The sequence below is a fragment of the Daphnia magna genome, linkage group LG7, assembly GCF_020631705.1.
Source record: "Daphnia magna isolate NIES linkage group LG7, ASM2063170v1.1, whole genome shotgun sequence".
NCBI classification, from domain to species: Eukaryota; Metazoa; Arthropoda; class Branchiopoda; order Diplostraca; family Daphniidae; genus Daphnia; species Daphnia magna.
In genome coordinates this window covers 7,132,221-7,194,830 of record NC_059188.1, presented here as the reverse complement: position 1 = coordinate 7,194,830, position 62,610 = coordinate 7,132,221, and the positions used below count along the sequence as shown (strand labels likewise).

General features: G+C 43.5%; 2 protein-coding genes, 1 long non-coding RNA gene, 4 other non-coding genes and 4 pseudogenes across 7 annotated transcripts; 6 read left to right on the top strand and 5 right to left on the bottom strand.

The window, feature by feature from the left end:
• Positions 1 to 2,897: 2,897 nt before the first annotated feature.
• On the top strand, positions 2,898 to 2,970 carry Trnat-agu. Its single transcript has one exon. It is a non-coding gene; the product is annotated as a tRNA-Thr (tRNA).
• A 3,190-nt stretch (positions 2,971 to 6,160) lies between these two features.
• LOC123474509 lies at positions 6,161 to 9,234 on the bottom strand. The gene has a single exon (XM_045176720.1). The coding sequence runs from the start codon at positions 9,116 to 9,118 to the stop codon at positions 6,161 to 6,163; it is 2,958 nt and encodes a 985-aa protein (XP_045032655.1). The 5' UTR covers positions 9,119 to 9,234.
• Positions 9,235 to 12,388: 3,154 nt separating this feature from the next.
• Trnat-ugu lies at positions 12,389 to 12,461 on the top strand. The gene has a single exon. It is a non-coding gene; the product is annotated as a tRNA-Thr (tRNA).
• A 555-nt stretch (positions 12,462 to 13,016) lies between these two features.
• Trnat-agu lies at positions 13,017 to 13,089 on the top strand. Its single transcript has one exon. It is a non-coding gene; the product is annotated as a tRNA-Thr (tRNA).
• An 8,558-nt stretch (positions 13,090 to 21,647) lies between these two features.
• Trnat-agu lies at positions 21,648 to 21,720 on the top strand. The gene has a single exon. It is a non-coding gene; the product is annotated as a tRNA-Thr (tRNA).
• A 952-nt stretch (positions 21,721 to 22,672) lies between these two features.
• On the top strand, positions 22,673 to 23,719 carry LOC116926786. The gene is made up of 4 exons (XR_006649112.1): positions 22,673 to 22,729; positions 22,793 to 22,923; positions 22,988 to 23,118; positions 23,185 to 23,719. It is a non-coding gene; the product is annotated as an uncharacterized LOC116926786 (long non-coding RNA).
• A 19,488-nt stretch (positions 23,720 to 43,207) lies between these two features.
• Positions 43,208 to 44,911, bottom strand: LOC123474508 (annotated as a pseudogene).
• A 6,024-nt stretch (positions 44,912 to 50,935) lies between these two features.
• Positions 50,936 to 51,988, bottom strand: LOC123474507 (annotated as a pseudogene).
• Positions 51,989 to 55,549: 3,561 nt separating this feature from the next.
• On the top strand, positions 55,550 to 57,806 carry LOC116927544. Its single transcript, XM_032934579.1, is given in 4 exon segments — positions 55,550 to 55,925; positions 56,929 to 57,045; positions 57,163 to 57,331; positions 57,422 to 57,806. Coding segments are annotated over 4 exon segments (1,047 nt in total).
• A 931-nt stretch (positions 57,807 to 58,737) lies between these two features.
• On the bottom strand, positions 58,738 to 59,371 carry LOC116927545 (annotated as a pseudogene).
• Positions 59,372 to 60,572: 1,201 nt separating this feature from the next.
• LOC116926930 lies at positions 60,573 to 62,423 on the bottom strand (annotated as a pseudogene).
• Between the last annotated feature and the right edge of the window lie 187 nt (positions 62,424 to 62,610).

Here is a 62,610-nt window from a genome sequence, read left to right as displayed (position 1 = left end):
AATCTGGAGAGTTGCTTTACCTTTTGGCTGAGGCTTTCCAGGAAAAACGCGTTCGGCTCCATGAATGAGAGAGTGGTGCTTGCCGGGGCAGGCATTACACGCCACGTCGGTGTTCCTGCAGGATCGCCCATAGTGTCCGGGAAGCAAGCACTTGAAACAGTGGTTATTTTCTCCGCAAAGGGCTGCTCGCTGAGACGGCAACATTTTTCGGAATATGCTGCATGCTTCCAGACGATGGCCAGGGTTATCGCTGCAAGCTGGACATCCAGGCCATTGGTTGTCTGCTCGATTGGGTCTCTCGGATGGGCTTTCGACGGAATTTGGAATCTTGAACGCGACGGAATTTTTTAGAATTGTTGGCGGGAAAGGTAGTGCAGGGCGCGGTGGCGGGTTTTGCTTCGGTGTTACGTAATTGTTGAGTTTGTCGCCGCGCAACTCTTCCGCTCCTACAATGGCGTCAATCCAGCGGTCAAAGTCGGCTAAGGAAGAGACCTTTGGACGTAGATTGTAAGCATAACGTCCCCAGTCCTGTTGCAAATTGAAAGGCAACTTAGTGGCGAGCTGGTTGACGACCGTTGAGTGCGTGAATTCGTTCATGCTTGGGTCTCCGGCTACGCTAGATACTGCATCCCGGACGAGAGAGGCTAGGTCGGCGAGGGACTTGAAATCGCCGTTACGGAATGATTGGACCATTTGCAAGTGCTGGATGTGGGCTTGAATAATCAATGCGGGCACACCATATTTGTCCTTTAGCTCGCTCCAGGCTTGAGCATAAGTGTAAGAGCCGTTGAAAAGATTCGCCATTCTCTTCTGGATGTCTTCAGTAAGGTTCTCGCGCAAAGCTAGCACTTTGTAAAGGTCTGGTAGTGTAGTTTCCTCTATAGTTGCTCTCATCACCTGGGCGAAAGACGGCCAGCGGCGGCAATCGCCATTAAATCTTGAAATCGCTATTTTTGGCCAATGAGCTGGTGGCGGATAGTTGGATGGCCCTGAAGATGGATGCGTGTACTGCGCTGATGGCGACTGTTGCTCTCTGTGAGGCGTGGTTGTATCGAACTGTAGGAACCTTCTTGGCTGCTGGTTGACTTGCGTTGTAACCGCTGATGTTATAGGCGTAGAGGCGAATGGATGGGGTGGTTGTCGAAGATTTTCTGGACAGACGCCATCCCGCTGATTGATTGCCGCTTGAATTTTGCTTAGGTTTTCTTCTCCTCTTTTTTTAATCTCGGCGAGTGTGCGCTCGTGATCTTGCTTGGCTTGTTGCAATTGAGCTTCTAGATTGAGATTTACATCGAGCGGTGGCTGATGTGAGCGTATGCTTAGGTCCGGTGTTGTGCCTTCATCTGCGCGGCTTCTATGCTGGCTTACACTTCCATTGACCGGATGTATTCTTTCCCTTCCGGGCTGAATTTTGGTCCAGGGAGGAGAGGTACGACTTCATTCGGTTTAGACAGCTCCCGTTGGAATCTTGAACGTTGTCGAGCCATGTGATTGCAGCTGCCGTTTCCTCCTCTGATAAAGTTGGCCGGCTGGCGTAGCGCGTATGGAGCGCTACTACTCTTCTCAGGGCAGCTTCGAGTTCGGATATGTTACTCTTTACATCGTCGGCCTTCGGCTTCTCGTTCAGAAAGTTGCCAATACGGGTGATGAGTTTCGTGTGAAATCTCTTGGCTACTGTGCGTTGAGCAAATAGCACATGCTTGTCGTTCGCCAAGTCATTTTCGTCTTCCTCCATTGCTTCGATAGCTTGATTGGTCGGATAATGTGACGAGGCAAGGCAATGTGCTCCCTTTTGATGTTATTTGTCGGGGGTTCGTAGGTCGATGTTCGGTTCTGGGTGTTCGATGTTCGATGTTCGGTGTTCGGTGTTCGATGTGCGGTGTTCGATGTTCGATGTTCGAGGTGCGATACAGTTAGATACGGCTAGGATCGCTCGAAAGAAGCACGTGCTGCTGAGTCGTTGTCGGCTTCCTTCACTAGCGTTTATCCCGGGTTTCGGCACCAAAATGTAAACTACTCGCGTCACAGTGAACGAAATAGATGGTAGAACGAGAAACAGTTTTGTATTTCACGGAACGTGAACACGACAGGGAGAAATTATATCAATCAGAACGAGAGAAAACGTGATTCTTCTTGAGGTTTTTTACTCTCCACTCCCGTCGTCTGCTGCTCTGCTTTCTCATCCTCCTCTCTTTCGATGTTGCCAGATGTCATTGTGCCGGTGCACAACACAAATATTTTTAATTGTCAACAGCTTAATTACATCAATGGTCGCATGGCTTAGATGGCAAAGCGCCTGCCTAGAAAGCAGGAGATCACGAGTACGAGTCTCGTTGGGACCTATTAGAAAATTCTTGTGATTATTAAATTCTGTGTGAATCTTTAGGGAAGAAATAGATATCGTCTCTAAAAGTTTGTATAAGTTGATATACGATATCTAGTCTAATGACAATAATTTTGTTACAAAATTATGATATTATCACATCTTTATGATACTTTGAGATTGTAAAGACTGTTGGTTTTCATGATCTGTTTTCATAACATTCAAATATTTTTAATTGTCAACAGCTTAATTACATCAATGGTCGCATGGCTTAGATGGCAAAGCGCCTGCCTAGTAAGTAGGAGATCACGAGTGTGAGTCTCGTTGGGACCTCTTAGTAAATTCTTGTGTAATTAAATTTCTGTGGGAATCTTTAGGGAAGAAATAGATATCGTCTCTAAAAGTTTGTATAAATTGATATACGATATCTAGACTAATGACAATAATTTTGTTACAAAATTATGATATTATCACATGTTTATGATACTTTGAGATTGTAAAGACTGTTGGTTTTCATGATCTGTTTTCATCACATTCAAAGATTTTTAATTGTCAACAGCTTAATTACATCAATGGTCGCATGGCTTAGATGGCAAAGCGCCTGCCTAGTAAGCAGGAGATCACGAGTTCGAGTCTCGTTGGGACCACTTAGTAAATTCTTGTGTAAATAAATTTCTGTGTGAATCTTTAGGGAAGAAATAGATATCGTCTCTAAAAGTTTGTATAAATTGATATACGATATCTAGTCTAATGACAATATTTTTGTTACAAAATTATGATATTATCACATGTTTATGATTGTGACGGACTGCTGTCCGCTGAGGATAATCAATCACGAACACCGTAGACAGCGAAGAATATGTATTCTCGATACGGAATCACGGTACAAGGGAACACGCGCACCTTACAATCGATTAGATTAAACTCAAAATTAAGCACGTAAATCTCTCGATTCGCCGGAATGTTCCGGCCTCGTTGGAATGTCTGGATCGACTGCCCGCTGGTTTTTCTTCTCCTCCCCCGCCACCGTTGCCATATCGCGATTTCTTTCATCACCTGTGCCGATGCACAACAGTCCCGCCCGGCCGATTACGCATCTGAAAATAGACAAAGTTTTACAACAGGGCGGGTTAATTCAGAAGTCGCCGTTTTGACAGAGACACGTCTGACGCAACCATCTTCTCCTGGGAATAGTTTTGACACGGTTCCAGTAAGACATTGTCCGCGGCGAGTGTTCTCATCCATGATGAGCACTCGGTTGCCAACGTGGAGCGAAGGGGTTGCTTGATTCCATTTCTTCCGATCGATTAGGTTCGGAACGTATTCCCGCATCCATCTACGCCAATACTGATTTACAATGAATTGCGACTGCCTGTAGCGTCGTCTGGTCAAGCCACAAAACGCTCCTACGACATCCGGCGGATAATGGGGATGATGGCAGCCGAGAATAAAATGATTTGGCGTTAACGGTTCCGGTTCGGACGGATCACTTGAAACATGCGTGAGAGGGCGAGTGTTGAGAAGCGACGCAACTTCCTTTAATACAGTCAGCAACACCTCGTCATTAACGCTGCGCTCTTCCAGAACAGCGCGCAAAGATTTCTTGCTGGAGCCGACAAGGCGCTCCCACGAACCACCAAAATGCGGGCCTGATGACTGCGAAAATTTCCAATTGATTCCCCGATCGATCATCTCCTCGGTCACCAGCTTTGAGTTGAGGTTCACAATTCCTTCGCGCAACTCCTTCTCTCCCGCAACCAGATTGGTCCCGTTGTCCGAATAAATGGTTGTAGGGTGGCCACGATCAGCAATAAACCGCCGCAGCGCCATGAGAAAGGAGTCGGCGGAGAGAGAGTACACTAATTCCAGGTGTATAGCACGGGTTGAAAAGCACGTAATGAGAAGACCATAACGCTTTTCAGCGCGTCGACCGATCACGGTGTTAAAAGGTCCAAAGAAGTCGAGACCAGATGTTGAAAAGGGTCGAACGAATGGCAGCAGTCTTTCCTTAGGAAGACTGGCCATGATGGGTGGCCGGGGCTGTACACATCTACGTCGACATTTTACGCAACGCGCCAAGGTTTTCCGAATGGACCTGCGACCTTTAGTTAAATAATACTTCCTTCTGACAATTGAAAGAGTGTGTTCTACTCCCGCATGATTAATTTCGTTATGAGCATCAGCAACAATCAGCGAGGTCAGACGATGATCCGAGGGAAGAATAACGGGTTGTCGCGCGTGCTGTGGCAGCTTGGCATGTTTAAGACGGCCATCCACCTTCATTAGCCCGTCCGCAGGATCGATGTAACGATTCACATTACGAAGGACGGAATCTCTCGGAATTAGCTTCCCACTTCTGAGAGCGATGATTTCTTCCGGAAACGCTTCCTCGGCGGCAACAATGATGCACGTCCGCATTGCTTGCTTTAATTCATCATCAGTGATTGGCAACTCCAAATTGGCTCCTTTGCGCAATGACAAGGCTACATCACGCTTTAATCGAGCAAGACCATCTTGACTATCCGCAATCAACTTTGAAACGGCTGGCAATGAGGTTTTGACGGGAAGGGAGAAAAAATCTAGGGCACAAACCGACAGTGCTATGGATGGGTCAGGATCTTCTGCTTGGTTGAGCGACGCAGTCAAAACTTGTGCTGCTGACAACTGCGACTGGGACGGGCCGGTTAGCCACCGACTATTGGATTTGAAGCAGTCAGGGGTGATGCCTCTAGTGCAGTCATCGGCCGGATTATCCTTACCAGATATGAATTTCCACTGCTCGGGACTAGAGTGACGGAGAATTTCGCCGATTCTGTTGGCCACGAAAGTTGGATGCTTGTGATGTGAAGAATTTATCTGGTGAAGCACGATTTCGGAGTCAGTTCGGTATTCGATGGATGATATCGGGATGCGCATTTCTCTTATGATGGATTTCGTCATTCTGATCGCTAGTACCGCCGCTTGTAGCTCCAGTCTGGGAATACTTAGGATGCTGGTGGGTGCGATGCAGCCCTTCGCCATAACGAAGTCGAGGTGCATTTTGCCGTGACAGGTTGTCTTTAGGTAAGCCACAGCTCCGAACGCAAGGAGAGATGAGTCCGAGAAAACGATGAGGTCAAATATGCAATCTGCGCGCTTCTCGTCACTCGACCGAAAACATCGCCTAATGGAAATTTGAGAGAGAGATGACAATGAGCCGGCCCATACATTCCACTTTGCCAGAATGCACTCTGGTAAAGGCTCGTCCCACCCAATCGGCTTCTTATAGGGGGGAATCCTTGACCGTAGTTTGCACGTTTCTTGAAAGAGTAGCTTTGCATACGTAATGACCGGAAGGCAAATTCCTAATGGGTCAAATTCTCTTGACATCGCCGACAACAACTCCCGTTTCGTCATGATTGGAGGCAGCTCTTTAATTCTCAATTTGTAACAGTCGCTGTTGCAGTCCCATGCGAGCCCCAAAATGTATTCTGTCGGTAAGGCGCCATAATTTAAGTCAAGGATCGATGCGGCTCGGTCTTCCGCTGGGATTGTTTCTAGGACTCGTTTAGATGAGGACGCAAAGCCCGTTAATTTAAAACCACCGATCGCCAGCGATTCTGTGACGTCCTTTGCGAATTTTATGGCTTCCTTTTCGGTGTCGAACGAGTCACTTAAATTATCAGCGTAAAAATTTTGCCTTATTCGCGATGCAACTTCGGGATAATTTCTGTTTTGACTGACCGCATGCTGCAAGACCCAAATTGCCGTGGTTGATGCATGAACTGCCCCAAATACCAAGGTCGTCATTTGATATGTCTTCAGTGGTTTATTGCTTCCGAATTCGCGGAAGACAAATCATTGGAGAGACTGATGTTTTTCTGGAATTCCGACGCGATGATAAAAGGCCGCTATATCCGCAGAAAGCGCAAAAAGACATTCCCTCGATCGTAGAAGCACTCCTATTAGCTTTGGGAGCAACGGCGGCCCACGGAGAAGTTGGGTGTTGAGCGAGACTTGACAAAAACTCGCAGCACAATCCATAACCACTCTGATTTTTCCTGGTTTGTTTGGATTTTCAACGAAGTGATGCGGCAAATACCATATCATTCCTTCCGGCTTGTTGATTGCAGACGAGTTTACCTTTACAGCGGTGCCGGAATCAATAAGCTTTTTTACGATGAGATTGTATTTGTCCGCATAATGTTGGTTTTCCGGCAGCGAGAGACGTCGTTCCATCCCATAATACCTAGACACAGCCTGTTTTCTTTTATTAGGGAAGACAAAGCCTTCTGAGCGTAGAGGGAGGTCCACCTGCCATCCGCACCCGATGAAAATTGCTGATGATTCGAGCACGGCTATTACTTGAGCATCTTCGGCCGAGGTGATCGTGGGAGCATAAACATCCGTACCGAAAGACTCGGTAGAGTGAAATTGTTCTACGAGATTACATAGCGCCTCATCATGGGAAACTGAGTGAATGTCGATATATAATTTCTTGCTTGGCCCGGCCACAAGAAAATTTGGAATTTTTCCCACCACCGACCATCCAAATTGAGTTAGAATCGCTGTAGGGCCGTCATCTTCAATTGATTCCCTAATCTCCTTTTGTATATGGGCCGAAAGTTGGTCCGCTCCAATCAATACACCAACTTGAGAAGAGTCTATTGCTGGCAAATTTAAGTCTGCAAGATGAGCCCAGTGTGTCTTCAGTTTTGGCCAATCGATCTTTCTAGGTGATAGACTGATTTTTGGAACGAGAAAAGCTTCACTGATGGAGGCTTCATAGTTCATAGACGCAATGCGGAACGAAGCGACCTTAGAGTCGATGGTGATTGAATCATTGAAGTTACCGAAGCGGATACGAAAGGTGGGTCCTGTCAAATTTAAAGTTTCTGCGAAAGCGTTCGTAATGAGCGTGGCCTCGCTCCCCGGATCTAATACCAAAAATGTTTCGGCGACGGACTCATTACCTTTTACAGTGACGGGTAGGATGGCTAGCAATACGGGACGTATGCGGTTCGGGTTAGGTGCACGAATCGTTAATACATTTAGAGATTCGTTACCTTGACTTTTTGCAGACGGAAATTGGCGATCGGCTCCGTGTAAGAGAGTGTTGTGGGCCTTTCCCCAGTCCTTACATTTCACGTCAGTGCGGGAGCAATTTCTTCCGTAGTGGCCTTGTGTCAAGCATTTGAAACAAAAATTGTTGTCGGCGCAGAGAGCTGCTCGTTTGTTGACCAACATTTTCTTGAAAACGTTGCAATACTCGAGGCGATGACCAGGATTGGCACTGCAGGCAGGGCACTGCGGAGCTGCTACCCTTTCTTGAATTCCGTTCGTCAACACAGTAGGTCCACGATAACCACTGCTACCAGGTTGACCATAGCCGCCTTGCTGCCGAGGGTGAATATTATGGGCGGGTTTATTAACGGTATCTCCGGCCACGGAAAGTCGAATTCCGCGATACTCTTCTGCTCCGACAGCGATATCAATCCACTTGTCGAAATCTCGTAGCGATGGTAGATTCGGACGAAGGGAATATGCATATTTTCCCCAGTCGATTTGAAGCTGAATTGGAAGCTTTGAGGCGAGCGAGGTGATGACGGTTGAAAACGTAAACTCCTTTGAGTGCTCAACGGAAACGCTCGATACGGCATCACGGACATCTGCCGCTAAAGTGAAGAGCGAATTAAAGTCCCCGGTTTTGAAAGGCTGGACTTGGAGAAGGTGCTGGTTATGCGCCTGCATTATAAGACCTGGATTTCCATATTTAACTTCTAATTCAATCCAAGCCGACTCAAATGCATATGATCCGTTGAAAATGTGGTCCATCCTTTTCCGAATATCTTCAGTAATGTTGTCTTGAAGGCCCAAAAGCTTGTAGGAGTCAGGGATGTTCGCGTCGCGAACGGTGGCGTGAATACCGTGCGCGAATCTTTGCCATTTTCGCGGATCCCCGTTGAATTTTTCGACGATAATCTTTGGCCAACGACTTGGCGGAGCGAATGTTGCCGATCTTTCGTTTGCTTCTACGGGTCGTAAGTTTCCGACGGTATCCATATTGCGCTTTGGTGTGGATGAAAGGATTGGGTTTCCTTGAATCGATCCATCGAGCGCACCAGCCAAGACCCTTTCGCGCTCGATTGCCATTTTAAGATCTTCTTCTTCTCTCTCGCATTGACGCAAAAGATCATCCATCTTGCGGGAACGTTCAACCTTTTTCCTTTCGAGTTCGAATTCAAGTTCAATTCTTCGTCGTTTCGCTTTATTGGCCTCGTTAGGCTCGGTTTGGTTATTGACGCCACCAGTTGAGCCCAAAATTAATGGGTCGATGGGAGGATCGGCCGGCGTGGTCCTGTGAACAGGTCGTTGGTTTATTTCATTATGCTCTGGACCGCTATCCCGATCTTCTTCTGCTCCAGTGGATTCAGTCGGGGGATGCTGCTGCAGAGCTTGATCAATATTCGAGTCTTCAACGATCCATCCTTCTAAGCGCGGGTTAGTGCCGGGTTGTAAATACCCTCCAATGGCAAGCCGTGCTTGCCTATTTACCGCAGCAACGCCTTGGATGTAGTCCTCTGCTGCCGCTCTTTCTTGATCATCCAGCTCTCCCGCGATGACGTACCGCTCGTTTATCGCCGTGACACGCTCTAGCGCAGCTTCAAGATCCGTTGACAACACCACGAATCCAGCTTGCGCTGCCCGCCTGTTAATCATGTTGTACACTCGCGTAACGAGGTTCGTGTGCTGGCGTTTTGCAGTGGTTCGTAGCCGGAACAAATCCGGGGCATTCATTAATTCCAGGTCGTCCATGGCGTCGGAAGATTGTGGACGTACGTCGCACGGACAGTGAGTTAAATTTTTCTCAGAGACTTTCGAACAAGGCGTGTTCGAAACGAGGGACTGTGCTCGTTGCCGTACGTTCGTGTTCGTATGCTCGATCTGGGTAGGTAAAAACAATTGTTAATTATCGAAACGTAGAAGCAATTAGTTTTCTTAAGCAGTATAGACACCCTTTCGGACGAGAATTATTCGAAACGAGTATGTGTGTTCGAAGGCCGTATGTTCGTGTTCATATGTTCGATCTGGAGGTAAAAAGGAATTATTAATTATCAAAATATAAGGCTAACAGGTTTTCGTGAACAGTATACCTGTAAACCCTTTCGGAATAGAATTGTTCGAAACGAGTGCTGGGTATGTTCGAAAGTTGAATGTTTGTGTTCGTAGGTTCGACCTGTGTAGGTAAAAACATCATAATCATAAATTTTAGGTAAACAAGCGAATAATTTCCAGTAACATAACTTAACGGGGATGACAATTTCCAGTGGTTAAAATAATTTAAAAACAATGTGCGTTTATTACAGATACGAGGCCAGCGTGTTTGTAGCAAAGGCCAGAGGCGGCAGCCCCGTTTATCTCGTTTGAAGTAGCCTCTTTAAGGATTAATTTAATGTTAATTTCCTCCACTGTGTTTATTGTTGACCGTTATAATTTAAAGTACAAAGTTCAAATAGTAGTTCAAATATTTCATGATTGCGGTTCGTTTATAGCAAATTAAATAACCGGCCACCGAAAAACCACCCTTCAATGTTTTGTAAAACATTGCCGAAAAAAATAAACATTCGCATTAAGCACATATGCGTCTACCAATACGAATTATTTAAACCCACGGTTGACTTACTTATATCTTTCCCGAAAACGTTCGCCATCGCACGGCCATATTCTTTCTATTTCTATTCGTTTCTTTCTATTAGTTCGTTCGATACCCTCATTTAACTATAGAAACGGTATTTCAAATAAGGTCGTCGTTATGATGGAGATAGAACGTCAATGAATGAAGAGCCATCCATGTCCTGTTGCTACGCCGTTTGATTAGATCCCCCCATTTGATGACGAACAGCTTCATCTCTCCATAAAATAATAAAACATTGGGGAAAACTAATCAGCCCAAGGAAGGGTAAAAGATGAGAGAAGACGACCCTTCCGGGATGCTATTATTTTGTATGTTAGAGCCCCACAAAATGTCCCTTTGTATAAAAAAAAATAAAAGGAAAAGTATATAACTTAGCATAAAGAAAACTTAAATGAATTGGCCGTCGACTTTTACAACGGGGAGGGGGGGTAAGGAAAAGAAAAGGATCGGTGGGAAGAGGTGGAGTTCGAAGTTTGTTCTTTCGCGCGACGAAATAGATAAAGAGAGGAGGTAGGGTTCGAAAAGGGACCTCGTGGTCGTGACGTGAATTTCGGTATCGACGATATTTATTGCTCGCTCAGCGTGCGTTCACACCCAATATGAAAAATTCGTTGACTTACCTACGATAAGAATTTTGCCACGTTAGGAAGACGTGCAGGGACGTGAAGTTCGATCCCGGGTTTCGGCACCAATGTGACGGACTGCTGTCCGCTGAGGATAATCAATCACGAACACCGTAGACAGCGAAGAATATGTATTCTCGATACGGAATCACGGTACAAGGGAACACGCGCACCTTACAATCGATTAGATTAAACTCAAAATTAAGCACGTAAATCTCTCGATTCGCCGGAATGTTCCGGCCTCGTTGGAATGTCTGGATCGACTGCCCGCTGGTTTTTCTTCTCCTCCCCCGCCACCGTTGCCATATCGCGATTTCTTTCATCACCTGTGCCGATGCACAACAATGATACTTTGAGATTGTAAATACTGTTGGTTTTCATGATCTGTTTTCATCACATTCAAAGAATTTTAATTTTCAACAGCTTAATTACATCAATGGTCGCATGGCTTAGATGGCCAAGCGCCTGCCTAGTAAGCAGGAGATCACGAGTTCGAGTCTCGTTGGGACCTATTAGAATATTCTTGTGAATATTAATTTCTGTGTGAATCTTTAGGGAAGAAATAGATATCGTCTCTAAAAGTTTGTATAAATTGATATACGATATCTAGTCTAATGACAATAATTTTGTTACAAAATTATGATATTATCACATGTTTATGATACTATGAGATTGTAAAGACTGTTGGTTTTCATGATCTGTTTTCATCACATTCAAAGATTTTTAATTGTCAACAGCTTAATCACCTTAATGATCGCATGGCTTAGATGGCAAAGTGCCTGCCTTGTAAGCAGGAGCTCACGAGTTCGATTCTCGTTAGGACCTATTAGTAAATTCTTGTGAATTAGATTTCTTTGTTAATCTTTATGGTTTCAATAGATATCGTCTCTAAAAGTTTGTATAAATTGATATACGATATCTAGTCTAATGACAATAATTTTGTTACAAAATTATGATATTATCACATGTTTATGATACTTTGAGATTGTAAAGACTGTTGGTTTTCATGATCTGTTTTCATCACATTCAAAGATTTTTAATTGTCAACAGCTTAATTACATCAATGGTCGCATGGGGTTTTCATGATGTTTTCATCACATTCAAAGATTTTTAATTGTCAACAGCTTAATTACATCAATGGTCGCATGGCTTAGATGGCAAATCGCCGGCCTAGTAAGCAGGAGATCACGGGTTCGAGTTTCGTAGGGACCTAATAGTAAATTCTTATGTAATTAAATTTCTGTGTTAATCTTTAGGGTTTAAAAAGATATCTTCACTAAAAGTTTGTATAAATTGATATACGATATCTAGTCTAATGACAATAATTTTGTTACAAAATTATGATATTATCACATGTTTATGATACTTTGAGATTGTAAAGACTGTTGGTTTTCATGATCTGTTTTCATCACATTCAAAGATTTTTAATTGTCAACAGCTTAAACAATTCAATGGTCGCATGGCTTAGATGGCAAAGCGCCTGCCTAGTAAGCAGGAGATCACGAGTTCGAGTCTTGTTGGGACATAATAGTAAATTCTTGTGTAATTAAATTTCTGTGTTAATCTTTAGGGTTTAAAAAGATATCATCTCTAAAAGTTTGAATAAATTGATATACGATATCTAGTCTAATGACAATAATTTTGTTACAAAATTATGATATTATCACATGTTTATGATACTTTGAGATTGTAAAGACTGTAGGTTTTCATGATCTGTTTTCATCACATTCAAAGATTTTTAATTGTTAACAGCTTAATTACATCAATGGTCGCATGGCTTAGATGGCAAAGCGCCTGCCTTGTAAGCAGGAGATCACGAGTTCGAGTCTCGTTGGGACCTATTAGAAAATACTTGTGGAAGTAAATTTCTGTGTTAATCTTTAGGGTTTAAATAGATATCGTCTCTAAAAGTTTGTATAAATTGATATACGATATCTAGTCTAATGACAATAATTTTGTTACAAAATTATAATATTATCACATGTTTATGATACTTTGAGATTGTAAAGACTGTTGGTTTTCATGATCTGTTTTCATCACATTCAAAGATTTTTAATTGTCAACAGCTTAATTACATCAATGGTCGCATGGCTTAGATGGCAAAGCTCCTGCCTAGTAAGCAGGAGATCACGAGTTCCAGTCTCGTTGGTTCCTATTAGAAAATTCTTGTGAACATTAATTTCTGTGTCAATCTTTAGGGAATAAATAGATATCGTCTCTAAAAGTTTGTATAAATTGATATACGATATCTAGTCAAATGACAATAACTTTGTTACAAAATTATGATATTATCACATGTTTATGATACTTTGAGATTGTAAAGACTGTTGGTTTTCATGATCTGTTTTCATCACATTCAAAGATTTTTAATTGTTAACAGCTTAATTACATCAATGGTCGCATGGCTTAGATGGCAAAGCGCCTGCCTAGTAAGCAGGAGATCACGAGTTCGAGTCTCGTTGGGACCTATTAGTAAATTCTTGTGTAATTAAATTTCTTTGTTAATCTTTAGGGTTTAAATAGATATCGTCTCTAAAAGTTTGTATAAATTGTTATACGATATCTAGTCTAATGACAATAATTTTGTTACAAAATTATGATATTATCACATGTTTATGATACTTTGAGATTGTAAAGACTGTTGGTTTTCATGATCTGTTTTCATCACATTCAAAGATTTTTTATTATTGTAAATTCCGTTCTCATCAACTATATAGTGTTGACCTTGTTTATTCAGCTGTTTTATGCAAATTTGGAACTAAGGTGGTGGGCGTATATCTCTGTAGACCTCAGATCTCTTTTAGCTCCCAATCAAGAATGTCGTCAGGCTCAGGATCTGACAAGTCAAACTCTTCAAGCTCTGAGTCTTTCACCGACTCGTCTAGCTCAGATTCTAGTTTTCTTTCAAAGTTCATAGTCAGGGAGCCCTTGTCGTTTTTCACACAAACTTTTTAAGAGAAGGTATGACCCTCAGGTTTGTTTCACGTTGATAGTCCGACCGCGAGATGGCGCGTCTGGTGACTCCAACTGGTCGTGTTCACTCTCTATTGAATCCCAAAGTCGGCGTGATTTGGCCAAAAAATCACAAACCATTTAAGACAAATGTTTTATAAACAGTATTATGCAGAAAAATAAACTTAATTCAACTACATCTTGCCAGACGCTGTAATCGGTCGCTTTTAATGGACCAGACATCGTTGAAATTTTTTTTTTTTTGTATTTTTCACATTTCATTTAAGACACTTAATTTTTTATCAGTAAAATAGATCTAATTAAATTGTTATTATAAGTGAAAGACCAGACGTTAGTTTCCGTTGTTTTAAACACACCAGACACGATAGAACTTCAACTTTTATTCTCTACAACTAGTTTTTTTATCTGGCATCAGTGTAAAAAAAGCCGCTTTTTTTAAAAGAAGGGAACAACTTTCAACATCTGTATTGTTCTTGACTAAATAAACAATTACGTTACAATGATAAAACAATTAAACAAGAGTATTAATTTTTGACAGTTCATTCCTCATCTTCATTGACTTCTTCTTCGCTTTCATTATCCATTTCTTCTGTCTCTGCGTCTTCTTCTTCCTCTTCATTCAATGGCGACCCAGCTACTTGAATGTCTAATAGATTCTTGGGTAGCATTTCACCATCAAACCATTTTAGAGTGAATTGACTTTCACCGAAACGGTCGGGACTAAGATGCCACCCATTTCTTTCAGGTGGAAACATCGTTGACTTGAACGAACTCGCATAATTCCATACAGAGCAAAGACAATTGCCCCTCGAAGAATCAGTTGAAGAGGCTGTTAATCAAGTTTTCCACCTCTTCGTGTCACTCGGTTTCGTTATTCACGAAGAAAAGTCAATAATGTTGCCAACTCAGTCCCTCGAGTACATCGGTTTAGGCATAGATACGATCGCTAGCTCACAGCCAACTATTCAATCCGACTAGTCGCCTGGAAGCTATCGGGGGATGCCTGAAAAGCCAAGGGTTTCCGGATGAAGTCATCGAGCTGTTATTATCCACACCAAGAGCGAATACCAACGCTGCATATCAGTCGGCGTGGGTCAACTGGTGTGATTGGTGCCATAGACGGGATGCTGATCCCATGTCTAGTGGTGTAAAGGAGGAACTAAGCTTCCTGGCCGGAATGTTTAAAGAGGGCAAGAGTTACAACACGACTAATGTTCATAAGTCTATGTTATCCTCCACCCTTAATTTAACCGCTTCAGGCCTCAAGGATGTCGGAAAGCACCCACTAGTAGTCCAGCTGATGAAGGGCATCTACCAAGGCAAGCCCCCGATTCCTAAATACAGCGCTACATGGGACCCATCCGTGGTCATCAATCATTTCGTCTCCACGGCCGGAAGAAATATGTCACTTATCCAACTGGCCCGCAAACAGTCACTCTATTAGCCTTAGCTACACTCCTCAGATGCTCCGAGCTGAATTCCATCCAGCTCGACTCTGTTTCGTTCTCTGCCACAAAAGTATTTTTTAACCTAGGGGTCCTTCGAAAGAGCCAGCGTTCCGGTCCACTCATGAGATACTCGCTGGATGAGTGGGAAAACCCACTTATTTGTACGGTGGCATGCCTCCGCTCTTATTTAGAAAGAACGGCCAACCTTCGGTCATCTCTCAACAATTCAGGCGTGCTTATTGGTTCCAATAAACCTCATAACCCGGTAACGGGTTCTACTATAGGCCGCTGGATCAAAGACCAGCTAAAAGAAGCTGGCATAGACACATCTATCTTCTCGGCTCATTCCACTAGAGAAGCGGCTGCGTCAAAAGCAGCGTCAGCCGGAGTCTCTATTCAGGCGATCCTCAATCAAGGCCATTGGGCCAGCGAGTCAAATTTCTCAAAATTTTATCGCCGGGAGACGTCAACTAATCAAAATCTTATAGAGTCAGCAGGCCTGATGGATTCATCGTCAGACTGGTTTATCCCGATTTTTTTTTCTTATATAACATTTTCCGTTTTATTTATTTAAATTTTATTTATCCTGCTAAATATTGTGCTTTGAAGACACTATATAGTTGATGAGAACGGAATTTACAATAATTGTAATGATTGTACATGTCATGTCATGTCAGTTGTGTGATTATTGGGAATGAAAGTGAATCATCAACTATATCTATCTCCCACCCGCCCTCACCAAGACAAACTAATTATTTTTCTGATTCAATTTCAGACCCGACAATAGGCCTGGATACAATCAGAACTGGACTAAGCGTAACAACAATGGCGGACTGAACAACAAGACTCGAAATTAATATTTCCGTCAAACGGTGTGCGTTTCTTAAAAGATCTGAGGTCTACAGAAATATACGCTCACCACCTTAGTTCCAAATTTGCTTAAAACAGCTAAATAAACAAGGTCAACACTATATAGTTGATGATTCACTTTCATTCCCAATAATCACAATTGTTCTTCACAAGCTTCGCTTGTTCGAATAATTTAGAATTGTTGTAAATTAGAACAGCTTAATTACATCAATGTTTGCATGGCTTAGATGGCAAAGCGCCTGCCTAGTGAGCAGGAGATCACGAGTTCGATTCTCATTGGGACTTATTAGAAAATTCTTGTGTAATTAAATTTCTGTGTGAATCTTTAGGGTTTCAATAGATATCGTCTCTATGAGTTTGTATCAATTGATATACGATATGTAGTCAAATGACAATAACTGTGTTACAAAATTATGATATTATCACATGTTTATGATACTTTGAGATTGTAAAGACTGTTGGTTTTCATGATCTGTTTTCATCACATTCAAAGATTTTTAATTGTTAACAGCTTACATATAACAATGGTCGCATGGCTAAGATGGCAAAGCGCCTGCCTAGTAAGCAGGAGATCACGAGATCGAGTTTGTTGGGACTTATTAGAAAATTCTTGTGTAATGAAATTTCTTTAAATAGATATCGTCTTTAAAACAATGTATCAATTGATATAATATAAAGATGTCGGTATCAAAGCTGTGTAATCACGAGAGAACAAGACCCGAGCAAGACCGTATCGTACGCCTGAGATCTGCACACCGCCTCCACATCGAGCCCCGGGGGGAAGACATCATTGCCAGGTCATTCCATGTCCTTTGGTTTCAATTTTATTATTTTTTTTTTCTTAATTAACTAACTTAACTGTGTGCTGGGTTCTGACATGGCAAAAAGGAAAAGCATGACATAACAGAGGATTGATGGAAAGAAAGAGAATAAGGGGACAATAAACACGATGCCATTTTTTTTTTGTTGAATTTGTTGCGGATCCGGGTAGAACGACGAGGGGCGGCGGCTGCCGGTGCGGCTGGACCATCCGGCGTTGGCGGATTGGGAGCGTAAATTGTTGAGGTGGGTGCGGGAGAATCCGGTGGGCCATGAACAGACGGGGCTGGTGTCGCCGCGGGGTAGTGACGATGCAAAAGACGACGATTGCGGCGGAAGAGCCGACCAGCTGGGGTCTTGATTAAATAATCGCGAAATGGGCCGGTTTCGACGATGATACCAGGGGTTGACCAGCGTTTAGTTAGGTGGTTTTGGATAACAACGGAATCACCTATGGAAAACGGAGGGAGAGGGTGCGCGTGCGGGTTGAATTAGGCAGCACGAAGGGTGCGAGCGCGCAAGGCCTGCTTCTCAAGTTGTACAGCCGATTTTTGCCATTCGGGTGCGAATGCGCGGCGGTGGGCAGGAAGGCAATCTCTGATGGGCCGATTAAAAACTAGCTGGGCGGGAGAAGCTCCACCAGACAGCGGAGCGTTGCGGTAGAGTAGGAGGCCTTTGCTGAACTGGTCCATGTCGAAGGAGCCCGCTGACCACGATCCGCGGATGAGCTTTTTCATGCTCTTAACAGATACTTCCGCAAAGCCGTTAGATTGAGGGTATCCTGCGGAGGAAGTGCCATGGCTGATGCCACATTCACGAAGGAAGGATTGAAATTCGTCTGCAGTAAACTGGGTTCCGCAATCCGACCAAAATTTGATTGGTGCACCCGTGCCAAAGGAGAAAAAGGAGCGGACAGCGTCGACCACCTGGCGCGCAGAGGTGTTCTTGTCCGGAAATGGGATGACATGAGGCCATCCACTGAATTGGTCTGCGAGAATTAGGAAGTCGCGACCCTTGTGGCATCCTAGGTCTGCGTGGACAAATTCGAACGGCCGCGACGCTTTCTGGTGTGGCAGCAAAGGTTCCGGTGGATGTGAGGGAAGATGTTCAGCGCAAGTGTGGCAAGCACGGGCTGTGGTAATGATCTCGCTATCCATGGACAGCCAATACATGGTCTGGCGGGCCCGTTGCCGTAGTTTTGTTGCACCCTGGTACATCAAGAGGAGATTTTGGAGGACCTTGCGACGAACGGCCTCCGGAATGACGAAACGACAGCCCATCACGATGATATCGTCGTCTTTGTCGATGGCGAGAAGGCTTCTGACGCACCAGAAAGGACAAAGGGGCAACGGTAAGTTGCATTTCTCGTTGGGAAAACCGCATCGGATGACGTTACGTAAAGCAATCATGACAGGGTCAACCGCGGCGGCAGCTGACACTTTGTCTAAAAGCGGGTCGCTTGTGCAGGGGTCTGAGCCGTCGATGGTGGATACCAGCGCCACACGGGTGGAGAATGATGCTGGGCCTTCCGCCAGTTCATCCACTGGATATACGGGCTGGATAGGGGAACGCGAGAGGGCGTCGGCCCTTAAATTCTCCTTTCCAGGGATCCAGCGGGCAGTGAACGCAAAACGCTGCATTTTTAGACGCAGGCGCAGGATCCGCGGGTTGTCCAGTTTGTCTAAGTTGTAATCGTTTAGGATCGGGATGAGCAGCCGATGATCCGTGAGGAGGAGGAATGATGGGAGGCCTTCCAAAAATTGCCGACACTTCCGCATAGCCCTGGCGCCCAGGCACTCCAGCTCGATCATGGCGTAGCGTGTCTCCGCGTCTGATATTAAACGTGACCCTGCCTGGACCACGTTCCATTTCCCATTTGGACCTTGCCAACGGAGGATGAAACCGAGACCTCTCAGGCGGGAGGCATCGACATGGAGGGCCGTGGGTAGCGCTGGGTCGTAAAAAGACAGCTCGGCGGAAGACGATAGTTCTGAGCGGGCAGCGTTGAAGGCGGCTTCGTGCTGTGTTGTCCATTCCCAATGATAACTCTTTTTTAGGAGGGGAGCAAGGGGAGCGAGTGCTGCCGCTAAATTGTCGGAGAAATTGCCCATCTGCTGGCATAGACCATGGAATGCTCTCATTTCCGTTATGTTGGTGGGGTTAGGAAACCAACTGATGGCTGATAAGAGTTCCGGGTTGGGCCGGAAGCCGGTGCTGCTCAGGATATAGCCGCCAAACAGAACGGACGGCTGCGCAAATTTGATTTTACTGGTGTTGATGGCGATTTGATTGTCGGCAGCGCGCTGGAACACTTGTTTGACGAGAGAAACGTGTTACTCGTACGTTTCGGAGAATATGAGGATGTCTTCGATTATCCGACGGCAATTGGGGATATCAGCGAATACAGCTGAAACGCGTCGGCTGTAGTCGTCGCCGGCGTGGCAAACTCCGAAAGGCAACCGGCGGTACATATAGCGGCCGAACGGGGTAGAGAAGGTGGTCATCGCCACTGACTCGTCGTCTAACGGCACCTGGTGGTATCCCTTTAACGCGTCGATGACAGTGAAGAAGCGCATCCCGGAAGGAATCGAGCGGACAGCCTGAAACGGGGTGGCCGTTTCGAATTTTGGCTGGACGATGAAGGCGTTAAGAGGGGTAAAATCAACGCACACGCGTATGCCGCCGTCCTTTTTCGGAGCAATGACTATAGGGTGGACCCATGCCGTCGGCTCAATGACTCTGCGGATGATTTGTTGCTCTTCGAGCGAATCCAGCTCTGTTTTGAGTTTTGGGAGCAATGGGACGGAGACTGGCCGCGATCCTCTCATCGCGGATGGTATGGCTCCGTCGGATAACTTAAAGTGGCATGGTGGGCCTACCATGGGACGACATATACCGTCAAAGATGAGGGGATGAGCAGCCATTAAGGATTTGAGCCTATTAGCTTTTTCCAAATCCGTAGGATGGGTTGTGATTTGCTGAACGCGCCAATGGGGGTTATCCAGGGGCAGGATGTCGAGTTTTTTTTGCGTGTCTTTTGATAGAACCGGTTGCTGGAGATTTTCAAGGACGTGAATGGTAGTAAGTACTAGTGTTCCTCCGTTGACGGGTTCTACGGTGATAGTTGCCTGAAAGGTGCCATATGACGTTATGGCATCACCAGTCGCCGTTACTGCCCGCGTAGTGATAGGGCAAAGTGGTGTCGTGGTGAACCGCGATTGATGGAGTGCACGTGGCACGGCATCGATTGAAGCGCCCGTGTCGGGCAAGGAAAAATACTGATGTAGGCGTGTCGCTGTCTGCGGGCGAGACGCTGGCTTCAATAAGTTCTCCTGGTAAAATGGATCCGATGACAATGCTTCCCGCTGTTTCGGGTTTCGAAGATTTTCTTGAGCAGACTTTCTGAAAGTGGCCCATTATGCCACAGCCGCCACATTCTTTCCCATTAGCTGGGCACTCAGACTTTGGGTGGAACGATTCGGCTCCGCAGTTCCAACATCCGTGCGGTGGGGCACCTGCTGGTGGGCCGCGCCGGAAGTTGCGTTGGTGAGCTGTATGTGGGGGACGAGATGCGGACTTTGTGTCGGTTTTGGTGGTGTTGTTATTTATTTGCTGGATAGATGGTGAATCGTTCTGCCGTAGGTTAGCTGCCTGCATCAGTGTTGCTTCGGCCGTGCGCAGTGTTGCTAAAGCTTGGTTGAGGGATAGCGTAGCACATTCCTGCAATAATTTGCGCCGAACTTTGTCGCTGTGGACGCCATAAACGATTTGGCCTAGCAAACGGGTATCCTGGCATTTGTTGCAACAATCCGCGTTGAATTCATATTTTTGCGCAAGATCACGAAGCTCGCAAACCCAACTGTCCACGGATTCTTTTTCACGTTGGATACGAAGGGCAAATTGATGGTGCCAAACGTGGCAATTCCTCCCAGCGTTACACCGTTCACGAAGCTTATCGATAATAATAACGGGGTCACCAAGTTCGATGTCAGACAGGCCCATCGTGCAGGTGGCCTGTAACGTGGGCTTTGATAAGCAGGACAGGAGGATATTTGCCTTGTAGGACACGCGCTCCGTTTGAGGAAGGGCTGTATCGATTGTGGATAAGGCCAAAAATATATTCCACTACCGCAGCCAAAGCTCAAAGGAGTCTTTATATTCGTCAAAATCGAACGGTGGCGGGGAGCCGTAGGGCTTGAATGGCTTTGGGGGCATGGTGGAGGACGAAGCACTGTTGCGAACCACACAAAGAATGGTCGTAGGCGGGAACGCGCAAAGACGAAAACATGACAAACAAAAACAAAATGGCGTATAGAAAATGTGCTGCGAGTTATGGCTGAGTTCGAGTGAGATATAGCCAGAGATGCGTCGAAACACACGGGGTAATAGAGTTCACATCCACATTTCAGGTAAGAACGCAGTGTAAATGTCGAAACGCGGGGTAGTGCCGTGCGGTTACAGCTAAGTTAGAGTGGAAGGCTGGTAGTGCCGTGCACAACCACGTGGTGGAAGTCGGCAGGTAGAGTGTGAACGAGAACTTCACAAGGCGATATGAACAATGTTTAGTCGACTTACGAAGGAAACAGTCACGGGAGGAGGGGTGGTGATGATTACCAACTGCGCCATGGAAAGAAGTCGGGATCAAATCTGTGTCATCACGAGAGAACAAGACACGAGCAAGACCGTATCGTACGCCTGAGATCTGCACACCACCCCCACATCGGGCCCCGGGGGGAACACATCATTGCCAGGTCATTCCATATACGATATCTAGTCAAATGACAATAACTGTGTTATAACATTATGATATTATCACATGTTTATGATACTTCGAGATTGTAAAGACTGTTGGTTTTCATGATCTGTTTTCATCAAATTCAAAGATTTTAAATTGTTAACAGCTTAATTACGTCAATGGTCGCATGGCTTAGATGGCAAAGCGCCTGCCTAGTAAGCAGGAGATCACGAGTTCGAGTCTCGTTGGGACCTATTAAGAAATTCATATGTTAATAAATTTCTGTGTAAATCTTTAGGGTTTAAATCGATATCATCTCTAAAACAAAGTCTCAATTGATATTTGATATCTAGTCAAATGACAATAACTGTGTTACAAAATCATGATATTATCACATGTTTATGATACTTTGAGATTGTAAAGACTGTTGGTTTTCAGGATCTGTTTTCATCACATTTAAAGATTTTTTATTGTTTACAGCTTATTTACATCCTTGGTCGCATGGCTTATACGGCAAAGCGCATGCCTTGAAAGCAGGAAATCACGAGTTTAAGTCTCGTTGGGACCTATTAGAAAATTCTTGTGAAATTAAATTTCTGTGTGAATTTTTAGGGTTTAAATAGATATCGTCTCTTAAACAAAGTATCAATTGATATTCGATATCTAGTCAAATGACAATAACTGTGTTACAAAATTATGATATTATCACATGTTTATGATACTTTGAGGTTGTTAAGACTGTTGGTTTTCATGATTTGTTTTCATCACATTCAAAGATTGTTAATTGTTAACAGCTTAATTATCGCAATGGTCGCATGGCTTAGATGGCAAAGTGTATGCTTAGTAAGCAGGAGATCTCGAGTTGGAGTCTCGTTGGTACCTATTAGAGAATTCTTGTGTAATCCCTAAGGGTGTATATGTATATATACCGAAGAAATATAATAATTTTTTTGGTGTGGGGTATAGGGGGTAGGGTAGTAGTAGTAGATCTCAGAAGGTTTAATGTCCATTATGTATTTCCATATACGTTTCTTCCCAGAATGACCAATCGTCCCCAAATTTTTTACAAAATTCTGTCAAAATTTGATACGTGGTATAGTGGTTTTTCATTTGATTCTATTACAGTTTTAAAAAATTAATTTGCGTAATTGTTACCTAGCTGGTTGCCGAATCCTAGGCAGTGAATTCGCTTTTGTTTGCGTAACCTTACAACTGTCAATGCATTGCAGTCAGTGCAGAAGGCTGTATAACAGTCACTAAACAGTAAGTTTTTCTTTAACAAAATGTTTTAAACAGTAGATTTATATATATTTTTTTATATTGCAGTAGTAAACATGCTGCCAGAACGGAGACTATGGAGAAGAAAGTTACACAGCGGCGACAAGATACCTAATTTTTGATGCTATATCCACATGTATTATGGTGGTCATCTGAACAGGTATTGCAGTCACTAAACAGTAAGTTTTTTCTTTAACAAAATGTTTTAAACAGTAGATTTTTATATATTTTTTTATATTGCAGTAGTAAACATGCTGCCAGAACGGAGATTATAGAGAAGAAAGTTACACAGCGGCGACAAGATACCTAATTTTTGATGCTATATCCACATGTATTATGGTGGTCACCTGAACAGGTATTGCAGTCAATAAACAGTAAGTTTTTTCTTTAACAAAATGTTTTTTAAACAGTAGATTTTTATATATTTTTTTATATTGCAGTAGTAAAAATGCTGCCAGAACGGAGACTATGGACAAGAAAGTTACACAGCGGCGACAAGATACCTAATTTTTGATGCTGTATCCACATGTATTAATCTTATCACCTTATCAATTACTAAACACTTTATCAAATCTTATCATGTATTAAATTATCACTTGTATCAAGCTTGAAAAAACTGACAGTTGACATGCTGAAAGTCGTGTCAATAACAAGAGCTGTTCTGCTATTGATATGATGTCCGCTGTGTGGCGCGACATGACGTGTCATTTTTTATAATTTTTTTTTCGTAGAGGCAGAGTTATAAGAGGAGATGGTTATGGCAATCAGTTTTTTTGCCATAATATGGCAACCGGTTTTCCCTCAATAAAAATTCGTGCAGGAACGTAAAAAAAATAATCCTACCCATTCGCCATCTAGCGGCCGATTGCGAACTAGGTTTCCACAATCTAGTTTGCAAAGTAAACATGTCTTTCTCAATTCCTGTTCCTTTATAATTATATTAGATTGAACTAAAAATTGTCTTTTATAAGCTAGTATTACAAAATGTCATGGACTAATTTGTGTTACAGGAGCTGGTCGTGACTTAAAAGAGCCAAGGCTTTGTCCGCAAGTGCTTCAAATATACCGTAGAGGCGCCTGGTGGTGGCTTGGAGCAATATAACAAAATAATTTCGCGCAAGTTTGTTTAAACATTTGTATTGATGCTTACTTTTGACAATCCATTTTTTTCCATGAACAAAAGTTCTTGACAGCTTTTTACTAGTTTTCATGTGATGTGTGTTCATGTGTTCTTTCTTTGGCTAGGTAAAAATTACGAAAGCGTTTTGATTCCGTATGAAATCTTAAGTGGACATATTGCAGTATTATATATGGTAGTGACTCTTCATACTTCATGGAATGAGATCTTCCATATTAAGCTTGCAATTCAGCTTTCCCCTTCATAATAAAGGTATTGATGATTACTCTTCCTGTAAATTGTAAATTAGTTTTTTATAGTTGAATGCCAATTACTCTCTAATTCAAAACTAGTTTATTGGTCCAATAATTGACGCCAATAATTGACGCTTCTGCGAAAAAGCGTAAGTTGAAAGACTTGGCTTGTTATTACCGATTATTTTGCTAACGGTGACGTCATGACTCGTAAGTGTGAAAGAAGACAAGACGGAGAACGAGGCAAACATTATAAATTTATTGAAATTTCGAAATCTTGGATCCAAAATCTGTTTATCTTTGGCCCACGTTACATGTCTATAGACAATTTTTTTCAAAAAAATTGCCCGAAGATCATTACCGAAGGAATCTTGTTAATTTGCTGTGTCAATCTTTAGGGTTTAAATAGATATCGTCTCTAAAAGTTTGCATAAATTGATATTCGATATCTAGTCAAATGACAATAACTGTGTTACAAAATTATGATATTATCACATGTTTATGATACTTTGAGATTGTAAAGACTGTTGGATTTCATGATCTGTTTTCATCACATTCAAAGATTTTAAATTGTTAACAGAATACATATATTAATGGTTGCATGGCTTACAGTTACAGTGGTTGCTGTGTTACAGTTACAGTGTTTATTCAGATGTCGCCGTCTTAACAGTAGCCTGTCGAACACTTCCTTCGCTATCTGGATACACTTTAATGAGGGTTCCAATCGGCCATTCTCCCCGTTTTGAATTTTCGTCCACAATGAGAACGCGATCGCCCTCTACCGCATTTCGGTTTTCGCGGAACTACTTTCTTCGTTCCATTAGTGTCGGGACGTACTCTTGCATCCAGCGTTTCCAGTATTGCTGGACGATAAATTGGGCGTGCCTCCATCGTTTCCGTGCGTTTTCGTCGAAGGAATTTTCGTCGTCAGGTGGGCAATACTGATGTGGTTGCGTTAGGAAGTGGTTTGGTTTCAATGCGTGAGGGGCTTTCCATTTCGTAATGCCGATACTTCAGTGAATACTGTCACTAAAACCTCGTCTGACACGGCGCGATCATTCAAAATGGTCTTGATAGCTCGTTTACTAGATTATTTATGATACCAGGCGCTCCCAGACGCCCCCAAAGAGTGGCGCCGACGGCGGTGAAAAATGCCACTGGGTTTTTCTTTTTGCCAGTTCAGTGGGTAAATTTGGGTCACTGACTAGATTGGTAAAACCAGCACACAACTCTTTTTCTCCAGCAGTGATGTTCGTCCCGTTATCGCTGTAGACCGTTGGCGTTGTGCCTCGAACGCGCGAAAACCTAATGAACGCCATGATAAATGAATCCGCATCCATTTGATACACCATTTCCAAATGAACTGCTCTAGTCGTTAGGCATGTAAACAAGCAGGCCCATCACTTCTCCCTTCTCCGACCAATAACGACAGAGTATGGCCCGAAGAATTCGAGCCCGACGCTAGCGAAGGCTGGCTGGAACGAGTCAAGTCTAGGCCTTGTTAGTGGAGCCATCATAGGTGGGGCTGGTCTTGCTCGCCGCATTCTGCATTTTACGCATTTCTTGACTACTCTTTTAATCGCCCGCCTTCCTTTTAACGGCCAGTATTTCGTCCGCACTTCCACCAAAGTTCTTTTTACTCCGGCATGGGCCGTCTGAATATGAGCTTCGGTGATCAGCAAGGTAGATAAATGATGATCCGAGTCTAGCACTATCGGATGACGAATGTCGTATAGCTCCGCCGCATTTTCCAATCGACCACCTACTCGTAAAATCTTGTTTTTATCGATAAACGGTGTCAATTTTAGTAGTCGCGAAGTTTTTCTTAATTGTTTTCCAGCTTTCAGCGTTATCACGTCTATTTCGAAGAATGCTTCTTGCATTTTTTGGATGAGGGTTCGCAGGGCCTCTTCTCTCTCTGCTACGGCCTTCGTCCTCGGTGCTTCTTTTCATGTCGACGACAGCTGACATAAGGTCTTCTATGCTCGATCGGTCGTTGACTAAGTTAGCAATGGGGTCGATATGATGGATCGAAGTTGATAACACGACCTTTTCCTTTATCACCTCTAGTTTTTCCGGTGTCGGCTCTTGTCCGTGGTCATGCTGTACCCATTGGCTGACTGGCCTCTGTACAAAAGAAGGTCCCTTAAACCATGGGTGTTGATTGTCTAACTGTGTTGGGCGTAGTCCGCGGCTACAATCATCAGCTGGGTTTTCGCGCCCACTTATGAAACTCCATTCTTCGTTACTCGATGCCTCCGTGATTTTGTTAATTCGGTGGTGCACAAATTAAGAATAGCGCCGATGCTCTGAGTTTAACCACTTTAACCTTTAACTACTTCCGAGTCGGTCCAAAACTGGGTGGAGTGGATTGGCAGTCTCAGTTCTTCACGGCTACGGCAATCCGCGTCGCCAACACAACAGCTTGTAATTCCAAACGAGGGATGGATAAACTTTTAATCGGCGCAACTCTTGACTTGGCAAATACAAACTTAACGTCGACATTCTTTTCACACTCCAGCCGTAAATAACAGCATGCGCCAAATGCAACTTCGGATGCGTCGCAGAAAACATTCAGCTCAAAACGAGTTGTTGACAATGGAAAACGTTGATCACGGAAGCATCTTGACACACGGACGTCCTCTAAGTGCGACAACTCCATTCTCCAATTGTCCCATTTCTTGACTACATGATCTGGCAGCATCTCATCCCAATGAAGCGGTTCCCGTTTGGACAGATCATTCGGTTTTAGACGCGTTATCTTCCACATCTGTTAGAATAGTACCTTTGCGTACGTCGTGATGGGAAGGAGAAATCCTAATTGGTCGAATATTCTCGCTAGTTCGGCCAGCATTTCTCGCTTCGTTCGGATTGTTCCTGGCTGGTGGGTCGCAATTTTGAAACAGTCGTGCTGGCAATCCCACAATACACCAAGTGAGCGCTCAACTGGGATGTCATCCAGATCCAAATTCAAGGTTTGATGTACTCTTTCACTTGCGGGTATCGACGAAAGGACTGCACGTGACGACGAGATCCATTGGTTGAGCCTAAATCCTCCATCCGCTAACACTTTTGTGACCTGAGAAACAGTCTCCATAGCTATTTCCTCTGTCTCGAACGAATCAATATAGTTATCAACGTAGAAACTTTTTGTTATGACTCGTACCGAAATTTGTCGTGATTGTTTGCTGCATGCTGCAAAGCATACAAACATGACGTCGGAGACGAAATTAAACCAAAGACCTGCACCATCATTTGGTAGGTTTTCGGCACTTCCGTGCTGCCTGGTCGTCGCCATAAGAACCGTTGGAAGCTTTGATCGGACGGGCGTACACCAACTTGATTATACATCGCCTCGATGTCTCCTGATACCGCAATAGGCGATTCTCTGGATCGCATTAGAACTCCTACTAAGTTCGCCAGAAGAACCGGTCCGCGAAGAAGACAATCATTAAGTGCTATACTTTCGAATTTGGCTGCTCCATCAAACACCACTCTTATCTTCTTCTGTTTATTTGGGTTGATGATATAGTGATGCGGAAGGTACCACACACGTCCTTTGATTCCTTCCAACTCTGTACTGGCTAACAGCCGGGCGTGGCCGTCGAGTACATATTTTTCTATGGCGTTTGTGTACCGCTCGGCAATGTCCTTGTCTTTCAAAAGCCGTTTCTCCACTGACATCAAGCGCTGGAATGCACACTTTCGGTTGTTCGGTAATCTAATAACCGACGGTTTCCACAACAAGCTAACTTCAAACCGTTTACCAATATTCTTGATGGACGAGTTCAAAATGTTGAGCGCCGTGGCGTCGTCTTTCGACAATTTCTTATGGGTCACTGTTGTCCCGAACGCTTCCATGGTGTAAAAACTCTCGACCATTTCGACAAAACTAACACTTTCCGGACTTTCGATTCCAACTGAAAGACACCGCATTTCCGTCTTTTTATTTGGGCCCTTTAAAATGGATGATGGTATGCGTCCAACCACTTCCCATCCGAACGGTGTCAAAATGCCCTTTGGGGTCCCCGAACTTTCTTGTGATGTCTTTGTGGCTAACCGGAGGTGCGCCTCGTCTACATCCATTCCAATGAGAACGCCCACGAAGTTCGAATTTATTTCCGGTAAATCCAAATCCGCCAGATGCTCCCAAAGAGACTTCATCTTTGGCCAGTCTATCCTCCTTTCCGACCCTTTGATAGACTGCACGACGATGGCTTCTTCAACGCGAAACTCGTATTTCCTATACACCGAGAGTATGGCGTATTTTACCAGCTGCGTGTGAACAATTTTGTACTCTAAGCATGAACCGAAGTACAACGAATCACTTGTTCCACTTAAACCCGTTTTTAACAACAAGTCTTCGAGAATCAAGGTGGCTTCGCTGCCTAAATCTAGTAGGCCCAATGTAGGAAAGGTGCGACCCTTCACTCGGATTAAAATTGGCACAAGGGCAATTAAAACAGGGCGACTTATGTACAAACGATCGGATTTGCCACTTAAATTACCTTGCCGACGAGGAAAAACTCTTCCAGATCGGTGCAGAAGCGGATGATGCCATTCGCAGTCAGTTACAGTGCACTTTGTTGTTTTCATGCAGTTTGCCGAATAATGATTTCTTCCGAGGCACCTGAAGCAATTATCCAGTTTCGCCACCGCTTCAGCTCGTTGTGTAGGTGAGTGTGTGTGTGAGTGTGTGTGTCAATAAACACCAGGCAGAATGCTAGCGGATGTCCCGGATCTGCTCTGCATACTCCGCATGCGTTACTCTTAGCCGGCGGTGATTTTAGGCCCGTCGCCATGACCGTCAGACCGAATTTTACTTGGCAGTTACTTCCAGTCTGGTGTACTTTTGAACTAGTTGCTGCGCCCATAAATTCCTCCACCCCGACGATTCCTTCGATCCATCGGTCGAAATCTGCCAATCCCGGGATCTTGGGTCGAAGTGGATAGGCGAATCTGCCCCATTCTCTCTGCAGCTCATTTGGGAGGACTCGCACCAACTGGCTCACGATGTTTGAGTATCACGTTCCACCCTGTTGATCGACACTCGTTACTGCGTCTTTTACCAGCGTTGCCATATTAATAAGGGCTCTTAAGTCCCCTGACTTAAATGGCTGGAGCGCTAGCAATTCCTGAATGTGCGCATGAATGATCCCTTGAACGTTACCAAATCGATGATTGAGTGTTTCCCAGGTTTTGTTAAAAACAGCCGAGGTACTAAATAGATTTGATACTCTTCTCCTAACCTCAGGATCAAGGTTGTCCCGCAGAGCTATCATTTTCATTAGGTCAGGCATGCGACTGTCATGAACGACAGCTTTGAATGACAGTGAGAACTCTGGCCATGTCCGTTCAACGGCTTGATGGTAATCTTGGGCCAACATCCTGTGGGTATCTTCTCTTCCTCTGGCACAACATTCATCGTCGATGACAAACCCGGCGCAAATGTGGATGTAAGGCCTTCCAGCTGGCGTTGAAACTCGATCTGCAAGGTAAGGTCTTCTTGTTCCCACTTGCTCCGTTGGCGCACGTCTTCCTGTTTACGCTGCTCTTCAATGGCTACTTGTTGGCGTTGATGCTAGAACTCGATTCTTGTTTTCTTTGCATTTATCGCCCCATCGTCACTGTCTGTCGTCCTGTCCCTCTTCTTCTTTCGTAGATATCCTTTTGCTGCATGTTTGCATCCATTGAACATCTTCGACACTTCTGACTCCCATTGAGTGGCTGCCAAAATTACTTAAGGATCGACGGCACCTCCGTCACTTTCACTGGAGGATACCATTTTTCTTTAGTCTTTGACACACCTTTAGCGTAATCTAGAGTTGACAAAACACGTTAATATATTTACCGAAATGAGTTAACCGTAAAGGGTGTTACCAGAGCGACTTAAGAATCGATTAATATTACGAGGTCCGTCCACGATTTTCTGAATCAACTCCAGTTACGAGTGCCCTTGGGCTTCAAATTTCCTGAACCCTGTTCAGAAGCGATTAAAATGCGACTTTATTTCGAGTTAATATTATCGAGTCAATCTTTCACACCTTACGACATCGAGTTAAAACCACGAATTTACTACTAAAACTAAGTTCAAACTAACCGACTAAGACCAAATTTTCAAGTAACTTTATTTAACGGCTGGCTGATCGAATCTTGTCAGCTGTCATGACTTTTGTTTGGATAAGGAGGATAGAAAGATCTCAGAGGTCAGTAGTTTACCGTCCTGTCAACCAGGGAGGATTAAGAATGATCAACACCACCTTGTTTTATCGTTCCCTATTCTTATGTCCCATATACAAAGTCCTTACCGGTCCTGATAGCCCAGAAAGTTCTCTGCTTCGCTTCTGGTTATCCTTTCCTCTCCGCAACATGCTTCAGCTCTACAACAGAAACAAGCCTGCGTCAGTCATCGAGAGACCATCTTACCTTCTAGAACCTCTGCGTCAGATAAAGGATCTACTTAGTGCAGGCATCCTGGCGCAGGGTAAACCAATGATTCATAAGAAAACCTATCGTCATTGGATCCAGGAGGTGAGTGGTCTGGGGAAGAAAGAGATACTGAGGCCCGATTTGGACTGGCCAAATATCTGGAGGGAGATTGCAGCCTTACCTGGCAACGTCAAGGAAACGATGTTTCTCTTCAACCAGCGACATCTACCAACACGAACTAGATGCCATCGGTTTGACTCCCTCGCCGACGAGAACTGCCAACTTTGTCATCAATTTCCAGAAACCGATGAGCATCTAGTAATCTACTGTCCACCTCGAAACAAAGTTTGGAGCTGGTTGGAGGGAACAGTACGTCGCCATGGCTGCAAAACTCCTCCAGAAAACCGCGGTGACATCGGGCCAACAAGACATCGCCGGACCATCTTCACTCTCGTGGCTGCCTACATCTACGCTACATGGAAGGAAAGGAGTCGTAACCGGATTCCAACAGAAGTGGAAGTGGAGAACTTATGGGTCTCCATTTTGCCCCCTTCTCGTGAAATAATTGTTTAATAGTTTATTTTGCTTTCTTTTCTATTGTTTGATTTTTTTTTTTTTGCTTTGTCATTTTATCGTCTTATTTGTATAATTGGAAATCAGTCATTATTTGCCATCATATATCCCTTTATTTACACAATCATTGTTTACATTTTAAAATATCGTCTGCACCCAAAAAGCTATTCTGTTTGTTTTGAATTTTGTTTGTTAACATTTGCCACATCGTCTCAATTCATTTGCCCCAAAAATAGCGTTATTTAATTAAAAAGAAGAATGTAATAATATTGAAATAAAAGGAAATTTTTAAAATAAAAAAAAGTAAGCAGGAGATCACGAGTTCGAGTCTCGTTGGGACCTATTAGAACATTCTTGTGTAATTAGATTTCTGTGTGAATTTTTAGGGTTTAAATAGATATCGTCTCTAAAAGTTTGTATCAATTGATATACGATATCTAGTCTAATGACAATAACTGTGTTACAAAATTATGATATTATCACATGTTTATGATACTTTTAGATTGTAAAGACTGTTCTTTTTCATGATCTGTTTTTATCACATTCTCAAAGATTTTAGTTGTTAACAGCTTAAATATATCAATGGTCGAATTGCTTAGATGGCAAAGCGCATGTCTAGTAAGCAGGAGATCACGAGTTCGAGTCTTATTACGGATGAAAAAGACCCGTAAGAACGGCGGGCAACGCCTGTTGCCAAGGTGAGGCAGCAGAAGATTCTGAGGAAAGAGAGTGCGGTACATGTAAAAACGATCTCACGATGTTTTCGAGGAAGCAAGAATAAAAACGTTTGTAATCTGCTAATCTAACGTTTGTCGTCTCTTATTTCCCAAGGAATTACTATTTAGGTAATGATAGTTAAGAGTGATCAAAGATAAATTTACTAGCGATCAAATTGAACATTTGGTTCCGAAACCCGGGAAACGGTGGTCTTTTAGATTGAATTCGTTGCTAACCAGATATTTCTACAGGTACACGGATAGAGGATCAAGCTACATATCTAGTTAAATTGATCGAAGAGCTCAGATCGTACAGACTTAAGTCAATACGTGTTCATCAGGGCAGGCACAAATCACCCAGGCTTCGCCGTCTTGAATTAAATCGCACTGCCTAAAGGCTCGCTCGCTGTCGACTAATATCGTATCGGTAATATTAAACAGAATCGTTCGGTCGTAAGGCTAGCAAAATAAAACGTTTTCCACCTAGGATCTCAGCATAATGTCGGACGCCGATGACTCGGCACTAGACGAGAACGAGTCGGAGGGACCCGAAGGGATTAAGAGGCTTCGGACGACGGCAAAAGCGAAGTTCACGAGATTACTAGCAACCATCTCGGCCCAAATGGGAGGTGATGGCGAACAAATAGTCCTCAGAGTTCACCGTGACAACTTTAATGAGTTGTATAACGATTGCATCCGTCTACACACTACCTACGTGGCAAAAATACCCCCAGCAGAGGAAGATTTGGTGAAGTCAAATAAGTAGTGTGAAGATTTGGAAAACATTTACAGAGACTCATTGGTCAAGATGGAAGTTTTTCGAAGAGGAAGGAGGACGACGGTCAACCCATTTGGAGCGCTAGACAGATTGAAGCCCATCTCCAATTAAGGAAAAGGAAAGTTGAGGCTGAGCTGGAGGATTCCCAAATTGCGGAAGAACAAAGAGTTGCTGATATCCGTCGCAAGGCAGCGAGGGAAGTACGCGAGATGGAGTTGTAGTTAGCAGCCGCCCAAGCTTTCGAAAAGGATCAAAGACAGCATTCGACGCCAGTGAAGAAAACTGGTGGACAGACGTTAGCGCTTTCCAGACAGACGATCAGAGCACGATCCAGAAACAGAAAGACGATGTGCCCATCATCCCTGTCGATGTCAACGTAAGCCAAAACCTTGTTTTAGATGACTGGATCTATAAACCATTCACTCCCCCGATGCCTGGGACGGAAGGCCAACAACTAGTTACAATGACCATGTTTCCCAACCTCCCGCAATTCGGTGGTGACTCGAGGGAATGGCCAATGTTCATTCAATCGTTCAAGAGCATGGTTCACGATGTGTTTAACTCGGATGCGCAGCGGTTGGCCATGTTGCACTCGCGGCTAGCCCCACGGTTACGCGAGGGAATGAGCCTAGTTCTCAAAGCCCCATTGGCTTATCGCGATGCGTTGCAGGAACTACATCGAAAGTACGGCCATCCCCACCTGGTCGTCCGGAGTTATATCCAGGGTTTAATGGAATTTCCTTTCATCCGCGAGGGAGAAGAAGTTGACAACTTCTTCGCCAAACTGCATGGAGCAGTAGCTACACTCGAAGCGTCCAGCTATGGCCATGAGTTAAATTTCAGGGTGCGTTAAACGGAATAGTAGCCAAGCTTCCCCATTCAATGGTAGCGAGATGGGGACGCCGTGTGAACCGGACTCCTACGTTGCGCGATCTAGAGGTCTGGGTCGAGGAGGAGATGATGAGCGTAAAAAATGTTTGTGAGGTAAAAGCGAGTAATTCAACACCGCGGCGGATATCGAATGGCGCCCCGCGTCGAGCACCGCAGCCATTCCAGCAAACGATAAACTTTGTCAGAGAGAAGCAGGAAGAGGCGCAGAACGAAAAAGGAGAAACGTCGAATAAGTGCACTGTCTGCGAAACGGCCCCTGGACATCGTTTGGCGTTGTGCCCGAAATTGATTGCGATGGAACCCACACTAAGAGCGCAGACGGTTTTTGATTTAGGCAACTGTTTCCGCTGTCTCAGCCGGAATCACAGCAGCCACGAGTGTCGTAAGGCTGACGCAATTTGCGGCATACAAAGATGCAATCATCACACGTCACCACACCTTACTCCACGGGGCGGATAGAGTGGCGAGAAAATGACTAGACGGAGTAGTAAATGCGGTTTGCCTCGGAACCGCCGAAAAAATGATCATGCTCCCCTTGTACGCTTGGGTCACCGTGTGGAATTACAGCAAGGTGCTGAATGTCTTAGCCCAAGTAGATTCTGGGTACATCACGACCTTAATTACGCAAGGAATAGCAGAATCTTTAGGATTGAGCTGCAAGACGGTGCAATGCCGACTAACCACCTTCCATGGAAATGATCCGAAAATATCCGTGAGTTCATCTAGATGCCGCGTTACACCTTGTGGAAAGGGGACACCATCGTTTAACATTTTGCGCGTTTTGGTGGTGCCAAAGTTGAAAGTAGCCGACGTTTACGTGGATTGGCCGAGATTGAAGAGAAGATGGTCTCATCTTCGTGCATTAGACCTCCCTGTGATCGATACACATCAAGTAGGCTGCTTCATGGGAACCAACGTGCCAAAGGCACTTCTGCAGCTTGAAAATCGCACGTTAAGCAAGGAACCGCCCGTCGGGATACTGACACAATTCGGTTGGTCAGTGATGGGCGCGATACCAGCTATATGTGTGGGCGACCGGAAAGAGAATTGTCATGCTTTATCACTTCGAGAGGACCAAGCCGACGAGGCTATCCAGGAGCTGTGGACGCCGGACGTCGAGAGCGGAGCGTCAGGCGCACTCAAACGAGCAAGAAAATGCGCCTTGAAAATACTGGAGGCAACCGTTCAGTATCTTGGCGACCGATACGAAATTGGCCTACCCTGGAAGTCGGACGACGTCCGCCTCCCAAATAATCGCGCCAGCGCGCTAAAGAGGTTGTATGCAGCGGATAGCCGATTTCCACTAGATGAGGAGCATGGTCGTCGCTACACGAAAGCTATCGAGGCGAATATGGAGAATGGATTTGCCAGGCGCCTGACAAAAACTGAACTCGAAGGACCCACTGGTAGGACGTGGTACTTGCCGCATTTCCTGGTAACTAATCAAAACAAACCGGACAAGCCAAGACTGGTATTTGACGCAGCCAGCCGGCACAACGGCGTAAGCCTTAACTATGCCCCGTCATTGAAATGGACCTTCATTGTTAACTGATCTCCATGACCTGCTAGTAATCTTTCGCGAACGACCCTGTCCTGTTTCAATGGACATCGAAAAGATGTTCTTTCAGGTGCGTGTCAAGGAGGAGGATCAATCCGCATTCCGCTTCCTGTGGCGCCGCCCAGGAAGTGGCGGCCCGCCGTTAGAGTATCAGATGATGGTCGAAATATTTGGTGCTGCTTCGTCCCCTACGTCGTGTGCGCTTGTGTTACGACAAACAGGAAAAGATAATCCTGCCTACGACGACGTTTCAGAAAAAATCATCACCAATTTCTACGTCGACAATTATATCGACTCGTTTGACGACGTCGCTACCGCAGAGAGAACTTGTCATCGTTTGACGGAGCTGCTGAAAAAGGGAGGCTTCAGATTGACCCATATTATGAATCGAAGGAGCTTTGATCGTCCCTTTCCCCCGAAGAGCGAGCAGGCCCGGAGTTGAATGCCGATCTAGACGGACTACCGATGGAGAGGACGCTAGGGCTTCTGTGGCGAGGCAAATCTGACACCTTTCAGTTCACACTAAACGTCGAAAGGGAAGCAACTAGCAAACGACAAATCGCCAGCGCAGTGGCGAGTATGTTCGATCCACTGGGGATTTTGGCTTGTGTGAACATCGTGTCAAAAATAATCCTGCAAGATATTTGGCCGATAGGAAAAGACGGGCGGCCCGGCAAAGAATCGGATTGGGATGAAGACCTACCGGAATGCATTAGAAAAAGATGGAGCGCATTCACGAGAACTTAAAAAAATTTAGAAGAACTGCGGGTGATGAGGTGTTTGTGCCCAACTGACTTCCGACCGGACGAAACAAGATTCGAGTTGCACGCCTTCACAGACGCGTCGGAACGCGCCTACGCGGCGGTGTTTTATCTCAGATCAGTGTGAGGAAGCCGAATTCACGTGAGCCACGTAACGGCGAGAGCGAAAGTTGCTCCACTCAGACAGCAGTCAATTTCCCGCCTCGAACTACTGGGAGCCGTTCTTGGATATAGGCTTGCCCAACGTGTCAAGCAGAATTTAAGAATCGAGATAGCGACTACGACGTGGTGGACCGACTCCACTACAGTTCTACACTGAATAAGAAGCGAAACTACCTTTTACCACGCCTTCGTAGCGAGTAGGAAGGAAGTTATCCTCGATGGATCTCGAACTAGCCAATGGCGCCATGTGCCGGACGGGTGAATCCAGCAGACGACGGGACTAAAGGAGTTCAAGGGGACCGCCTAACTGCGTCTCATCGATGGATTGCTGGACCAGATTTTTTGAGAATGGGCGAGGAAGACTGGCCGAAAAACTGTGTTATTCCACCGGAGACTAAGGACCTTGAAGAAATTCACGCGATGGTTAACGTCATTACATCGATCCGGATAAACAGTGCTTTTCGGAATCTAAGTCCTTGGCGAGCCTGGTGTGGGCCGTCGTGGATATGCACGTCGCCTTAGAGGCCGGGAAACCACTACCAAGATCGTTACCACTCCTTAAATTGGCACCATCGATCGATCGGGAAGGCACTCTTAGAGTCGGTGGACGGCTGAACAACGCAGCTTTAAGTCACGATGCCACACATCCATTGATCCTGTCCAACAAAGGAAAGTTTACTACGTTGATCATCGCAGACGCTAACGAACGGGTTCATCACGCTAAAACCGAGGTACTCTCCCGAGGTTTTTTCGAAATATTGGGTAATAAGAATGCGACGAACGGTACGATCCTTCGTTGAACACTGCCCATCCTGTCGAAGAGAGAGTAGCCGACCTATTCAGCCTTTCATGTCCGCCCTTCCAGCTGATCGTCTACAACCGTTTCTGTCACCATTCACGCATGTCGGCGTGGATTATTTCGGTCCTCTTTTTATTGTCGTAGGCCGGCACGTGGAGAAACGTTATGGATGTTTGTTTACGTGCCTAGTCACCGGAGGCGTCCACATTGAATTTTCCACGAAGATGGACACCGACTCATTCTTGATGGCTTACCGCAGTTTTGTGGGAAGAAGAGGAGCACCAAGAAAAATCTATAGCGACAACGGCACTAATTCCGTCGCTGGCAAAAAAGAGTTGGAGAAAGGAGTGGCCCGGGTGGCATATCAACAAGACTTTTCGCGACGTGGGCAACCCATTTCAATCCACAGCACCACCGGGGATGAGTTATCAGCGGAAGAAAACGAACTGCGAGAATCTCTTGACCGGATGGTGAAAACTGGAGAAATAAACAAGAAGATGGCCGAAGAAGGCGTTAGCTAGACATTCCCCCCCCCCGTTGGCACCACATTTTGGAAGAGTGTGGGAGTGCCTTGTCCGATCCACCAGAACAGCCCTACGTGTCGTATTGCGTTCTAAAACTGTATCCGAAGAGGTTTTAATTACGTTATTAGTCGAACTGGAGGCCCTGTTAAACGCTCGTCCTCTTACTCATCTGAATTTTGACCCCCGCGACAACAGCCCGATGACGCCCAATCATTTTTTTCTATTAAGAGCGCACCCTCACGTTTCACCCGACGTTATCGAATATTCCGGGAGCTTGTCGCGGCGAAGATATCTAGCAGCACAAGAATTAGCTGAGTCCTTCTGGCTGCGATGGCTACTAGAATATGTTCCAGCCTTGACGGAGAGGAAAAAAGGGTTGACCAAAAAGCGTTGAAACGTACGAGTCGCAGACGTGGTGCTTCTGGTCGAGAAAGATACCCCTCGAGGAGAGTGACCCATAGGCAGGGTGACGGAAGTTATTCCATCTGGAACCACGGGAGATGACACTGTACGGGCCGTACGAGTCCGCACAGAGAAAGGGGAATATCGGAGACCGGTTGTGAAGCTGTGTTTATTAAAAACGGTGGAAGAGGAAGATCACGATCAAGCGATGGACGGTGTTACGGATGAAAAAGACCTGTAAGAACGGCGGGGCAACGCCAGTTGCCAAGGTGAGGCAGCAGACGATTCTGAGGAAAGAGAGTGCGCCGCATGTAAAAACGATCTCACGTTTAAAATCTGCTAATCTAACGTGTGTCGTCTGTTATTTCCCAAGGATTTACTATTCAGGTAATGATAGTTATGAGTGATCAAAGATAAATTTACTAGCGATGAAATTGAACAAGTCTCGTTGTGACCTATTAGATAGACCACGCGATAAAATCCTAATTTTGTAACACAGTTATTGTCATTAAACTATATAACATGTATCAATTTATAAAAATATTTGGAGACGATATCTATTCAAACCACAACAAAACCAATAGAAGTCTAATTAAACAGTATTTTTCTAACGAGACCCGACCTAGTGATCTCATTTTTTTTTTTTTTATAAAATCCACTTTTATTATCTATTAATTTTCATAGCACTCTAAAATTTTACAAAACAAAACAAAACAAAACAAACAAATAATAATTTTCATTGGATGCAGACGATGTAAGGAAGACATAAATATAAATTTTGCAATGTCGGTCCCGTCAATTCGTTGATTAAACAAAACAACCAAATGCGAAATATACTACGGTGGATTACTACAAAAAAAACAAAAAACAAAAGTAAATAAAGGTGATTGACATATTATAGTAGACCAAATAAACAAAAATAAACAAAAGATTTACAAATACAGGCAAGGAAATATATACAAAAATAATATAAATTAAGAAAAGGGAACTAAAAGTGAAGGCTAAATGAAAAAGAGTGGGTTAATTGGAGAAAGTGCTTTCCATAAGCTCTCTACTTCCTCTTGACAGGGGGGCGTTGGGAATTTCTTGATTTCCAGGTTATGAAGATGTATGCAGCCAGAAGAGTAAATGCTTGCCGGAGATTACCTATTGGCCCAAAATGGCCACGAATGAGATCTTCTTTGGAAGACTTGCAGCCCATTTGACGTATGGTTCCTTCCAACCAGCTCCAAACGATGTGGCGTTCAGGACATTGGAATGTCAGATGCTCATCGGTTTCTGGGTGCTGATGGCAGATTGGACATGTCGCATCTTTGGAAGGATCTAACCGATGGCATCTGGTCCTGGTAAGGAGAAGTCACTGGTTGAAAAGGAACATGGTTTCTCTGATGTTGCTTGGCAGGGCTGCAGTCTCCTTCCAGATACGTGGCCAATCCAGGTTAGGCTTTAGGATCTCCAGCTTCCCAAAAGTGGTCACCTCCAGGATCCAATGGTTGTATGTTTTCCTGTGCACCATTGGACTACCCTGCACCAGGATCGAAGAGGCAAATAGTTGTTTTATTTGCTGCAGGGGTTCCTGAAGGTAAGTGGGCCTCTTCACGATTGCAACGGGTACGGTGTTGTTCTTGTAGAGAGGTATTACGGTTCGAAGGGGAAAGGACATCCAATAACGAAGTAGAGAGCTTTCTGGACTATTGGGGCCTGTCAGGACTTTATACATAGGACACAAGAAAAGGGAACGGTAAAAAAGATGTGTGTTGACCATTCCCAGTCCCCCTTGATTAACAGGACGATAAACTACAGTTTATTAGTACAGTTCGGCCTTTCAACTTTTCCAATCCATAGAAATTTAATGGTAGCCTTTAAAATCTGGTCAGCTATATTTCGTTTACATGTTAATACTTGTGCAATAAACACAGTTCCGGAGAGAGCCTTCGACTTGAGGAAAATAATCCTCTGGTATAGATTGAAACGTCGATAGGCATTCTTTCGCAGAATACCGAATGAATTAGAGAGACGAATGCATCATTCCAAACCCTATCAGCTGTCTCAACTATGAAGTGAGAGAATTTAATTCCTTATAGGAACAATGTTGGTGCCGACACAAGCCACTCAAGAGGCCAAGTCATCCTAGAGCTCCAAGTCCCGAGTCCCATGGCTTTTTTTTTCTCCTTATTCATCCTTGCCTTTGTTTACTGGCAGAACAAGTCAAGGACCTGTCCTGCCCTGGTAAAATCTTCGTCAAAAGAAATAAAAATGGACTGTGTTACAATATTATGATATTATCACATGTTTATGATACTTTGAGATTGTAGAGACTGTTGGTTCTATGATCTGTTTTCATCACATTCAAAGAATTTTAATTGTTAACAGCTTAATTAAATCAATGGTCGCGTGGCTTACATGGCAAAGCACCTGCCTAGTAAACAGGAGATCTCGAGCTCGAGTCTCGCTGAGAACTATTAGAAAAATATTGTTTTATTAGACTTCTGTGTGTTTCATTTTGGTTTGAATAGATATCGTCTCTAAATATTTGTATAAACTGATACATGTTATCTAGTTTAATGACTATAACTTTTTTACAAAATTATGATATTATCGCGTGTTTATGATACTTTGAGATTGAAAAGACTGTTGGTTTTCATAATCTGTTTTCATCGCATTCAAAGATTTTTAACTGTTAACAGCATTAATATACCAATTGTCACATGGCTTAGATGGCAAAGCGCCTGTCTAGTAAGCAGGAGATCACGAGTTCGAGTTTCGCTGGGACCTATTAGAAAATTCTTGTGTTCACTCAAAACACGCATTCAAGCTTGATGGAGAAACTAAAAGCATTTGTTTAGCTAGAGATGGGCAAGGCTCATCTTCTGTTTTTAGGGTACCGGAAATGGCAGTTACGACGGTCAAAAATACGATGCTATCTCGTCAGACGTCGCTCGTAATTGTAGGCCAGCTAAAGGGTTCATTTCCGTATGTTTCCCCTAACACAGCATTTATATTTACACCAGTAGAAAATTTGCCAACAGGCGTTTATATAGAAGAATTAATCGGAAAGTATCGGGAGTTGGAACGTATAATATTTTAGTTGAAAACCATTCGTTAAATCAAGTCAAAATCCCAAGAAACACCAAATTAGGGGTAATTGAAATTATTCATCATGTCATCGGAAAAATAGCTTTAGACCAACGTGAAGCTAAGTCTAACGAAAAACTGAGCCTATTGTAATTTCAGAAGTCGACACTGAACTTCAAGCACCGCTCTCTAAATTATTAAATGACTTTCACGACTTGTTTGCTTCAAAAGATTCCGAACTAGAGAATAATAACCTTATTAAACACACAATTGATACCCAAGGACGAGGCCCTATTCGATAACGCCCATATAGAGTAACAAATGACCAAAGGAAATTACTAGAAGACAAAGTACAAGAAATGCTTCAAGCAAATGTAATTCGATATTCGCAGTCCCCATGGGCTTCACCCGTGGTATTAGTAGAGAAAGAGAATGGAGAAATAAGATTTTGCGTCAATTATAGGAAATTGAACGGTATTACAAAGAAAGATTCTTTTCCCATGCCAAGAATTGACGAAACTTAAGATAAATTATATAGAAAAAATTCTTCACGACTCTTGATTTAGCTTCCGGCTATTGGCAAATTCAAGTTCATGATCCAGATATCGAAAAAACCGCTTTTGTTGTAGAAAATAATCTGTACGAATTTAAAAGAATGGCATTCGGTTTGTTTAATGCACCAGCCACTTTCCAACGATTAATGAATTATGTACTAAGAGACGTTTTAGGAAGTAAAGCATTAGTATATTTGGATGATGTCATCATTTTTTCAGACACTTTTGAAAATCACTTACGAGATATCAGAGAAATTTTTACCCTATTAAATGAAGCGAATTTAAAATTGAAACTTAACAAATGTCAGTTTAAAAAACCTTCCGTAAATTATTTAGGTCATGTCATTTCAACGTACGGTACTAAACCCTATCCTGGTAAAATTGATAAGATAGGGAATTACAAAACGCCAATGAACCGCTACGTATTGCCGGATATTATAGAAGATTTATAACAAATTTTGGTTCAATAGCTAAGCCGTTAACTCGATTAACGCATAAAGATCTAAGTAGAAAGCCTTTTGCGTGGGGAACAGAGGAACAGGCTGCATTTGAGAAATTTCGCACTTCTCTGGTTACTCCCCCAGTCCTCGTTTATCCAAATTTTAACGACGCATGCGTTTATGGAATAGGAGCCGTGCTGTCTCAAATGCAGAATGGGCAAGAGCATCCAATAGTCTACTCTAGTAGACCATTGACAAAAGCCGAAATGAAATAGAGTACAACCGAAAAAAACAGCATTAACCGTTATTTATGCAATCAAATATTTCCGACATTATCTCTTGGATAAACCCTTTGAAATTATTAGTGACCATCGTCCTTTGCAATGGCTGAAAAATCAGAAAGATAATAACGGTAGATTAGGTAGATGGGCTATACTATTAGCTGCTACAAATTATGAATTAAGGTATAGACCTGGACGTATTCATCAAAACGCTGATTGTTTATCACGATTAAAAGTGTAAAGGAGTACAAGACGTTGTCATGTTGTCTCCAATACGGAAAAGTTTAATTTAATGCGGCTTCTTTACTCACAATGTCTTGTATACTTAGCAAGCATAAAACAACAGCACACAATAAATAAAAAGCCGTGTATTATAAACCGATTTGCAACAGGTCGCCGTAGAATAATTAAACAAGCTCGTAAATTGAGGGAAGAAGACTCATGACACTTTAAGGTTACCAATGGGTACTAACTTCAAGGCATAGACGAATTAAGTAATAGTCAATCAGCTACTTAGTGATTACTTAAAGGGTACTTATTCTGCGGCTTGCAAGAGTTACGGTAGCGGGCTCGGCGGGAGAGCGGCAGAGGCATAAGTTGGCACACGGAGCAGGCAGAGTAGATCTGACTGTCTTTTGGGAGTTTGCGGTGGCTTTTTATATGTTAGTCATCATCCCGTGGGGGACACACGGGACAATGTTAAGGTATAGGCGGACGAAATCGGGCGGTATCGGGCGATTTTGGACGTCACGAAGAGGTATAGGCGGACAAATTCGAGCGGTATCGGGCGAATTTGAACGATTGTTAAAAATAGGCCGGCAGTTTAGGGCAGTTTCGGGCAATTCCCAACAGACAAAAATATATCTATTTTTAGCCACGGCAGGTTAAGGCCGTTTTGGGCGGCTTTTGACAAATCGTAAAAGTTTCTATTTATAACGGGCGTGCCGAGACTTGTTCTCTCCGTTTGTTATATTTTCTAGAAAGTCTAATAACTAGGTTAACTAGTGGGGTATTAAGTTAAGGAGAGTTTAAGAAATAAGGTCTTAGTTTAATTAAGCAAAAGAAAAAGGGCAAGAAGGGGCTTCGCTTGGCGTTTCGTTACATCGCTCCCCCTCATACTAGATTGCGTCCCGCAATCGAAAAGAAAATTCAGGGACCTGTGGGTCGGCTGCTTCTCGGCTGGTAAACCGCCGTAGGGGGAGGACGTGGGGGCTTACAACAACATTTCCATATCAAACCACAAAATCCGAGGGCGTAACAAGCACGAGCGATCAGTAGGAAGATAGCGATGAGCAGGATGATGAATGAGTAGACTTTAAAATTCTCGAACCAATTGGTAGAGGTTCCGACACCTGCTTTGTCGGCTGCGGATATGACGATAGCCAATGTCCCTGTAATTTGATTGGGGACAGTCAGGGAGTGTTCGTTCATGGAGGCTGTGATATCGGCCATTATATCCATTGGGCTAATGAGGACTTCCGTATAAGCGGGATTGCTTTGATGTTTATATTCGAAGAAGTTGACGTCTTGATATCGGAAAGCGTCAGCCAAATCACGCTGTGGGATGACGACGGATGCTTCGACCGGTTGCCACGTGTTATTGCGATAGGCGTGAGGTTTGTCGTTAAAATTCACGATACCTCCAGCCCAGTAGCATGGCGTGAAAGCAGTGAGTTCCCAACCGGACCGGCCAATGGTGAAATTGTTGAACCGCGGTTGAGGTCCACAAGTGGTTGTATCCGTCGTGAAATTTACTGTTGTAGGGGTGCATTGTAGGGCTGAGACGATGTTTCCGGTGGCCATCAGTTTGATGCATTGCCGAAGACCCAGCTGTGCGGCTGCCAGCCATCCATTGTATTGGGCAGTTGACACGGCTTGTGCGTGTTTAGCACGTCGTTGGTCGCACTGCATGCTCTGGATGACGCGGATAAGTTCATTTTCGTGACGGATGGCGGTGTCCTCCAAATACTGGATTCTTGCGTTTTGTCGGATGTTGATATCTAAAGGGCCATTTCTTTTTGTCACAATATCCTTGATGATGGATGGTACGGTAACTGCGGACGGTCCCAATGGGTATTTAATGATAACAAATGGTTGTCTCCGATCACGGTCCAACTGTCTATTTTTTTGTCGCAATTCACGGTTTAGCAGCGTGACGCCAACCGTACGTGAAAGTCCAACTGTTTGGAGTCGTCTTGGAGGATCCAAGTCCCGTTCGTTGAAGATTCGTACAAGAATCCCACGCCTTTCTCTAATTGTCGGATTGCGATATCAGTTGGTTTTCCGTAGGTGTCGATCCAAAATAATGTTAGATGGTTATGGGATAGAGATCCATGGGATACGTTGGTTTTTCCTACGCGTGTTTATCATGTCTCCTTCGTCAATTCGGGAAAGGACGACTTCTTCTAACATACAGTTGACTGTAACCACAGTGGTGGTTCTTAGCCAATATCCGAAGTCCTCCGGTTCTTGGTTAAATATCCATTTGTTTTCTGATTTCATCATTGGGCTCTCGTTGCATCACCTCGACTGTCTCATTATATCACACTCTACCGCCGTCGTTTCCATGGCGATGCGTCCCGGAACGGTAATAACTTGTCCTACGAAATTGATCGTGATATGCTTAATTGATTTCCAATTCCCACAGATGTATCCCGGGAAGTTAAAAGCTGCCTTTTTGTCGGTCATGACTCGATAGTCGACTTTCGTATTCGAATTGCGTGTGGCAGGTTCGCAGGAGCCATCGGAAAATTGGAGGAGTCCGACTCCGCTTGGTTTGTTGCAGTCGCATGTCGTGGTCTGGAATGCATTGGTCGAGGAGAGCAGTAGGAGTAGCATGACGAGGGTCGGCATTATCTAAGGTAATCATAAAAACACCTTGATTTACTACCGTATTTCCAGGCAGTAAATGTTTTTTTTTTGTTTGTTTTTGTTTTTGTTTTGTTTTTGTTTTTTTTTGTTTTTTTGTGATACACTTATAGGGTTTGGGGGGGGGGGATGGACATATATGTGGAGAGCAATGGCATATGGCCGTATATTAATATTATTATCTATCTGTATCTAAAACATGTTATCTTATATGGGGTAATAAGCATTAGGGGTCGATGGTCGGATAAGGGGAGCTACAGGGGGAAACATGGCGTTGTCGCAGGGGGGCAATGGGGGAAAGTGAGTAAGATGAAGATGGAGGGAGAAGTGAGAGATGGTGAAATGGACTGCCGCAACGTACGTTTGCATACGCTGTTTGTATCCGGCTTTATTCCCGACATCCTAAATTGTGGGGGGGAGGGAGGTGGTTGTGGTGGGAGTTCGTTTATTGAGGGGTTTACACGAAGAAAAGCGATTCACTATTGCAGGAGCGTGCAGAGGGGTAAGGAGTGGGGTTGGGCGGGTTATAGTATCGGATGGCTGAAAATGTAGCCTATTGAATCGTATAGCTGTTGGAGCCTTATCCGTTTTTATCGGAAGCATCCTATGGTATGAAGGGGTGGGGAACAGTCTGCGTGACAGTCGTGTCACGGAGGGTTATTATGGAAATATGGCAGGTTGATTTTTCGTTTACCGTAGGAGTGGGAAAAAGGAATACAAGGGGAGTGCTATATGGCTATATGAATAAAAGGGGTGAAAATATCATAGAGGGCGCACCATATGGTTGCCTGGGGCGTTTCCCCGAGATATATGTACGGCAAAAATTTTAGGGGGTGGAAGTTGGGTAAAGGCAGAAACAGGTAAGGGTGATATAGAGCAAGGAGATGGAGAGAACGGTCGACGAGCTTAGAGTTAGCGTATCAATTATGATTTTATAGCAAGTTTTATCCGATTTTATCAGGCGCATCCTATATGATGGCCGATGCGGGCTCTCGGGAGTTTGTGCAGCATTAACAGTGTCTCCCGAAAAACAACCCAGTTATTATTTTATTATTTATAAGTATTTTTTTATTTATTACTATTATTATTATTTTTTTTGGGGGGGGGGTTTGTTTTGTTTTAATTTTTATTTTATTATTTTCTTTTTTTTCTTGGGGTTTTTTTGTTTTGTTTGTTTTGTTTAATTTTTTTTTGTTTGTGTTTTTTTTGTATTTTTTGTTTTTTTTTTGTTTGTTTGTTTTGGTATACAATTGACAAAGTTTTTTATTTATTTATTGATTTTTATTGCAAAAGCGAGGTAACATTTATTTGTATTTGTGTTACATAGTTGTATATAAAACAAAAGCTAGCAATAAAGAAAGGAACATAAGGAAGAGCTCCCTGTGGTTTATGTTGGTTGTCCAGCCTGGACGTGTGGGGGCCATGAATAGTCCCGGCGATGGAGTTGCTCTCGGCAGCTGTAGATTCATCGTGGACATCCGGCTGTAGGAGGCCGGTGGCCACGCTGCTGGGGGAGGCCGAATGGTGTCCATCTCCGCTCGCTATCTCCACCCGGTTGGGTGAGCCGCCCCACGTAGCGGTCCAGGACGAAGATGTTCTCCCAGTTGGGAGTTCCATCCGGATGGCTGGTTATGCTCGGAAGAGCGTTCCGGTTTACGAAGTACTCATCCAGGGCATCATCGGATACATAATGCCCCAGCTCCGTGGACAGGGAGCGGGTTTCTGGGAGGCTGACGGTCTCGTCGTCCTCCGTGATGGTGTCGTCCAGCTCAACGGTGTTGTTGAGCGACGTTTCCATCTTCCAGATGTCCTCGATGAGACTCCAGTCTTCATCCGAGATGATTTGGGGAGTAGACATCTTTACTGTATGTTTGTTGGGGAAGGAATGGATGCTTGACGTTCGTTTTCGAGGTCTTTAAATACTCATTTCTCCGCCATTCATCATCGTGTTGTAAAGTTAGTGAACTTTCGTTGGAGGATCTTGACCTAGGCTGTTCGGTTGTAAACGGCTAATTGTCCCACGAGTGTCGTCCAATGTGCAGCACTGAACTTTTATAGTCTCTCTTGACCTCGATTTGTTTATTTATTAGGTTTTTAAATTTCGGCGATGAGACGCATCTTTGGTCTAATTGTCGACCTGGCGCGTAGCCGTGGAAGATTTTTACTTGAAACACATGTTTCAGTGGGAGTGTCACACATGTGTTCGGAAACCATGTCGTCCACTGTTTGCAAGGTTACACTCGGAGGTGTTGAAGTCGCGTCGCTTTGAGATTCACTACTTCCCCTTCCGTGTCTTCCATAATATTGTTTTGTTCCGTCACGTCGTGCTCGTAGTCATTTTCACTTTCCTGTTGTTTTTCTGTGTTAGTCTGGGTGGCGATGTGTTTCCGGAATGGGTCTCTTGTTTCGACCGATGATTCGATATCCGGTATCGGATCGTCCATCCATAACATAGTTCCGTACAACGGCTTAAGCCTGTTACAATGCACTAGTTGGCAGTTGTATGAATTGTCTGCTATATCCACTGTGCGGTTGGGGTATACTTTCACGACACGATAAGGTCCTCGGAATTTCGAAGTGAACTTCCTGTTGTCGCCTTTTTGAACAACTCTGACGTCTAGTAAGACTCGATCTCCCGGTTTGTAATCGAAGACTTTCGCCCTTTTGTTATATTGTTCTCTTTGTCGTTCCCGGGCTTTTTCGTTTTCCTCTCGTGCCCGGTGGAAGCTGTATCGTAGTCTTTCTAGGAGTTTGTCCACATAACCACCTGATGAGGGTACGGCTTCGGGAACTGCCCCCAAAATTTTGTTTATGGGAAAATTGCAATCCCGGCCGTGCATCATGTAGTATGGAGATTCGTTTGTGGAAGAATGGACGGACGCTCGGTATGCAAAACAGATTTCCCCCAGCACATCTTCCCAATTATGATGTTGGCCGTCGACGAGTTCTTTTCTTAGCATAGTCGTTAGGGTACGTTTAAATCTCTCCGTCTCCCCATTGCTCGCTGGATTGTATGCTGGGGTGAATCTTTGTTCGATGTTGAGTTGCTTGCAGAAGTATTTAAATAACCCGGACGTAAAATTCGGTCCTCTATCCGAGACGATGGCCAGTGGGGGCCCATGGGTCAACACAACGTGTTTATACACGCATTCTGCCGTAGGACGGGCAGTTTGATTAGGTAGGGCGACAGCGATCACGTACTTTGTGAAGTAATCGGTGATGACGCAAATACAGTTGTTTCCATTAGGGGACACGGGTTGGATAGGGCCTAAAAAGTCTATCCCGATTACTTGAAACGGGAATTTTGCTAGCTCATGTGGAAAAAGGAAAGCTCTGAGAGTAGAGTTGGTGTTTGCTATGCAAACTTCGCAAGCGGTACAATATACTTTTATATCTTTTCTCATCGTGGGCCAGTAGTAATGATTTTTAACTTTTAAATAAGTCCTGAGATATGCCAGATGACCGGAAATGGGTTCGTCGTGCATCTGCTTCAACACTGTTCGGCGTAAGGTAAGGGGTAGAACCACTTGGGGATTTAAAAAATTTCTTCTGCTTTTCGACGTTGAAGTTTCTATTCGGTAGAGTATGCCGTTTGTAACTTGGTAGAGGCTAATTTCCTTTGCCCAGATTGGCATATTTTTTTCATTTTCTTCCGAGAGAACTCCATCGTTGAGGTATTCCTTCATTGACTGACATATCGGGTCCGCGGCCTGGCTTGCTAAAATGTCCGGGTACGTCTCGCTCGTTCGAATATGGGCTACGCGGAGGCGAGACAGACAATCCGCGTTTTGGTGCACACGTCCTGGTCGATATTTAATTTTGTAATTCGTACCGTCTAGTAAAATAGCCCATCTGCCTAATATTCCGTTGTTGTCTTTCTGTTCCTCTAACCACTGTAAGGGACAATGATCGCTGATGACTGTAAATGGTTTATCCAACAAGTAGTGTCGGAAATGTTTAATGGAGAATACGACGGCTAAGGCTTCCTTTTCTACAGTGGCGTACTTCTGCTCAGCTGGTTTTAATTGGCGACTGGCGTATGCGATAGGTTTTTCGACACCGTCTTGTATTTGCGAAAGGACGGAGCCGATTCCATAATCGCAAGCATCGGTGAAGAGCAGAAATTCAAGCTCGAAGTTAGGGTACGCAAGTAGTGGGGGGGTGATTAGGCAAGTACGGAGTTTTTCGAAAGCAATTTGGTCTTTATCGGTCCAGGTGAAGGGTTTTTTTCAATGCGTCTTTGTGTGTCTTTGCGGTTAAAGGTTGCGCAATAGATCCAAAATTTTCGATAAAGCGTCTGTAATACCCAGCTAGGCCTAAGAACGATCGTACTTCTTCCGCTGATGTTGGAACTTTATAATTGGCAATTTTGTCTATTTTAGCGGAATCAGGGCCAATGCCGTCAGTAGAAATGACATGCCCAAGATAATTCACTGATTGTTTCATGAATTGACATTTCTTTCATTTTAATTTAAGTCCTGCGCCTTTAATTAGGGAAAAGACTTCTCGTATGTCATTCAGATGGCTCTCGAAAGAATCGGAAAAAATTATTACGTCATCTAAGTAAACTAAAGCTTTTTGTCCTGCTACATCCCTAAGTATATGGTTCATTAAGCGCTGAAAAGTCGCGGGTGCGTTACATAGACCAAAAGGCATCCTAACAAATTCGTATAGATTATTTTCTACAATAAAAGCAGTTTTTTCTTTAGAGGATTCCTCTAGTTCGATCTGCCAGTATCCTGATGCCAGACCTAAGGTTGTAAAGAATTTTTTGCCTTACAGCCTATCGAGGGTGCCGTCGATTCTCGGAAGTGGATAAGAGTCTTTTTTTGTTAAATTATTTTATTTCCTATAGTCAATGCAAAAACGCAATTCCCTCGATTTTTTTACAACTAAAATAACTGGAGCTGCCCATGGGGACGTCGAATGTCGTATTACGTTTGCTTGCAGCATTTCTTTTATCTGTTTTTCTAATTCTTCTCTTTGGCCTTGGCCTGTGCGATAGGGTCGAAGTCGAATATGTCCTTTTCCTTCCGTATCAATAAAATGTTTTATTAATCCTGTACTCCCTAAACTAGAGTCTTTTGTCGCGAATAAATCAGTAAATTCGTTTAGAAGCGCATCTAACGGTTTTTTATATTGTGGTTCAACATCCACATCTGCTTCGGGAACACACCCTTCAGTGGAAACGGTCTCCCGAGAAGCAGAGTCTTGACCTGATGATACTTTGCCTATCAGTTGACAAGAGAATTCTACCTCACCCAGGGGACTATCTCTCGGTAGAGTGTGTGCCATATTGGAATTGTTTTCTACAACAATCTGATATTTTCTGTTTTCGTTCGTAGCGTTTACGAAATTGCCTATGTATATTCCCTCTGGTAAATCCATACTCTGGGAAAATAAAAAGAGAGAGCTAGTGCCTAATTTATCACCCTGCTCTTTTAATGTGGCCTCTACAACTTGAGAAGATCTAGGGGCAATTGAAACCTTCCTAACTAGAGTCATGGCTACGTTGACCGTTGACTCTTGGCTCGTCGGTAATAACCCATCTTGTTTAACTTCCTGATTACCTTCCAGTTTGTCACGGGCAAGGAATATAGTTTTAGAGCGGCCATCAAAAATAAACTCGTGTTTGTCTGTGGCGTCCAGACCCAATATACATGATTCTGATATACCGTTCGTGACGATAAATTCTTGGTCTAGTAAATTGGTTCCGTAAACAACTGGTAGGGAAACTAACCCTAACGTGAACAATTTTTTGTTGTGCACATCGTATAGTTCTACGTCGGACTCAGAGCAATTCACTTGCTCTTCCAACGCTATCCGATTAAAAATATCTATATGTAAAAGGCTCCGCGCTGCACCCGTATCGAATAATGCTTTAAACGGAATATCGTGAATTTTCACAGAAAGTCGAGGGGCTGCTGATTTACTGAAAGCTGGAATTTTTGCGACTGATGGTATGGTTTTGGGGCTTAATGACCGTTAACCCCATTTTACGGCTGGCCTTTATTCGTTTCCCTGGTTCGGTGAAGCGTCAGTTTCGTTAGGCTTAATTAAGTTTTTCTTCTCGGGGCAAAATTTCGTTACGTTGCCTACTTGTTGACAAAAGTAACAGGTAGGTGGCGTCTCTGGTGTCGTTTGCCGTTTTCTAAATCGAAAGCAACTTTCGATGCTGTTGTTGGTGAGGCCGCAGTTTGAGCAGCCAGCGGCCTTTTGCGTTGCCCTATTTCGTTGGAAGGGTTGCTGACCTGAGTTATTTTCGTTAGGCCTGCCGAAAGTGTTTCCGACTGGTTGTCGGAACCCGTTCATTGGGCCTTGGCGGTTGAAACTGTTTTGGGGGGCGTGGTTTGAGAAATTTCCGTGTCTTGATTGGTTCGGGGGATAGCTGAAGTTATTTCTGAGTGGTTGACGTATCTCATTTGTTTGACGAATGCTAGCCTGCATGATGCTGCCGAGGTTTGTTATGACGTCCGTTAAACGGCCAATTTTTCCGCTCAAGTCGGGCGATGTGCTTGTTTCTTGTAGAGCAGGTTCAGTGGTGGCTAATTTCAGGCAGGATGCGATTGAGTTTATGTGTTCACTTTGTTTTTCGATTGCTTGTAGGATAGCTGTTTGGTCTTGAGTGCTAGCTACTGCGTTAACAAATATCCTTTTGTCTTTTTTTATCGTATCCGATTGGACGCGCTTTGCGTACTTCTGTGTGATAGATACGAGTTCTTCGAATGTTGATACCGATTTTTGTCTTACGATGTTTTGAAGTTCTGGTTCCAGTCCTTGCAAAAATTTTTGTCGAAGTAATCTTAGTTGCGTGGTTTTTTCTTCGGGTGTTTCCTGGTTGTTGGAGGGATAGGCACGTGTGTATAGCGTTTTAAGTCTGTAGGCATAATTTAAAATATTTTCTTTTGGCTGCCGTTGTATCTCGTCGAATTGGTTTTGATAAAAGTCAATGTCTTCGGATCCATGGTAGTTTTCTTGGAAGAGTTTCTTGATATCTTCGTATTCGTACGTATCGCTGGATTCCAAGATATTTTGTAGTAAGTCCTATGCTTTGCCCGACATTTTAGTTGACAGCATACTGATTATTTCTGCGTTGTCCCAGTTTGACATGGCTACGACGTTGTCGAAAAGCTTAATCCAACGATCGAAGCGAACAGTGGGGCTGCCTGAGAAATTTTGTAGTTGATTCAGCATGGTGATGGCTTCCCTGCCCTTACGGTGGTCATTTTTCCGGTAATAATTTGGGGGTGATGCCATTTCTTGGTTTTTTGTGATGTTTATGTTGTTGATTCCTTTTTCGTTAAATAAACACTCTTGGTCTTCGCTTTTCTTTTCGTCCCGTGTGCCGTCAGTGGGTGAGTAATTGGTGCAGTTTACCCAAGCTTCTTTGTGTGTGCTGTTTTCGGGAGTTTGATAGCCCGCTTCTTTCGGGTAAGGCGTATATGCCTCGGTTCGTTTTAGAGTGTCAGCTCGGTTTGTATCAAACCAGAGACGGTGAGGATTTTGTGTCTTTTGTTGGGGGTAATAAACCGGTCCGTACGTATTTGGAAAACGAGGGATCGGATTCTGATCTTCAAAGGTGACGGCAGGGGCTTAACGTGGTTGAGGTCGAACAAGGGTTTGATCAGTTGACTGAATTTTGTACAAAATAGCGTGATCCCGATCCGGTGTTTTGTGTTCAGTGTTATTGCTAGGGTTTCGAGTGGCTGGATGAGAGAGTAGGTTCCTTGTCGTGTCGTGTGTTTGGTACTCGCTTCTTTCCGGAGCGCTGTGGTGTAAGTCTGCGCTACGACCGCGAATTGGCCCGTTATTTTCACAAAATGGAGAATGGATCTTATTTCGTTGACTGCAGCGGTCACAAATGCACACAAAAGGGCTGTCAGCTCGCTCGCTTCGTGCTGCCAGAGTTGTAGAGCTTTCGTGAGTTTCTTCCTTTCCGCGAGTTTGGTTAAGTTGTGCAATAGTTCTGAAAAGTGGGGCTGGAGTGGAAAGTGGGAATGATGGTCGCACGTCTCTAGATATGCACGCTGAATGGCCTGTCGGAGGGGATGGATTTGCTGTTTGGATGGGGTGCTCTCTAGCTCCGTTGTTATCCAAGCGATTATTGCACTGGCTTGTGGATACGCGGGGCGTATGTGTTTCAGCTCTTGCCGGAGTAGATGGGCGTACTGTTTGTGCAATGTCGCAATCCTCGTCGTGGTGTTCCACTTTTCCATGCGCGGAAATTGTTCTTAAAGGGTATTCTATGATATCGGGGCTTATTTCGTCTCCGCCGATAGCGTTGCTGTGTTGGCTTAGTGCTGTCAGGATGTGTTCGATTTCGATGTAGGGCGTGAAAGGTAGGGGATTATTGATGGCGTTTGTGGTGGAGTTGAGCGTGTTAGGTGTAATGTTTCCTTGGGGAGTACTGGTATTTGGTGGTGGAATATGGAGATGCCCTGTGAGACGGTCGACTAATTCGAAAAATGAGTTGCTAGTGGGCGGGGAAAGGTCTGAAGTGTTTGGAATTATGGTCGAGAGTGTTTCTTCGATAGTCTGGTTGTCTACACGATCTTGGTGGAATGTGGTGGCCTCGTTATTTATTACACAGATATTTTGTATTGGCTGGTCGGTGTTAGTTTCGTCGGATGGGGTGTTATTTGTTAGGACCTTGCTGTTTGCTGGGTCCGTTTTGTCACTTACTGAACTGATCGTGGGCGTTGTGTTTGCACTATGTGATTCAGGGATGACAGTAATTTGCGGGGCTTGGGAAATAGTGCTTAATTGCGTAGTTAAGGTTTCTGTTTTAATACTGCCTTCGTTGGAGCTTTCGGTACTTATTGATAAATTGGTTAGATTTGTCACTTTTTTGGGTGTAAAGAAATTTGCAATCCTGGTTATAAGTGACGGATTTACGTTGTCCGTGTTTTGGATGCGTATCTTCTTAGATCGTAAAATAGCCTCAGGATTATCTACTTGCTCTAAAGGAACGTAATTTAGCGTTGAACGAGTAGGTCTCTTATGGGAAGGAGGAAAATTGTGAGGAGTGTACGTATTAGGCTGAGTCAGATCAGCCGTAAAAGGTGGAATTAGAGAGAGTTCAACGGGAGCTTTATCAGTCTTATTAGATTTTTGGAAGAAGGTACGTCCAGTTTAAGGCTTAGCACCCGTATACAGCGACATTGTAAGTGAGTTCGAAAACCGCTGCCACCAGATGTAAAGGAGTACACGACGTTGTCATGTTGTCTCCAATACGGAAAAGTTTAATTTAGTGCGGCGTCTTTACTCACAATGTCTTGTATACTTAGCAAGCATAAAACAACACGCACACAATAAATAAAAAGCCGTGTATTATAAACCGATTTGCAACAGGTCGCCGTAGAATAATTAAACAAGCTCGTAAATTGAGGGAAGAAGACTCATGACACTTTAAGGTTACCAATGGGTACTAACTTCAAGGCATAGACGTAATAAAGTAATAGTCAATCAGCTACTTAGTGATTACTTAAAGGGTACTTATTCTGCGGCTTGCAAGAGTTACGGTAGCGGGCTCGGCGGGAGAGCGGCAGAGGCATAAGTTGGCACACGGAGCAGGCAGAGTAGATCTGACTGCCTTTTGGGAGTTTGCGGTGGCTTTTTATATGTTAGTCATCATCCCGTGGGGGACATGCGGGACAATGTTAAGGTATAGGCGGACGAAATCGGGCGGTATCGGGCGATTTTGGACGTCACGAAGAGGTATAGGCGGACAAATTCGAGCGGTATCGGACGAATTTGGACGATTGTTAAAAACAGGCCGGCAGTTTCGGGCAGTTTCGGGCAATTCCCAACAGACAAAAATATATCTATTTTTAGCCACGGCAGGTTAAGGCCGTTTTGGGCGGCTTTTGACAAATCGTAAAATTTTCTATTTATAACGGGCGTGCCGAGACTTGTTCTCTCCGTTTGTTATATTTTCTAGAAAGTCTAATAACTAGGTCAACTAGTGGGGTATTAAGTTAAGGAGAGTTTAAGAAATAAGGTCTTAGTTTAATTAAGCAAAAGAAAAAGGGCAAGAAGGGGCTTCGCTTGACGTTTCGTTACAAAAGTTGCTAGTATACAACCGGAACCAAATAATATTAAGTGGATTTGTGAAAAACAGCTAGAAGACGAACTTTGTGTAGCCATTAGAAAGTATTTAGAGAAAGGACAATTCAATGAGGAGAATAGCCAATCTAAACCTGAATGGTTTAGATTGAAGAAACTGAAATATTTTTGGTCCACGGTAGAGACCCTAATATTCCCATTAATGAATTTTTAGATGCTTCCCCTCAAACTTTTAAATCTGTATCCGACTATGTAGGAAATTTAGCTGATCATTTGCGCTATAACTTTCAGCGAGTCCGTGAAGAAAGCGAGAAAGCACGGAACCGCCAGCCTGAACAATATAATAAACGTACGAAAGAAAGAAAATATGTCGTAGGAGATAGAGTTTTATTAGATATTCGTGTAGTAAAAGAAGGCGACAGTAGGAAATTAACTTCGAAATATAAAGGCCCTTATAGAGTTGTAAAAGTACATACCAATAATACAGTAGATATAGCCGATAATTCCTATGTATGCCAGCGTACCCATGTCAATCGTTTAAAACCTTTGTAAGAAACAATGCTTTGGAAGACTGAAGATTGTCCATCTATTGAAAACCCATTGGATTTTGTAAATCGATTCCGTAAATCGATTGCAACTCAGACTACCGATATTTTCAAAAATGAAATCGGCCCCGACATTGACAATCCAGACGATACCTTTGACAGTGACGCTCTCCCATTTGACACCAATTTTTCGACTCAAGAAATTGATCAGCGAAAGTTAAGCCAAGAGAACGTTGCCGTTTCATCTCATCAAAATACAGAAAATCAGTTGCCATCCGCTGAAATATGCGCCGATGCTACAAGTCAGCGTCATCCCACTCCAATTTCCGATGACAACTCCACACCCGACACTAACGAGTCTGAAAATCCACTAACAGAGTCCAAGGACGGTTTGTAAGCAGAAAAGCCGGAACACCAAAATGCTACCAGACGACGCCTGCAAAGAAATCGAAGAAAACCAATTCGCTTTACTGATGGAATGGTCGAATGATTTTATTGTAATTATTTAAAAAAAATCCTCTATACCATTTATGCTAGGGAAAAAAAACATCTGAGAACAATAATCTCCAGAGGGGGGAAAAAAACAAAAAACAAAAAAAAAAACAAAAAACAAAACAAACAAAAAAACAAACAAACAAAACACAAAATTACATGAGTTCTCTCTGAAACAAAGAGAAAAAAAAAGAAAATTATTCCATTAGACTATTGCACTTCTTACATTCTTTCCATACTTATGTCGTGTCATATGTTGTGATACCGTAAAACAATCTTTCAAGTCCAACAAGTATAAAATAATTCATTATTTCTTCTTGCCCCTGTATTCTTTTGAAATATTTGTATTTGATTTGTTCCCTCTCTAATTAAGCCGATAAATAACATAACTTCCCATATTTCCATCTTTTACGACAGAAGTAACAAATTAGGAAATAGTATATTTTATTAGAAGTCCATCCCTTATAATTATTCAGTAGCGATACAACATTGCAAGTAGTAAAAAATCAAGTCTTGAAAAAATAAGTAAAATTTTGATAGTAATGTATTCTATTTGAATTTAACAGCTCCCACTTTTTTAAGAAATTCATACACGAACGAAACAGTTGAAATTTTTCTAAGTACCACTATATATCACTTCCCTTCTATGATTTTCTATAGCTTTGCTATCACTGCAAAAGCCTTTCCCATATACACTACACATATAGCAGCGCCACTGCTAGCGCATTCCATTCTTACACACCCCAACATACGCTAAGTTTTTCTCTTTCCCTTTCGTTTCCCTACTGCAGCTTCCCCGCCGCAGCAATATTGAAAATATTCTAAGTTCCCTTTTTTGCCGAAGGCCTCTATCACATGTTCACATTGATAATTAATAATCATTACTGTTTAATAATTTAGGTTCTTTATACTACAACTATAAGGGATTTTTTAGTATGGTGCTTCTGGCTATCTGTGACGCTAATTATCGTTTCACGCTGGTTGACTTCGGAACGTACGGCAGAGAAAACGATAGAAGTGTCTACAACTTTTCCACATTGAAAAAGCAGTTCGTAACGAACTCCTTGGGTGGGCTAATTTGATTTAATTATTAATATCAATTTAGTCAGTATTGACATATCATGAATGTTATAGGACTGCCCTTACCTAGTCGTCTCCCAGACACAAATCCAAGTGATTACCCTGAGATGCCTTATGGTGTTGTAGCTGATAACGCTTTTCGTCAAGAAGTGTAAATGTAGAAGCCTTATCCAGGCCGCTGCACGGGTCTCATGCCCAGGTCGTGGATGATATACAACTACAGGTAACATATTATTGTTAATAATCAAATGTGGTTGACAGAATCTCTTCTAAAATCGAAACTGCTCTTTAAAAAATTATCCGGGCTCTCCAGAGCAAGACGGACTATTGAAAACGCTTTTGGGATCATGGCAGCACACTGGCGCGTCTTCTTGAAACCGATCCCTTGCCATCCAAAGAATGTGAAAAATGTAGTCCTGGCAGGAGTGGTGCTGCACAGTTTCCTCTCAGTTGCTGATCCGAAGTATGCTGATGCAAGTTACGGTGACCGCTACCAGAACGGCAGATTATCAGCGGGCCAATGGCGTCAAGACATCAGCGAAAGAGAGAGATTGACTTGCTGTTTCCAAGACATTGCTCCCAAGTTGGGACAAAATGCCTCACATGCAGCGAAAGATGTTCGTGATTACCAGAGGAAGTATTTTAACAATGAGGGTATTGTTCCGTGGCAGGAAAAGTATTTTATGGAGCACGAATAAAAAGTTCAAGGGGCGATATTGACGTTTCCCTGTTTTATTGCTGTGTTTAAGTTCGTACAAATAGCAATGGCATATGAATGGCACATTAACATACGTACAAGAAGACGAATGACAAATCTTTTAATCGACTTGAATCGTGTTTTATCTGTGTTGGAGGACGAGTGCTTCTCTTCGTCAGTCACTACAACGTTTTTTTCTTCTTCAGATCCTGCTTGGTATGGTAAATAACTTGCTCAATTTCGTGGCGGATGTTATCTCGCGACTCCTCGTCATCAATCGCAGCCACACGCAATCCCAAGTTTTTGCCATAGCTGATCCAATCCTCTTGAATGTCGTTGAGGATTCGCTCGGGAGGGTTTCATTTCTTGAAATCGGGTTTGCTCTCTAAAACTTGCTCAATTGTTTTCATCATCTGTCCAATTTCTTTGGCAGCCTTGCCCTCCGGACTAGCCTTCTTGCCTGTTACATAATAACAATAATACGTAATATATAGTCCACGGACAAAACATAAAAACATTCTTGATGATCCCTTTCTTCTTTCTAGGCGCAGTTCGACTTGGAGCAGAAGATATCGGAGTCTTAAAACCAGGTTCCTTCCGTCCCTCGATGGTCTCCTTATACCTACCACTCGCGATTGGATCCATTTCAATAAAGGAATAATCATCAGAAAACTCAGAATCATTTTCGACTTCATTCAAAGAGACCGTCGTATTGTCTTGGTCACGATCATCTCAATCTGAAAATACAAGTCTTTTATTATAGCATTTTTGTGTGCAAAATTTAGAAAAGGACATAAGTGGTACCAGAAGAACTATAAAAATTCCCCGTTTCAAATATTGCTCTCAACCTCCAATTTTTTACATGTTTACCTTCTTCCTCCAAATATTCGTTTCGTTTTCCTTCTTCATCCTCATCGTCCACATTTGTGACCCTACTGATAAGTAGAAAATATTCCTAATTGTCGCCCAACGTATAAAAAATTTAATATAATATATACATACTCGGCATCATCATACAATGTGGATAGGAATCCCATTTGTTCGACATATATCCAACGCTTCTTCGCACGTTTGGAACCCTCCAAAACACTGCCACTTGGATCCTCTTCACTCAGCCTTTTCTTTTTATTCCTGTAGGTGTCCTTCAATTGCTTCCATTTGTTTTTGACGTCATCAGGACCTGTTGAAAAACAGTCATGTAACACATGTAACAGAATATATTTGCAATAATTTGTAGAAAATGTAAACAGCATACTGATGGAAAATTCCCTTCCGAAGACAGCTCTAGCTGTAGCTTGGGACACATGGTTTTTATAGTCAGACATCGTCACGTCATACAAAACTGACTGCTTTTCAATAGACTGGATGAATCTCTCAGTCGTTGCCTTTGACCACATTTTAACTCGTTTTTCATTCCTAATAATAATTAAAATATGAGCGATGACGATCACATTGCCACACAGAGTTCTGAAATTATAAATTTAACACATACGCGTTGGTAATTTGTTTGCTCGCAGCGCTCACTCCGAGATTGGGAGATTTCATCGGTGACCTCCTTTTGGGCATTTTTATCTAGAAACTAGTCGAACAACAATTAAAAATAACCAAAAATCACGAGGAACACAAGACACCCGCTTGTTGACAGAATGGCAGCAGACAGATTTGGCATTGCTGATGTTGTTCCAATATGAAAAATGATTTTCGCATCAAAAATGGAAAGCTGTGATTGGCTGTTCAGTTTTCAGCTTTCGTCTTTCGTCTTTCCGTCGATTTTCGGCGCCGAAAAATTTAGAAAGTTTCAACTTTGGAAAGACGAATTTTTTTTTGTTTCAGCTCGCTTTTCGGCTCGTTTCTTCGTCTTCCGTCTTTCGGCTAGCCGAAAAACTTCTGGTGTGAACGGGCTTTAAGATAATGCATTGCAAAAACATTCAAATTGGCAGCTTTCTACCTCAAAAGAATTAACGAGGATGCTAAGGTTAACGATTACCTCACCACTAACCAAATCACCTGGAAATTTTGCGTCAATCCAGTTCTCTGGTGGGGTGGTTAGTGGGATAGACTGATTCACACCCTGAAGCAAGTGTTGTGAAATGCCATTGGAAGAGCGTTACTCTCATTCGTTCAACTAGAAACTGTAAGTCTTGAGGCGAAAAGTATCATCAATTGAGACCACTAACGTACAATAACAACTATATAGAGGAACCTCTCCCCCTTACCCCTGGCGACCTTATTTACGGATACAAACTAAACTCTGAAACAAACCACTCCCCAATTAGGGAACTCATCCCAACCACGACTAGAAAATAAGTCATATCACAAGAAACTAAAAGGAACCGGGTTCTCACTTATTTATTGGACTGTTGGCGGTACTGCTACACGTCGTCCAGCTCCATTCGCGTTGAAGAAATGGGTTTATACATGAAGCCAATGCCAGCTGACAGTTATGGCCTTATAGGTTGGTTACACGTTTACTACCCGGATCAGATGAAGTAGTTCATGCAGTGGAGCTAAAATTAAAATCAGGTACAGTGCTGGTCCACTTATACGACCCCTTGGTGCAGCGATCGTATAACCGGATGGTCGCATGAGTGGTCGGACGCTATAGTAGTGATTAGCAGGTGACGACTGATTTTAATTTGATATGATGCGATATCGTTTGGCTTGTCTCAGTACAAAAGTGTATGAAATATTAAAAATGTAGGCTCAAATCAAATAGAAACAAGACTAGAAAAAATAAGCCATGACGAAAACCAACAGAATAAAAAAATTAAACATTTAGGATATGGGCGCGCACCTTTTGGGCAAGTTCAAGAAGAACAGGGTCATTAATAGGCATAGTGATGGCTTCAACAGCATATTTCAACAGATTATTACGCAATTCGGTTTCGGGATCATACATATCTTCCTGACTAATTGGCTGACTATCACACTGGCTTATTGACATGAATGTATCTCCAACGGATGCGTTTAAAAACTCATCGACCTCTGTGACTAGCAGCAAATCATCATTTGCAACAATTTCAGGGTCATTTTCAAGATTGATCCACCTATTGACTAGATGGGCTTCATTGCCGTCAATTAAGTCGGCAAAGCCGGCTGAAACATGGACGTTAGATATAGCTTTTGTCAATTCACGAACGGCAGACTCAATTTGCTTAGACCTAACCGGGCGAGCTTCAGGTGTTGAAGTCTCGGACAAATGTAGAAGGCATTTCGAATGACGCCAGCAATTAAGAATGACAGATTCAGACAAATTGTCCTATGACTGGCGAATAATCTGGCCTGCGTCTAAAATGGTAGCTGGACAACCAACACTGAGTCCTTTTCTTCCTTTTTTTATTGTACTGACTAACTGCTGGATTCGTTCGATGTCATCATATGCCTCGATGAACTTTGAAAGCATTCGCTTTCGCTTTTTGTAATCGATCTTGACAGCAGATATGATTCCCTGATCGAGTGGCTGGTGAACCGATGTTGAATTGGGTGGGAAAAAGAAGACAGAAACCTAAGAAAAAATTATCATTTAGAATTAGAAAACTGAATTAAAAGGAAAGAAAAATAAATATTTACCTGCCCTGTAGGATCTTCACAACTCACATCATGGCCCGAGAAGTTATCCATAACAAGAGCAACGGGCTCATCTGTCCAGTCACGAACGGCAGGCAAAAAAATATTTTCCCACCATTGTCGGTAGACCAACGAATCAACCCAAGCATTTTTTTGGTTGATATAAGGGACTGGGCAAGGTGAATCACGAAAGCAGTGAGGTTTAACGGCTGAGCCGACAATCAGAGGGTCTACTTTGCAGGTCCCTTAAAAATTTAAAGTTAATTTGAATGTAAACGGTGTGCAATCATCAACGCATTTGTCAAATTAACTTACCATCAGCATTGACGCACAACACTAGTGTGACACGGTCTTTTGCCTTCAATGCTTTGGTCCCTCTAACTGTTTTCCGACTTTCGTTGTAAGCGAGATAAGTCCGCGAAGGCATGGCGCGGTAGAACAACCCTGTCTCGTCCATATAGAAAATGTTTTTCGGATCATAATTTATCAACTGGACACGCAATTCACGCATAACCGGCTCAATCGCGGCCGTGTCGACATCGCCAGCCTCTCCGTAAAGGCGAATGCTCACGCCAACTTCATAGCGCCTTCGCCAATTTCGGAACCAACCATCAGATGCTGAAAACCCAGAAACGCCACGGATTTCAGCTTCACGTAACGCACGAGCTTGAATGTGTGCACGTGAAATCGACAATGGTTTGCATCGAAATTTTGGATTGCGCATCTCTGTAAACCAGGTGTAAACTGCATCGTCGAGTTCTTTGTTTTCGGACCTATTCTTCGTTACCTTAGCCGACAATTTTAAATCACCACTATCTACACCTTTTAAAATTTAATCTTGGTTTTTTCCTATCTGCTGCACTTGGGATTTTGAAATGTCGAACTCGATCGCAATTTTACGTTGGGAATTGCCACTCTTTAACATGTCAATCACCTTCAGTTTATCTTTAACAGTTAGTGGAGCTTTTACTCTCTTAACTTTAAAACCGTCACGTTGTCTAGCACTAAGAGTATTGTTACGCGGATCTAAATTTTCTTTTGCTTTCCCCATTCTTCACGAGTACAATAGCGATGCGTTCTGATCCACTTACAACAGAACACTGGATGACGTAATGCACTTTTGTTCAAAAAAGTCCAGCCCTCTCATCTTAATGAAGGTCAATAGTCATTTTAAAAAATAGACCTCGAAAAGGGATTAAAATAATCCAACTGTCGGTACATTTAGCGGCATAAAAGTT

Bases quoted from the DNA above. Each gene is read 5' to 3' on its own strand.
- LOC123474509 (XM_045176720.1), bottom strand. From the start codon at position 9,118: ATGGACGACCTGGAATTAATGAATGCCCCGGATTTGTTCCGGCTACGA.